Source organism: Lathamus discolor, chromosome 4 (assembly GCF_037157495.1).
Source record: "Lathamus discolor isolate bLatDis1 chromosome 4, bLatDis1.hap1, whole genome shotgun sequence".
In the NCBI taxonomy this organism is placed as follows: Eukaryota; Metazoa; Chordata; class Aves; order Psittaciformes; family Psittacidae; genus Lathamus; species Lathamus discolor.
Window position 1 is genome coordinate 114,962,249 of NC_088887.1, and position 72,089 is coordinate 115,034,337.

Genomic DNA, 72,089 nt, shown 5'->3' on the forward strand with positions numbered 1-72,089 from the left:
AGGCCAAGACCAGGACAGTAAACGACAACTGCGCGCTCTTCTCCTGCACCACACTGCCAGAGATTAAATGCCTTCCACAAGGACAAAGACCAAAGATAAGACATTCACACTGGCACAGACCTAGTCAAGGCTGCAACTTGGGGAACTCTGAAGGGTAAAACACAGTTCCTTCTTCTGACTTTTGCTGATGCAGGCCAAGACCAGGACAGGAAACGACAACTGCACACTCTTTTCCTCCACCACACTGCCAGAGATTAAATGCCTTCGACAAGGGGAAAGACCAAAGATAAGTCATTCACGCTGGCAGAAACCTGGGCAAGGCTTCTCCTTGGGGAACTCTAAAGGGTAATGCATAGTTTCTTCTGTCTTTGACAGATGCAAGCCCAAACCAGGACAGGACACCACAATGGATCACTCTTCTCCTCCACCACACTGCCAGAGATTAAATGACCTCCACAAGGACAAAGACCAAAGATAAGTCATTCACTCTGGCAGAGACCTGGGTAAGGCTTCTCCTTGGGGAACTCTAAAAGAGTAACACATTGTTTCTACTTCTGCCTTTTGCAGATACAGGCCAACACAAGCACAGGATGTGGCAATGGAGCAGTCTTATCCTCCACCACACTGCCAGAGATTAAATGCCTTCCACAAGGACAAAGACCAAAGATAAGGCATTCACTCTGGGAGAGACATCGGCAAAGCTTCTCATTCGGGAAATCGGATGGGTAACTCATAGTTTCTTCTTCTGCCTTTTGCAGATGGAGGCCCAGACCAGGACAGAACACGGCAATAGATCACATTTCTCTTCCACCACCACACTCCACCACACTGCCAGAGATTAAATGCCTTCCACAAGGACAAAGACCAAAGATAAGTCATTCACGCTGGCTGAAACCTAGGCAAGGCTTCTCCTTGGGGAACTCTAAAGGGTAACGCACAGTTTCTTCTGTCTTTTGCAGATGCAGGCCCAGACCGGGAAAGCACACGACAATGGATCACGCTTCTCCTTCACCACACTGCCTGAGATTAAATGACTGCCGAAAGGAGAGAGATTAAAGATAAGTCATTCACTCTGGCATAGACCTGTGTAAGGCTTCTCCTTGGGGAACTCTGAAGGGTAACACATAGTTTCTACTTCTGCCTTTTGCAGATTCAGGCCCAGACAAGGACAGGACCCAACAATGGAGAACTGTTCTCTTCCACCACGCTGCCAGAGATTAAATGCCATCCACAAGGACAAAGACCAAAGATAAGTCATTCTCTCTGGCAGAGCAACAGGCAGGAATGACCATCGTGAGCCAGGGTGTCAGCTGTCTGCATTCTTGTCCTGTCTTGAACAGCTGCAAACCTTACAGGGAATGGACCATTCCATGGTGCACTCCTGTCCCCATCCACACAGCCAGAGAGTCACTTCCTTCTACGGAGCACACAGACACAAAGTTAAGTCATCGAACCTGGCAGAGCCTGGCGCAGATGTTCCACATGAGAACAAGCGCGGCTAATGCCATTTCTTCTCTTTCTTTCTGCCCTTTCAGCTACAAGTCCACACAGGGAATGGACCAACCATCGTGCAGCCCTCTACGCGGCTACACCGACAGAGCTTAATGCCTTCTACAAAGGACACTGACACAAAGTTAAATCAGTCTGCCTGCAGAGCCCTGGCCAGGGGTCACCCGCGTAACGGACTGTTGCTCCTACTTAGTTTCTTCTCCTGCCTTTTACAATTGCAGGCCCAGACCAGGACAAGAACAGTCAATGGCACACTCTTCTCCACCACCACTCTGCCAGAGATTAAATGCCTTCCACAAGGACAAAGACCAAAGATAAGTCATTCACGCTGGCACAGACCTGGGCAGGGCTTCCCCTTGGCGAACTCTCATGGCTAACGCATAGTTTCTTCTTCTGCCTTTTGCCGATACAGGCCCAGACATGGATAGGAAACGACAACTGTGCGCTCTTTTCCTCCACCACACTGCCAGAGATTAAATGCCTTCCACAAGGACAAAGACCAAAGATAAGTCATTCACGCTGGCTGAAACCTGGGCAAGGCTTTTCCTTGGGGAACTCTAAAGAGTAATGCATAGTTTCTTCTGTCTTTTGCAGATGCAGGCCCAGACCAGGACAAGACACCACAATGGATCACGCTTCTCCTGCACCACACTGCCAGAGATTAAATGACCTCCACGAGGACAAAGACCAAAGATAAGTCATTCACGCTGGCACAGACCTGGTCAAGGCTTCACCTTCGGGAACTCTGAAGGGTAACACACAGTTTCTTCTTCTGACTTTTGCAGATACAGGCCAACACAAGCACAGGAAGCGGCAATGGAGCCGTCTTCTCCTCCACCACACTGCCAGAGATTAAATGCCTTCCACAAGGACAAAGACCAAAGATAAGGCATTCACTCTGGGAGAGACATCGGCAAAGCTTCTCATTCGGGAAATCGGATGGGTAACTCATAGTTTCTTCTTCTGCCTTTTGCAGATGGAGGCCCAGACCAGGACAGAACACGGCAATAGATCACATTTCTCTTCCACCACCACACTCCACCACACTGCCAGAGATTAAATGCCTTCCACAAGGACAAAGACCAAAGATAAGTCATTCACGCTGGCTGAAACCTAGGCAAGGCTTCTCCTTGGGGAACTCTAAAGGGTAACGCACAGTTTCTTCTGTCTTTTGCAGATGCAGGCCCAGACCGGGAAAGCACACGACAATGGATCACGCTTCTCCTCCACCACACTGCCAGAGATTAAATGACTGCCGAAGGGAGAGAGATTAAAGATAAGTCATTCACTCTGGCATAGACCTGTGTAAGGCTTCTCCTTGGGGAACTCTGAAGGGTAACACATAGTTTCTACTTCTGCCTTTTGCAGATTCAGGCCCAGACAAGGACAGGACCCAACAATGGAGAACTGTTCTCCTCCACCACACTGCCAGAGATTAAATGCCGTCCACAAGGACAAAGACCAAAGATAAGTCATTCTCTCTGGCAGAGCAACAGGCAGGAATGACCATCGTGAGCCAGGGTGTCAGCTGTCTGCATTCTTGTCCTGTCTTGAACAGCTGCAAACCTTACAGGGAATGGACCATTCCATGGTGCACTCCTGTCCCCATCCACACAGCCAGAGAGTCACTTCCTTCTACGGAGCACACAGACACAAAGTTAAGTCATCGAACCTGGCAGAGCCTGGCGCAAATGTTCCACATGAGAACAAGCGCGGCTAATGCCATTTCTTCTCTTTCTTTCTGCCCTTTCAGCTACAAGTCCACACAGGGAATGGACCAACCATCGTGCAGCCCTCTACGCGGCTACACCGACAGAGCTTAATGCCTTCTACAAAGGACACTGACACAAAGTTAAATCAGTCTGCCTGCAGAGCCCTGGCCAGGGGTTACCCGCGTGACGGACTATTGCTCCTACTTAGTTTCTTCTCCTGCCTTTTACAATTGCAGGCCCAGACCAGGACAAGAACAGTCAATGGCACACTCTTCTCCACCACCACACTGCCAGAGATTAAATGCCTTCCACAAGGACAAAGACCAAAGATAAGTCATTCACGCTGGCACAGACCTGGGCAGGGCTTCCCCTTGGCGAACTCTCATGGCTAACGCATAGTTTCTTCTTCTGCCTTTTGCCGATACAGGCCCAGACAAGGACAGGAAACGACAACTGTGCGCTCTTTTCCTCCACCACACTGCCAGAGATTAAATGCCTTCCACAAGGACAAAGACCAAAGATAAGTCATTCACGCTGGCTGAAACCTGGGCAAGGCTTTTCCTTGGGGAACTCTAAAGGGTAATGCATAGTTTCTTCTGTCTTTTGCAGATGCAGGCCCAGACTAGGACAAGACACCACAATGGATCACGCTTCTCCTGCACCACACTGCCAGAGATTAAATGACCTCCACGAGGACAAAGACCAAAGATAAGTCATTCACGCTGGCACAGACCTGGTCAAGGCTTCACCTTCGGGAACTCTGAAGGGTAACACACAGTTTCTTCTTCTGACTTTTGCAGATACAGGCCAACACAAGCACAGGAAGCGGCAATGGAGCCGTCTTCTCCTCCACCACACTGCCAGAGATTAAATGCCTTCCACAAGGACAAAGACCAAAGATAAGGCATTCACTCTGGGAGAGACATCGGCAAAGCTTCTCATTCGGGAAATCGGATGGGTAACTCATAGTTTCTTCTTCTGCCTTTTGCAGATGGAGGCCCAGACCAGGACAGAACACAGCAATAGATCACATTTCTCTTCCACCACCACACTCCACCACACTGCCAGAGATTAAATGCCTTCCACAAGGACAAAGACCAAAGATAAGTCATTCACGCTGGCTGAAACCTAGGCAAGGCTTCTCCTTGGGGAACTCTAAAGGGTAATGCACAGTTTCTTCTGTCTTTTGCAGATGCAGGCCCAGACCGGGAAAGCACACGACAATGGATCACGCTTCTCCTCCACCACACTGCCAGAGATTAAATGACTGCCGAAGGGAGAGAGATTAAAGATAAGTCATTCACTCTGGCATAGACCTGTGTAAGGCTTCTCCTTGGGGAACTCTGAAGGGTAACACATAGTTTCTACTTCTGCCTTTTGCAGATTCAGGCCCAGACAAGGACAGGACCCAACAATGGAGAACTGTTCTCCTCCACCACACTGCCAGAGATTAAATGCCCTCCATAAGGACAAAGACCAAAGATAAGTCATTCTCTCTGGCAGAGCAACAGGCAGGAATGACCATCGTGAGCCAGGGTGTCAGCTGTCTGCATTCTTGTCCTGTCTTGAACAGCTGCAAACCTTACAGGGAATGGACCATTCCATGGTGCACTCCTGTCCCCATCCACACAGCCAGAGAGTCACTTCCTTCTACGGAGCACACAGACACAAAGTTAAGTCATCGAACCTGGCAGAGCCTGGCGCAGATGTTCCACATGAGAACAAGCGCGGCTAATGCCATTTCTTCTCTTTCTTTCTGCCCTTTCAGCTACAAGTCCACACAGGGAATGGACCAACCATCGTGCAGCCCTCTACGCGGCTACACCGACAGAGCTTAATGCCTTCTACAAAGGACACTGACACAAAGTTAAATCAGTCTGCCTGCAGAGCCCTGGCCAGGGGTTACCCGCGTGACGGACTATTGCTCCTACTTAGTTTCTTCTCCTGCCTTTTACAATTGCAGGCCCAGACCAGGACAAGAACAGTCAATGGCACACTCTTCTCCACCACCACACTGCCAGAGATTAAATGCCGTCCACAAGGACAAAGACCAAAGATAAGTCATTCACGCTGGCACAGACCTGGGCAGGGCTTCCCCTTGGCGAACTCTCATGGCTAACGCATAGTTTCTTCTTCTGCCTTTTGCCGATACAGGCCCAGACAAGGACAGGAAACGACAACTGTGCGCTCTTTTCCTCCACCACACTGCCAGAGATTAAATGCCTTCCACAAGGACAAAGACCAAAGATAAGTCATTCACGCTGGCTGAAACCTGGGCAAGGCTTTTCCTTGGGGAACTCTAAAGGGTAATGCATAGTTTCTTCTGTCTTTTGCAGATGCAGGCCCAGACCAGGACAAGACACCACAATGGATCACGCTTCTCCTGCACCACACTGCCAGAGATTAAATGACCTCCACGAGGACAAAGACCAAAGATAAGTCATTCACGCTGGCACAGACCTGGTCAAGGCTTCACCTTCGGGAACTCTGAAGGGTAACACACAGTTTCTTCTTCTGACTTTTGCAGATACAGGCCAACACAAGCACAGGAAGCGGCAATGGAGCAGTCTTCTCCTCCACCACACTGCCAGAGATTAAATGCCTTCCACAAGGACAAAGACCAAAGATAAGGCATTCACTCTGGGAGAGACATCGGCAAAGCTTCTCATTCGGGAAATCGGATGGGTAACTCATAGTTTCTTCTTCTGCCTTTTGCAGATGGAGGCCCAGACCAGGACAGAACACGGCAATAGATCACATTTCTCTTCCACCACCACACTCCACCACACTGCCAGAGATTAAATGCCTTCCACAAGGACAAAGACCAAAGATAAGTCATTCACGCTGGCTGAAACCTAGGCAAGGCTTCTCCTTGGGGAACTCTAAAGGGTAACGCACAATTTCTTCTGTCTTTTGCAGATGCAGGCCCAGACCGGGAAAGCACACGACAATGGATCACGCTTCTCCTCCACCACACTGCCAGAGATTAAATGACTGCCGAAGGGAGAGAGATTAAAGATAAGTCATTCACTCTGGCATAGACCTGTGTAAGGCTTCTCCTTGGGGAACTCTGAAGGGTAACACATAGTTTCTACTTCTGCCTTTTGCAGATTCAGGCCCAGACAAGGACAGGACCCAACAATGGAGAACTGTTCTCCTCCACCACACTGCCAGAGATTAAATGCCGTCCACAAGGACAAAGACCAAAGATAAGTCATTCTCTCTGGCAGAGCAACAGGCAGGAATGACCATCGTGAGCCAGGGTGTCAGCTGTCTGCATTCTTGTCCTGTCTTGAACAGCTGCAAACCTTACAGGGAATGGACCATTCCATGGTGCACTCCTGTCCCCATCCACACAGCCAGAGAGTCACTTCCTTCTACGGAGCACACAGACACAAAGTTAAGTCATCGAACCTGGCAGAGCCTGGCGCAGATGTTCCACATGAGAACAAGCGCGGCTAATGCCATTTCTTCTCTTTCTTTCTGCCCTTTCAGCTACAAGTCCACACAGGGAATGGACCAACCATCGTGCAGCCCTCTACGCGGCTACACCGACAGAGCTTAATGCCTTCTACAAAGGACACTGACACAAAGTTAAATCAGTCTGCCTGCAGAGCCCTGGCCAGGGGTTACCCGCGTGACGGACTGTTGCTCCTACTTAGTTTCTTCTCCTGCCTTTTACAATTGCAGGCCCAGACCAGGACAAGAACAGTCAAGGGCACACTCTTCTCCACCACCACACTGCCAGAGATTAAATGCCTTCCACAAGGACAAAGACCAAAGATAAGTCATTCACGCTGGCACAGACCTGGGCAGGGCTTCCCCTTGGCGAACTCTCATGGCTAACGCATAGTTTCTTCTTCTGCCTTTTGCGGATACAGGCCCAGACAAGGACAAGAAACGACAACTGTGCGCTCTTTTCCTCCACCACACTGCCAGAGATTAAATGCCTTCCACAAGGACAAAGACCAAAGATAAGTCATTCACGCTGGCTGAAACCTGGGCAAGGCTTCTCCTTGGGGAACTCTAAAGGGTAATGCATAGTTTCTTCTGTCTTTTGCAGATGCAGGCCCAGACCAGGACAGGACACCACAATGGATCACGCTTCTCCTGCACCACACTGCCAGAGATTAAATGACCTCCACGAGGACAAAGACCAAAGATAAGTCATTCACGCTGGCACAGACCTGGTCAAGGCTGCACCTTGGGGAACTGTGAAGGGTAACACACAGTTTCTTCTTCTGACTTTTGCTGATGCAGGCCAAGACCAGGACAGGAAACGACAACTGCGCACTCTTCTCCTGCACCACACTGCCAGAGATTAAATGCCTTCCACAAGGACAAAGACCAAAGATAAGACATTCACACTGGCACAGACCTAGTCAAGGCTGCAACTTGGGGAACTTTGAAGGGTAACACACAGTTTCTTCTTCTGACTTTTGCTGATGCAGGCCAAGACCAGGACAGGAAACGACAACTGCACACTCTTTTCCTCCACCACACTGCCAGAGATTAAATGCCTTCGACAAGGACAAAGACCAAAGATAAGTCATTCACGCTGGCAGAAACCTGGGCAAGGCTTCTCCTTGGGGAACTCTAAAGGGTAATGCATAGTTTCTTCTGTCTTTGGCAGATGCAAGCCCAAACCAGGACAGGACACCACAATGGATCACGCTTCTCCTCCACCACACTGCCAGAGATTAAATGACCTCCACAAGGACAAAGACCAAAGATAAGTCATTCACTCTGGCAGAGACCTGTGTAAGGCTTCTCCTTGGGGAACTCTAAAAGGGTAACACATAATTTCTACTTCTGCCTTTTGCAGATACAGGCCAACACAAGCACAGGAAGCGGCAATGGAGCAGTCTTATCCTCCACCACACTGCCAGAGATTAAATGCCTTCCACAAGGACAAAGACCAAAGATAAGGCATTCACTCTGGGAGAGACATCGGCAAAGCTTCTCATTCGGGAAATCGGATGGGTAACTCATAGTTTCTTCTTCTGCCTTTTGCAGATGGAGGCCCAGACCAGGACAGAACACGGCAATAGATCACATTTCTCTTCCACCACCACACTCCACCACACTGCCAGAGATTAAATGCCTTCCACAAGGACAAAGACCAAAGATAAGTCATTCACGCTGGCTGAAACCTAGGCAAGGCTTCTCCTTGGGGAACTCTAAAGGGTAACGCACAGTTTCTTCTGTCTTTTGCAGATGCAGGCCCAGACCGGGAAAGCACACGACAATGGATCACGCTTCTCCTCCACCACACTGCCAGAGATTAAATGACTGCCGAAGGGAGAGAGATTAAAGATAAGTCATTCACTCTGGCATAGACCTGTGTAAGGCTTCTCCTTGGGGAACTCTGAAGGGTAACACATAGTTTCTACTTCTGCCTTTTGCAGATTCAGGCCCAGACAAGGACAGGACCCAACAATGGAGAACTGTTCTCCTCCACCACACTGCCAGAGATTAAATGCCGTCCACAAGGACAAAGACCAAAGATAAGTCATTCTCTCTGGCAGAGCAACAGGCAGGAATGACCATCGTGAGCCAGGGTGTCAGCTGTCTGCATTCTTGTCCTGTCTTGAACAGCTGCAAACCTTACAGGGAATGGACCATTCCATGGTGCACTCCTGTCCCCATCCACACAGCCAGAGAGTCACTTCCTTCTACGGAGCACACAGACACAAAGTTAAGTCATCGAACCTGGCAGAGCCTGGCGCAGATGTTCCACATGAGAACAAGCGCGGCTAATGCCATTTCTTCTCTTTCTTTCTGCCCTTTCAGCTACAAGTCCACACAGGGAATGGACCAACCATCGTGCAGCCCTCTACGCGGCTACACCGACAGAGCTTAATGCCTTCTACAAAGGACACTGACACAAAGTTAAATCAGTCTGCCTGCAGAGCCCTGGCCAGGGGTTACCCGCGTGACGGACTATTGCTCCTACTTAGTTTCTTCTCCTGCCTTTTACAATTGCAGGCCCAGACCAGGACAAGAACAGTCAATGGCACACTCTTCTCCACCACCACACTGCCAGAGATTAAATGCCTTCCACAAGGACAAAGACCAAAGATAAGTCATTCACGCTGGCACAGACCTGGGCAGGGCTTCCCCTTGGCGAACTCTCATGGCTAACGCATAGTTTCTTCTTCTGCCTTTTGCCGATACAGGCCCAGACAAGGACAGGAAACGACAACTGTGCGCTCTTTTCCTCCACCACACTGCCAGAGATTAAATGCCTTCCACAAGGACAAAGACCAAAGATAAGTCATTCACGCTGGCTGAAACCTGGGCAAGGCTTCTCCTTGGGGAACTCTAAAGGGTAATGCATAGTTTCTTCTGTCTTTTGCAGATGCAGGCCCAGACCAGGACAAGACACCACAATGGATCACGCTTCTCCTGCACCACACTGCCAGAGATTAAATGACCTCCACGAGGACAAAGACCAAAGATAAGTCATTCACGCTGGCACAGACCTGGTCAAGGCTTCACCTTCGGGAACTCTGAAGGGTAACACACAGTTTCTTCTTCTGACTTTTGCAGATACAGGCCAACACAAGCACAGGAAGCGGCAATGGAGCAGTCTTCTCCTCCACCACACTGCCAGAGATTAAATGCCTTCCACAAGGACAAAGACCAAAGATAAGGCATTCACTCTGGGAGAGACATCGGCAAAGCTTCTCATTCGGGAAATCGGATGGGTAACTCACAGTTTCTTCTTCTGCCTTTTGCAGATGGAGGCCCAGACCAGGACAGAACACGGCAATAGATCACATTTCTCTTCCACCACCACACTCCACCACACTGCCAGAGATTAAATGCCTTCCACAAGGACAAAGACCAAAGATAAGTCATTCACGCTGGCTGAAACCTAGAATCCCAGAATCACACACAGAATCACACACAGAATCCCAAGGGTTGGAAGGGACCTAAAAAGATCATCTAGTCCAACCCCCCTGCAAGAGCAGGGTAACCTACAGTACATCACACAGGAACTTGTCCAGGCGGGCCTTGAATATCTCCAGTGTAGGAGACTCCACAACCCCCCTGGGCAACCTGTTCCAGTGCTCAAGCAAGGCTTCTCCTTGGGGAACTCTAAAGGGTAACGCACAGTTTCTTCTGTCTTTTGCAGATGCAGGCCCAGACCGGGAAAGCACACGACAATGGATCACGCTTCTCCTCCACCACACTGCCAGAGATTAAATGACTGCCGAAGGGAGAGAGATTAAAGATAAGTCATTCACTCTGGCATAGACCTGTGTAAGGCTTCTCCTTGGGGAACTCTGAAGGGTAACACATAGTTTCTACTTCTGCCTTTTGCAGATTCAGGCCCAGACAAGGACAGGACCCAACAATGGAGATCTGTTCTCCTCCACCACACTGCCAGAGATTAAATGCCCTCCACAAGGACAAAGACCAAAGATAAGTCATTCTCTCTGGCAGAGCAACAGGCAGGAATGACCATCGTGAGCCAGGGTGTCAGCTGTCTGCATTCTTGTCCTGTCTTGAACAGCTGCAAACCTTACAGGGAATGGACCATTCCATGGTGCACTCCTGTCCCCATCCACACAGCCAGAGAGTCACTTCCTTCTACGGAGCACACAGACACAAAGTTAAGTCATCGAACCTGGCAGAGCCTGGCGCAGATGTTCCACATGAGAACAAGCGCGGCTAATGCCATTTCTTCTCTTTCTTTCTGCCCTTTCAGCTACAAGTCCACACAGGGAATGGACCAACCATCGTGCAGCCCTCTACGCGGCTACACCGACAGAGCTTAATGCCTTCTACAAAGGACACTGACACAAAGTTAAATCAGTCTGCCTGCAGAGCCCTGGCCAGGGGTTACCCGCGTGACGGACTGTTGCTCCTACTTAGTTTCTTCTCCTGCCTTTTACAATTGCAGGCCCAGACCAGGACAAGAACAGTCAATGGCACACTCTTCTCCACCACCACACTGCCAGAGATTAAATGCCTTCCACAAGGACAAAGACCAAAGATAAGTCATTCACGCTGGCACAGACCTGGGCAGGGCTTCCCCTTGGCGAACTCTCATGGCTAACGCATAGTTTCTTCTTCTGCCTTTTGCCGATACAGGCCCAGACAAGGACAGGAAACGACAACTGTGCGCTCTTTTCCTCCACCACACTGCCAGAGATTAAATGCCTTCCACAAGGACAAAGACCAAAGATAAGTCATTCACGCTGGCTGAAACCTGGGCAAGGCTTCTCCTTGGGGAACTCTAAAGGGTAATGCATAGTTTCTTCTGTCTTTTGCAGATGCAGGCCCAGACCAGGACAAGACACCACAATGGATCACGCTTCTCCTGCACCACACTGCCAGAGATTAAATGACCTCCACGAGGACAAAGACCAAAGATAAGTCATTCACGCTGGCACAGACCTGGTCAAGGCTTCACCTTCGGGAACTCTGAAGGGTAACACACAGTTTCTTCTTCTGACTTTTGCTGATGCAGGCCAAGACCAGGACAGGAAACGACAACTGCGCACTCTTCTCCTGCACCACACTGCCAGAGATTAAATGCCTTCCACAAGGACAAAGACCAAAAATAAGGCATTCACTCTGGGAGAGACATCGGCAAAGCTTCTCATTCGGGAAATCGGATGGGTAACTCATAGTTTCTTCTTCTGCCTTTTGCAGATGGAGGCCCAGACCAGGACAGAACACAGCAATAGATCACATTTCTCTTCCACCACCACACTCCACCACACTGCCAGAGATTAAATGCCTTCCACAAGGACAAAGACCAAAGATAAGTCATTCACGCTGGCTGAAACCTAGGCAAGGCTTCTCCTTGGGGAACTCTAAAGGGTAACGCACAGTTTCTTCTGTCTTTTGCAGATGCAGGCCCAGACCGGGAAAGCACACGACAATGGATCACGCTTCTCCTCCACCACACTGCCAGAGATTAAATGACTGCCGAAGGGAGAGAGATTAAAGATAAGACATTCACTCTGGCATAGACCTGTGTAAGGCTTCTCCTTGGGGAACTCTGAAGGGTAACACATAGTTTCTACTTCTGCCTTTTGCAGATTCAGGCCCAGACAAGGACAGGACCCAACAATGGAGAACTGTTCTCCTCCACCACACTGCCAGAGATTAAATGCCCTCCATAAGGACAAAGACCAAAGATAAGTCATTCTCTCTGGCAGAGCAACAGGCAGGAATGACCATCGTGAGCCAGGGTGTCAGCTGTCTGCATTCTTGTCCTGTCTTGAACAGCTGCAAACCTTACAGGGAATGGACCATTCCATGGTGCACTCCTGTCCCCATCCACACAGCCAGAGAGTCACTTCCTTCTACGGAGCACACAGACACAAAGTTAAGTCATCGAACCTGGCAGAGCCTGGCGCAGATGTTCCACATGAGAACAAGCGCGGCTAATGCCATTTCTTCTCTTTCATTCTGCCCTTTCAGCTACAAGTCCACACAGGGAATGGACCAACCATCGTGCAGCCCTCTACGCGGCTACACCGACAGAGCTTAATGCCTTCTACAAAGGACACTGACACAAAGTTAAATCAGTCTGCCTGCAGAGCCCTGGCCAGGGGTTACCCGCGTGACGGACTATTGCTCCTACTTAGTTTCTTCTCCTGCCTTTTACAATTGCAGAACCAGACCAGGACAAGAACAGTCAATGGCACACTCTTCTCCACCACCACACTGCCAGAGATTAAATGCCGTCCACAAGGACAAAGACCAAAGATAAGTCATTCACGCTGGCACAGACCTGGGCAGGGCTTCCCCTTGGCGAACTCTCATGGCTAACGCATAGTTTCTTCTTCTGCCTTTTGCCGATACAGGCCCAGACAAGGACAGGAAACGACAACTGTGCGCTCTTTTCCTCCACCACACTGCCAGAGATTAAATGCCTTCCACAAGGACAAAGACCAAAGATAAGTCATTCACGCTGGCTGAAACCTGGGCAAGGCTTTTCCTTGGGGAACTCTAAAGGGTAATGCATAGTTTCTTCTGTCTTTTGCAGATGCAGGCCCAGACCAGGACAAGACACCACAATGGATCACGCTTCTCCTGCACCACACTGCCAGAGATTAAATGACCTCCACGAGGACAAAGACCAAAGATAAGTCATTCACGCTGGCACAGACCTGGTCAAGGCTTCACCTTCGGGAACTCTGAAGGGTAACACACAGTTTCTTCTTCTGACTTTTGCAGATACAGGCCAACACAAGCACAGGAAGCGGCAATGGAGCAGTCTTCTCCTCCACCACACTGCCAGAGATTAAATGCCTTCCACAAGGACAAAGACCAAAGATAAGGCATTCACTCTGGGAGAGACATCGGCAAAGCTTCTCATTCGGGAAATCGGATGGGTAACTCATAGTTTCTTCTTCTGCCTTTTGCAGATGGAGGCCCAGACCAGGACAGAACACGGCAATAGATCACATTTCTCTTCCACCACCACACTCCACCACACTGCCAGAGATTAAATGCCTTCCACAAGGACAAAGACCAAAGATAAGTCATTCACGCTGGCTGAAACCTAGGCAAGGCTTCTCCTTGGGGAACTCTAAAGGGTAACGCACAATTTCTTCTGTCTTTTGCAGATGCAGGCCCAGACCGGGAAAGCACACGACAATGGATCACGCTTCTCCTCCACCACACTGCCAGAGATTAAATGACTGCCGAAGGGAGAGAGATTAAAGATAAGTCATTCACTCTGGCATAGACCTGTGTAAGGCTTCTCCTTGGGGAACTCTGAAGGGTAACACATAGTTTCTACTTCTGCCTTTTGCAGATTCAGGCCCAGACAAGGACAGGACCCAACAATGGAGAACTGTTCTCCTCCACCACACTGCCAGAGATTAAATGCCGTCCACAAGGACAAAGACCAAAGATAAGTCATTCTCTCTGGCAGAGCAACAGGCAGGAATGACCATCGTGAGCCAGGGTGTCAGCTGTCTGCATTCTTGTCCTGTCTTGAACAGCTGCAAACCTTACAGGGAATGGACCATTCCATGGTGCACTCCTGTCCCCATCCACACAGCCAGAGAGTCACTTCCTTCTACGGAGCACACAGACACAAAGTTAAGTCATCGAACCTGGCAGAGCCTGGCGCAGATGTTCCACATGAGAACAAGCGCGGCTAATGCCATTTCTTCTCTTTCTTTCTGCCCTTTCAGCTACAAGTCCACACAGGGAATGGACCAACCATCGTGCAGCCCTCTACGCGGCTACACCGACAGAGCTTAATGCCTTCTACAAAGGACACTGACACAAAGTTAAATCAGTCTGCCTGCAGAGCCCTGGCCAGGGGTTACCCGCGTGACGGACTGTTGCTCCTACTTAGTTTCTTCTCCTGCCTTTTACAATTGCAGGCCCAGACCAGGACAAGAACAGTCAATGGCACACTCTTCTCCACCACCACACTGCCAGAGATTAAATGCCTTCCACAAGGACAAAGACCAAAGATAAGTCATTCACGCTGGCACAGACCTGGGCAGGGCTTCCCCTTGGCGAACTCTCATGGCTAACGCATAGTTTCTTCTTCTGCCTTTTGCCGATACAGGCCCAGACAAGGACAGGAAACGACAACTGTGTGCTCTTTTCCTCCACCACACTGCCAGAGATTAAATGCCTTCCACAAGGACAAAGACCAAAGATAAGTCATTCACGCTGGCTGAAACCTGGGCAAGGCTTCTCCTTGGGGAACTCTAAAGGGTAATGCATAGTTTCTTCTGTCTTTTGCAGATGCAGGCCCAGACTAGGACAAGACACCACAATGGATCACGCTTCTCCTGCACCACACTGCCAGAGATTAAATGACCTCCACGAGGACAAAGACCAGTCATTCACGCTGGCACAGACCTGGTCAAGGCTTCACCTTCGGGAACTCTGAAGGGTAACACACAGTTTCTTCTTCTGACTTTTGCAGATACAGGCCAACACAAGCACAGGAAGCGGCAATGGAGCAGTCTTCTCCTCCACCACACTGCCAGAGATTAAATGTCTTCCACAAGGACAAAGACCAAAGATAAGGCATTCACTCTGGGAGAGACATCGGCAAAGCTTCTCATTCGGGAAATCGGATGGGTAACTCATAGTTTCTTCTTCTGCCTTTTGCAGATGGAGGCCCAGACCAGGACAGAACACGGCAATAGATCACATTTCTCTTCCACCACCACACTCCACCACACTGCCAGAGATTAAATGCCTTCCACAAGGACAAAGACCAAAGATAAGTCATTCACGCTGGCTGAAACCTAGGCAAGGCTTCTCCTTGGGGAACTCTAAAGGGTAACGCACAGTTTCTTCAGTCTTTTGCAGATGCAGGCCCAGACCGGGAAAGCACACGACAATGGATCACGCTTCTCCTCCACCACACTGCCAGAGATTAAATGACTGCCGAAGGGAGAGAGATTAAAGATAAGTCATTCACTCTGGCATAGACCTGTGTAAGGCTTCTCCTTGGGGAACTCTGAAGGGTAACACATAGTTTCTACTTCTGCCTTTTGCAGATTCAGGCCCAGACAAGGACAGGACCCAACAATGGAGAACTGTTCTCCTCCACCACACTGCCAGAGATTAAATGCCGTCCACAAGGACAAAGACCAAAGATAAGTCATTCTCTCTGGCAGAGCAACAGGCAGGAATGACCATCGTGAGCCAGGGTGTCAGCTGTCTGCATTCTTGTCCTGTCTTGAACAGCTGCAAACCTTACAGGGAATGGACCATTCCATGGTGCACTCCTGTCCCCATCCACACAGCCAGAGAGTCACTTCCTTCTACGGAGCACACAGACACAAAGTTAAGTCATCGAACCTGGCAGAGCCTGGCGCAGATGTTCCACATGAGAACAAGCGCGGCTAATGCCATTTCTTCTCTTTCTTTCTGCCCTTTCAGCTACAAGTCCACACAGGGAATGGACCAACCATCGTGCAGCCCTCTACGCGGCTACACCGACAGAGCTTAATGCCTTCTACAAAGGACACTGACACAAAGTTAAATCAGTCTGCCTGCAGAGCCCTGGCCAGGGGTTACCCGCGTGACGGACTGTTGCTCCTACTTAGTTTCTTCTCCTGCCTTTTACAATTGCAGGCCCAGACCAGGACAAGAACAGTCAATGGCACACTCTTCTCCACCACCACACTGCCAGAGATTAAATGCCTTCCACAAGGACAAAGACCAAAGATAAGTCATTCACGCTGGCACAGACCTGGGCAGGGCTTCCCCTTGGCGAACTCTCATGGCTAACGCATAGTTTCTTCTTCTGCCTTTTGCCGATACAGGCCCAGACAAGGACAGGAAACGACAACTGTGTGCTCTTTTCCTCCACCACACTGCCAGAGATTAAATGCCTTCCACAAGGACAAAGACCAAAGATAAGTCATTCACGCTGGCTGAAACCTGGGCAAGGCTTCTCCTTGGGGAACTCTAAAGGGTAATGCATAGTTTCTTCTGTCTTTTGCAGATGCAGGCCCAGACTAGGACAAGACACCACAATGGATCACGCTTCTCCTGCACCACACTGCCAGAGATTAAATGACCTCCACGAGGACAAAGACCAAAGATAAGTCATTCACGCTGGCACAGACCTGGTCAAGGCTTCACCTTCGGGAACTCTGAAGGGTAACACACAGTTTCTTCTTCTGACTTTTGCAGATACAGGCCAACACAAGCACAGGAAGCGGCAATGGAGCAGTCTTCTCCTCCACCACACTGCCAGAGATTAAATGTCTTCCACAAGGACAAAGACCAAAGATAAGGCATTCACTCTGGGAGAGACATCGGCAAAGCTTCTCATTCGGGAAATCGGATGGGTAACTCATAGTTTCTTCTTCTGCCTTTTGCAGATGGAGGCCCAGACCAGGACAGAACACGGCAATAGATCACATTTCTCTTCCACCACCACACTCCACCACACTGCCAGAGATTAAATGCCTTCCACAAGGACAAAGACCAAAGATAAGTCATTCACGCTGGCTGAAACCTAGGCAAGGCTTCTCCTTGGGGAACTCTAAAGGGTAACGCACAGTTTCTTCAGTCTTTTGCAGATGCAGGCCCAGACCGGGAAAGCACACGACAATGGATCACGCTTCTCCTCCACCACACTGCCAGAGATTAAATGACTGCCGAAGGGAGAGAGATTAAAGATAAGTCATTCACTCTGGCATAGACCTGTGTAAGGCTTCTTCTTGGGGAACTCTGAAGGGTAACACATAGTTTCTACTTCTGCCTTTTGCAGATTCAGGCCCAGACAAGGACAGGACCCAACAATGGAGAACTGTTCTCCTCCACCACACTGCCAGAGATTAAATGCCGTCCACAAGGACAAAGACCAAAGATAAGTCATTCTGTCTGGCAGAGCAACAGGCAGGAATGACCATCGTGAGCCAGGGTGTCAGCTGTCTGCATTCTTGTCCTGTCTTGAACAGCTGCAAACCTTACAGGGAATGGACCATTCCATGGTGCACTCCTGTCCCCATCCACACAGCCAGAGAGTCACTTCCTTCTACGGAGCACACAGACACAAAGTTAAGTCATCGAACCTGGCAGAGCCTGGCGCAGATGTTCCACATGAGAACAAGCGCGGCTAATGCCATTTCTTCTCTTTCTTTCTGCCCTTTCAGCTACAAGTCCACACAGGGAATGGACCAACCATCGTGCAGCCCTCTACGCGGCTACACCGACAGAGCTTAATGCCTTCTACAAAGGACACTGACACAAAGTTAAATCAGTCTGCCTGCAGAGCCCTGGCCAGGGGTTACCCGCGTGACGGACTGTTGCTCCTACTTAGTTTCTTCTCCTGCCTTTTACAATTGCAGGCCCAGACCAGGACAAGAACAGTCAATGGCACACTCTTCTCCACCACCACACTGCCAGAGATTAAATGCCTTCCACAAGGACAAAGACCAAAGATAAGTCATTCACGCTGGCACAGACCTGGGCAGGGCTTCCCCTTGGCGAACTCTCATGGCTAACGCATAGTTTCTTCTTCTGCCTTTTGCCGATACAGGCCCAGACAAGGACAGGAAACGACAACTGTGCGCTCTTTTCCTCCACCACACTGCCAGAGATTAAATGCCTTCCACAAGGACAAAGACCAAAGATAAGTCATTCACGCTGGCTGAAACCTGGGCAAGGCTTCTCCTTGGGGAACTCTAAAGGGTAATGCATAGTTTCTTCTGTCTTTTGCAGATGCAGGCCCAGACCAGGACAAGACACCACAATGGATCACGCTTCTCCTGCACCACACTGCCAGAGATTAAATGACCTCCACGAGGACAAAGACCAAAGATAAGTCATTCACGCTGGCACAGACCTGGTCAAGGCTGCACCTTGGGGAACTGTGAAGGGTAACACACAGTTTCTTCTTCTGACTTTTGCTGATGCAGGCCAAGACCAGGACAGGAAACGACAACTGCGCACTCTTCTCCTGCACCACACTGCCAGAGATTAAATGCCTTCCACAAGGACAAAGACCAAAGATAAGACATTCACACTGGCACAGACCTAGTCAAGGCTGCAACTTGGGGAACTCTGAAGGGTAACACACAGTTTCTTCTTCTGACTTTTGCTGATGCAGGCCAAGACCAGGACAGGAAACGACAACTGCACACTCTTTTCCTCCACCACACTGCCAGAGATTAAATGCCTTCGACAAGGACAAAGACCAAAGATAAGTCATTCACGCTGGCAGAAACCTGGGCAAGGCTTCTCCTTGGGGAACTCTAAAGGGTAATGCATAGTTTCTTCTGTCTTTGGCAGATGCAAGCCCAAACCAGGACAGGACACCACAATGGATCACGCTTCTCCTCCACCACACTGCCAGAGATTAAATGACCTCCACAAGGACAAAGACCAAAGATAAGTCATTCACTCTGGCAGAGACCTGGGTAAGGCTTCTCCTTGGGGAACTCTAAAAGGGTAACACATAATTTCTACTTCTGCCTTTTGCAGATACAGGCCAACACAAGCACAGGAAGCGGCAATGGAGCAGTCTTATCCTCCACCACACTGCCAGAGATTAAATGCCTTCCACAAGGACAAAGACCAAAGATAAGGCATTCACTCTGGGAGAGACATCGGCAAAGCTTCTCATTCGGGAAATCGGATGGGTAACTCATAGTTTCTTCTTCTGCCTTTTGCAGATGGAGGCCCAGACCAGGACAGAACACGGCAATAGATCACATTTCTCTTCCACCACCACACTCCACCACACTGCCAGAGATTAAATGCCTTCCACAAGGACAAAGACCAAAGATAAGTCATTCACGCTGGCTGAAACCTAGGCAAGGCTTCTCCTTGGGGAACTCTAAAGGGTAACGCACAGTTTCTTCAGTCTTTTGCAGATGCAGGCCCAGACCGGGAAAGCACACGACAATGGATCACGCTTCTCCTCCACCACACTGCCAGAGATTAAATGACTGCCGAAGGGAGAGAGATTAAAGATAAGTCATTCACTCTGGCATAGACCTGTGTAAGGCTTCTCCTTGGGGAACTCTGAAGGGTAACACATAGTTTCTACTTCTGCCTTTTGCAGATTCAGGCCCAGACAAGGACAGGACCCAACAATGGAGAACTGTTCTCCTCCACCACACTGCCAGAGATTAAATGCCGTCCACAAGGACAAAGACCAAAGATAAGTCATTCTCTCTGGCAGAGCAACAGGCAGGAATGACCATCGTGAGCCAGGGTGTCAGCTGTCTGCATTCTTGTCCTGTCTTGAACAGCTGCAAACCTTACAGGGAATGGACCATTCCATGGTGCACTCCTGTCCCCATCCACACAGCCAGAGAGTCACTTCCTTCTACGGAGCACACAGACACAAAGTTAAGTCATCGAACCTGGCAGAGCCTGGCGCAGATGTTCCACATGAGAACAAGCGCGGCTAATGCCATTTCTTCTCTTTCTTTCTGCCCTTTCAGCTACAAGTCCACACAGGGAATGGACCAACCATCGTGCAGCCCTCTACGCGGCTACACCGACAGAGCTTAATGCCTTCTACAAAGGACACTGACACAAAGTTAAATCAGTCTGCCTGCAGAGCCCTGGCCAGGGGTTACCCGCGTGACGGACTATTGCTCCTACTTAGTTTCTTCTCCTGCCTTTTACAATTGCAGGCCCAGACCAGGACAAGAACAGTCAATGGCACACTCTTCTCCACCACCACACTGCCAGAGATTAAATGCCTTCCACAAGGACAAAGACCAAAGATAAGTCATTCACGCTGGCACAGACCTGGGCAGGGCTTCCCCTTGGCGAACTCTCATGGCTAACGCATAGTTTCTTCTTCTGCCTTTTGCCGATACAGGCCCAGACAAGGACAGGAAACGACAACTGTGCGCTCTTTTCCTCCACCACACTGCCAGAGATTAAATGCCTTCCACAAGGACAAAGACCAAAGATAAGTCATTCACGCTGGCTGAAACCTGGGCAAGGCTTTTCCTTGGGGAACTCTAAAGGGTAATGCATAGTTTCTTCTGTCTTTTGCAGATGCAGGCCCAGACCAGGACAAGACACCACAATGGATCACGCTTCTCCTGCACCACACTGCCAGAGATTAAATGACCTCCACGAGGACAAAGACCAAAGATAAGTCATTCACGCTGGCACAGACCTGGTCAAGGCTTCACCTTCGGGAACTCTGAAGGGTAACACACAGTTTCTTCTTCTGACTTTTGCAGATACAGGCCAACACAAGCACAGGAAGCGGCAATGGAGCAGTCTTCTCCTCCACCACACTGCCAGAGATTAAATGCCTTCCACAAGGACAAAGACCAAAGATAAGGCATTCACTCTGGGAGAGACATCGGCAAAGCTTCTCATTCGGGAAATCGGATGGGTAACTCACAGTTTCTTCTTCTGCCTTTTGCAGATGGAGGCCCAGACCAGGACAGAACACGGCAATAGATCACATTTCTCTTCCACCACCACACTCCACCACACTGCCAGAGATTAAATGACCTCCACAAGGACAAAGACCAAAGATAAGTCATTCACGCTGGCTGAAACCTAGGCAAGGCTTCTCCTTGGGGAACTCTAAAGGGTAACGCACAGTTTCTTCTGTCTTTTGCAGATGCAGGCCCAGACCGGGAAAGCACACGACAATGGATCACGCTTCTCCTCCACCACACTGCCAGAGATTAAATGACTGCCGAAGGGAGAGAGATTAAAGATAAGTCATTCACTCTGGCATAGACCTGTGTAAGGCTTCTTCTTGGGGAAATCTGAAGGGTAACACATAGTTTCTACTTCTGCCTTTTGCAGATTCAGGCCCAGACAAGGACAGGACCCAACAATGGAGAACTGTTCTCCTCCACCACACTGCCAGAGATTAAATGCCGTCCACAAGGACAAAGACCAAAGATAAGTCATTCTCTCTGGCAGAGCAACAGGCAGGAATGACCATCGTGAGCCAGGGTGTCAGCTGTCTGCATTCTTGTCCTGTCTTGAACAGCTGCAAACCTTACAGGGAATGGACCATTCCATGGTGCACTCCTGTCCCCATCCACACAGCCAGAGAGTCACTTCCTTCTACGGAGCACACAGACACAAAGTTAAGTCATCGAACCTGGCAGAGCCTGGCGCAGATGTTCCACATGAGAACAAGCGCGGCTAATGCCATTTCTTCTCTTTCTTTCTGCCCTTTCAGCTACAAGTCCACACAGGGAATGGACCAACCATCGTGCAGCCCTCTACGCGGCTACACCGACAGAGCTTAATGCCTTCTACAAAGGACACTGACACAAAGTTAAATCAGCCTGCCTGCAGAGCCCTGGCCAGGGGTTACCTGCGTGACGGACTGTTGCTCCTACTTAGTTTCTTCTCCTGCCTTTTACAATTGCAGGCCCAGACCAGGACAAGAACAGTCAATGGCACACTCTTCTCCACCACCACACTGCCAGAGATTAAATGCCTTCCACAAGGACAAAGACCAAAGATAAGTCATTCACGCTGGCACAGACCTGGGCAGGGCTTCCCCTTGGCGAACTCTCATGGCTAACGCATAGTTTCTTCTTCTGCCTTTTGCCGATACAGGCCCAGACAAGGACAGGAAACGACAACTGTGCGCTCTTTTCCTCCACCACACTGCCAGAGATTAAATGCCTTCCACAAGGACAAAGACCAAAGATAAGTCATTCACGCTGGCTGAAACCTGGGCAAGGCTTCTCCTTGGGGAACTCTAAAGGGTAATGCATAGTTTCTTCTGTCTTTTGCAGATGCAGGCCCAGACTAGGACAAGACACCACAATGGATCACGCTTCTCCTGCACCACACTGCCAGAGATTAAATGACCTCCACGAGGACAAAGACCAAAGATAAGTCATTCACGCTGGCACAGACCTGGTCAAGGCTTCACCTTCGGGAACTCTGAAGGGTAACACACAGTTTCTTCTTCTGACTTTTGCAGATACAGGCCAACACAAGCACAGGAAGCGGCAATGGAGCAGTCTTCTCCTCCACCACACTGCCAGAGATTAAATGTCTTCCACAAGGACAAAGACCAAAGATAAGGCATTCACTCTGGGAGAGACATCGGCAAAGCTTCTCATTCGCGAAATCGGATGGGTAACTCATAGTTTCTTCTTCTGCCTTTTGCAGATGGAGGCCCAGACCAGGACAGAACACGGCAATAGATCACATTTCTCTTCCACCACCACACTCCACCACACTGCCAGAGATTAAATGCCTTCCACAAGGAGAAAGACCAAAGATAAGTCATTCACGCTGGCTGAAACCTAGGCAAGGCTTCTCCTTGGGGAACTCTAAAGGGTAACGCACAGTTTCTTCTGTCTTTTGCAGATGCAGGCCCAGACCGGGAAAGCACACGACAATGGATCACGCTTCTCCTCCACCACACTGCCAGAGATTAAATGACTGCCGAAGGGAGAGAGATTAAAGATAAGTCATTCACGCTGGCATAGACCTGTGTAAGGCTTCTCCTTGGGGAACTCTGAAGGGTAACACATAGTTTCTACTTCTGCCTTTTGCAGATTCAGGCCCAGACAAGGACAGGACCCAACAATGGAGAACTGTTCTCCTCCACCACACTGCCAGAGATTAAATGCCGTCCACAAGGACAAAGACCAAAGATAAGTCATTCTCTCTGGCAGAGCAACAGGCAGGAATGACCATCGTGAGCCAGGGTGTCAGCTGTCTGCATTCTTGTCCTGTCTTGAACAGCTGCAAACCTTACAGGGAATGGACCATTCCATGGTGCACTCCTGTCCCCATCCACACAGCCAGAGAGTCACTTCCTTCTACGGAGCACACAGACACAAAGTTAAGCCATCGAACCTGGCAGAGCCTGGCGCAGATGTTCCACATGAGAACAAGCGCGGCTAATGCCATTTCTTCTCTTTCTTTCTGCCCTTTCAGCTACAAGTCCACACAGGGAATGGACCAACCATCGTGCAGCCCTCTACGCGGCTACACCGACAGAGCTTAATGCCTTCTACAAAGGACACTGACACAAAGTTAAATCAGTCTGCCTGCAGAGCCCTGGCCAGGGATTACCCGCGTGACGGACTGTTGCTCCTACTTAGTTTCTTCTCCTGCCTTTTACAATTGCAGGCCCAGACCAGGACAAGAACAGTCAATGGCACACTCTTCTCCACCACCACACTGCCAGAGATTAAATGCCTTCCACAAGGACAAAGACCAAAGATAAGTCATTCACGCTGGCACAGACCTGGGCAGGGCATCCCCTTGGCGAACTCTCATGGCTAACGCATAGTTTCTTCTTCTGCCTTTTGCCGATACAGGCCCAGACAAGGACAGGAAACGACAACTGTGCGCTCTTTTCCTCCACCACACTGACAGAGATTAAATGCCTTCCACAAGGACAAAGACCAAAGATAAGCCATTCACGCTGGCTGAAACCTGGGCAAGGCTTCTCCTTGGGGAACTCTAAAGGGTAATGCATAGTTTCTTCTGTCTTTTGCAGATGCAGGCCCAGACCAGGACAAGACACCACAATGGATCACGCTTCTCCTGCACCACACTGACAGAGATTAAATGACCTCCACGAGGACAAAGACCAAAGATAAGTCATTCACGCTGGCACAGACCTAGTCAAGGCTGCACCTTGGGGAACTCTGAAGGGTAACACACAGTTTCTTCTTCTGACTTTTGCTGATGCAGGCCAAGACCAGGACAGGAAACGACAACTGCGCACCCTTCTCCTGCACCACACTGCCAGAGATTAAATGCCTTCCACAAGGACAAAGACCAAAGATAAGACATTCACACTGGCACAGACCTAGTCAAGGCTGCAACTTGGGGAACTCTGAAGGGTAACACACAGTTTCTTCTTCTGACTTTTGCTGATGCAGGCCAAGACCAGGACAGGAAACGACAACTGCACACTCTTTTCCTCCACCACACTGCCAGAGATTAAATGCCTTCGACAAGGGGAAAGACCAAAGATAAGTCATTCACGCTGGCAGAAACCTGGGCAAGGCTTCTCCTTGGGGAACTCTAAAGGGTAATGCATAGTTTCTTCTGTCTTTGGCAGATGCAAGCCCAAACCAGGACAGGACACCACAATGGATCACTCTTCTCCTCCACCACACTGCCAGAGATTAAATGACCTCCACAAAAACAAAGACCAAGGATAAGTCATTCACTCTGGCAGAGACCTGGGTAAGGCTTCTCCTTGGGGAACTCTAAAAGGGTAACACATAGTTTCTACTTCTGCCTTTTGCAGATACAGGCCAACACAAGCACAGGAAGCGGCAATGGAGCAGTCTTCTCCTCCACCACACTGCCAGAGATTAAATGCCTTCCACAAGGACAAAGACCAAAGATAAGGCATTCACTCTGGGAGAGACATCGGCAAAGCTTCTCATTCGGGAAATCGGATGGGTAACTCATAGTTTCTTCTTCTGCCTTTTGCAGATGGAGGCCCAGACCAGGACAGAACACGGCAATAGATCACATTTCTCTTCCACCACCACACTCCACCACACTGCCAGAGATTAAATGCCTTCCACAAGGACAAAGACCAAAGATAAGTCATTCACGCTGGCTGAAACCTAGGCAAGGCTTCTCCTTGGGGAACTCTAAAGGGTAACGCACAGTTTCTTCTGTCTTTTGCAGATGCAGGCCCAGACCGGGAAAGCACACGACAATGGATCACGCTTCTCCTCCACCACACTGCCAGAGATTAAATGACCTCCACAAGTACAAAGACCAAAGATAAGTTATTCACTCTGGCAGAGACCTGGGTAAGGCTTCTCCTTGGGGAACTCTAAAATGGTAACACATAGTTTCTACTTCTGCCTTTTGCAGATACAGGCCAACACAAGCACAGGAAGCGGCAATGGAGCAGTCTTCTCCTCCACCACACTGCAAGAGATTAAATGCCTTCCACAAGGACAAAGACCAAACATAAGTCATTCACGCTGGCACAGACCTGGGCAGGGCTTCCCCTTGGCGAACTCTCATGGCTAACGCATAGTTTCTTCTTCTGCCTTTTGCCGATACAGGCCCAGACAAGGACAGGAAACTACAACTGTGCGCTCTTTTCCTCCACCACACTGCCAGAGATTAAATGCCTTCCACAGGGACAAATACCAAAGATAAGTCATTCACGCTGGCTGAAACCTGGGCAAGGCTTTTCCTTGGGGAACTCTAAAGGGTAATGCATAGTTTCTTCTGTCTTTTGCAGATGCAGGCCCAGACCAGGACAAGACACCACAATGGATCACGCTTCTCCTGCACCACACTGCCAGAGATTAAATGACTGCCGAAAGAGAGAGATTAAAGATAAGTCATTCACTCTGGCATAGACCTGTGTAAGGCTTCTCCTTGGGGAACTCTGAAGGGTAACACACAGTTTCTTCTTCTGACTTTTGCTGATGCAGGCCAAGACCAGGACAGGAAACGACAACTGCGCACTCTTCTCCTGCACCACACTGCCAGAGATTAAATGCCTTCCACAAGGACAAAGACCAAAGATAAGACATTCACACTGGCACAGACCTAGTCAAGGCTGCAACTTGGGGAACTCTGAAGGGTAACACACAGTTTCTTCTTCTGACTTTTGCTGATGCAGGCCAAGACCAGGACAGGAAACGACAACTGCGCACTCTTTTCCTCCACCACACTGCCAGAGATTAAATGCCTTCGACAAGGAGAAAGACCAAAGATAAGTCATTCACGCTGGCTGAAACCTGGGGAAGACTTCGCCTTGGGGAACTCTAAAGGGTAATGCATAGTTTCTTCTGTCTTTGGCAGATGCAAGCCCAGACCAAGACAGGACACCACAATGGATCACTCTTCTCCTCCACCACACTGCCAGAGATTAAATGACCTCCACAAGGACAAAGACCAAAGATAAGTCATTCACTCTGGAAGAGACCTGGGTAAGGCTTCTCCTTGGGGAACTCTAAAAGGGTAACACATAGTTTCTACTTCTGCCTTTTGCAGATACAGGCCAACACAAGCACAGGAAGCGGCAATGGAGCAGTCTTCTCCTCCACCACACTGCCAGAGATTAAATGCCTTCCACAAGGACAAAGACCAAAGATAAGGCATTCACTCTGGGAGAGACATCGGCAAAGCTTCTCATTCGGGAAATCGGATGGGTAACTCACAGTTTCTTCTTCTGCCTTTTGCAGATGGAGGCCCAGACCAGGACAGAACACGGCAATAGATCACATTTCTCTTCCACCACCACACTCCACCACACTGCCAGAGATTAAATGCCTTCCACAAGGAGAAAGACCAAAGATAAGTCATTCACGCTGGCTGAAACCTAGGCAAGGCTTCTCCTTGGGGAACTCTAAAGGGTAACGCACAGTTTCTTCTGTCTTTTGCAGATGCAGGCCCAGACCGGGAAAGCACACGACAATGGATCACGCTTCTCCTCCACCACACTGCCAGAGATTAAATGACTGCCGAAGGGAGAGAGATTAAAGATAAGTCATTCACGCTGGCATAGACCTGTGTAAGGCTTCTCCTTGGGGAACTCTGAAGGGTAACACATAGTTTCTACTTCTGCCTTTTGCAGATTCAGGCCCAGACAAGGACAGGACCCAACAATGGAGAACTGTTCTCCTCCACCACACTGCCAGAGATTAAATGCCGTCCACAAGGACAAAGACCAAAGATAAGTCATTCTCTCTGGCAGAGCAACAGGCAGGAATGACCATCGTGAGCCAGGGTGTCAGCTGTCTGCATTCTTGTCCTGTCTTGAACAGCTGCAAACCTTACAGGGAATGGACCATTCCATGGTGCACTCCTGTCCCCATCCACACAGCCAGAGAGTCACTTCCTTCTACGGAGCACACAGACACAAAGTTAAGTCATCGAACCTGGCAGAGCCTGGCGCAGATGTTCCACATGAGAACAAGCGCGGCTAATGCCATTTCTTCTCTTTCTTTCTGCCCTTTCAGCTACAAGTCCACACAGGGAATGGACCAACCATCGTGCAGCCCTCTACGCGGCTACACCGACAGAGCTTAATGCCTTCTACAAAGGACACTGACACAAAGTTAAATCAGTCTGCCTGCAGAGCCCTGGCCAGGGGTTACCCGCGTGACGGACTGTTGCTCCTACTTAGTTTCTTCTCCTGCCTTTTACAATTGCAGGCCCAGACCAGGACAAGAACAGTCAATGGCACACTCTTCTCCACCACCACACTGCCAGAGATTAAATGCCTTCCACAAGGACAAAGACCAAAGATAAGTCATTCACGCTGGCACAGACCTGGGCAGGGCTTCCCCTTGGCGAACTCTCATGGCTAACGCATAGTTTCTTCTTCTGCCTTTTGCCGATACAGGCCCAGACAAGGACAGGAAACGACAACTGTGCGCTCTTTTCCTCCACCACACTGACAGAGATTAAATGCCTTCCACAAGGACAAAGACCAAAGATAAGCCATTCACGCTGGCTGAAACCTGGGCAAGGCTTCTCCTTGGGGAACTCTAAAGGGTAATGCATAGTTTCTTCTGTCTTTTGCAGATGCAGGCCCAGACCAGGACAAGACACCACAATGGATCACGCTTCTCCTGCACCACACTGCCAGAGATTAAATGACCTCCACGAGGACAAAGACCAAAGATAAGTCATTCACGCTGGCACAGACCTAGTCAAGGCTGCACCTTGGGGAACTCTGAAGGGTAACACACAGTTTCTTCTTCTGACTTTTGCTGATGCAGGCCAAGACCAGGACAGGAAACGACAACTGCGCACTCTTCTCCTGCACCACACTGCCAGAGATTAAATGCCTTCCACAAGGACAAAGACCAAAGATAAGACATTCACACTGGCACAGACCTAGTCAAGGCTGCAACTTGGGGAACTCTGAAGGGTAACACACAGTTTCTTCTTCTGACTTTTGCTGATGCAGGCCAAGACCAGGACAGGAAACGACAACTGCACACTCTTTTCCTCCACCACACTGCCAGAGATTAAATGCCTTCGACAAGGGGAAAGACCAAAGATAAGTCATTCACGCTGGCAGAAACCTGGGCAAGGCTTCTCCTTGGGGAACTCTAAAGGGTAATGCATAGTTTCTTCTGTCTTTGGCAGATGCAAGCCCAAACCAGGACAGGACACCACAATGGATCACTCTTCTCCTCCACCACACTGCCAGAGATTAAATGACCTCCACAAGGACAAAGACCAAGGATAAGTCATTCACTCTGGCAGAGACCTGGGTAAGGCTTCTCCTTGGGGAACTCTAAAAGGGTAACACAAAGTTTCTACTTCTGCCTTTTGCAGATACAGGCCAACACAAGCACAGGAAGCGGCAATGGAGCAGTCTTCTCCTCCACCACACTGCCAGAGATTAAATGCCTTCCACAAGGACAAAGACCAAAGATAAGGCATTCACTCTGGGAGAGACATCGGCAAAGCTTCTCATTCGGGAAATCGGATGGGTAACTCATAGTTTCTTCTTCTGCCTTTTGCAGATGGAGGCCCAGACCAGGACAGAACACGGCAATAGATCACATTTCTCTTCCACCACCACACTCCACCACACTGCCAGAGATTAAATGCCTTCCACAAGGACAAAGACCAAAGATAAGTCATTCACGCTGGCTGAAACCTAGGCAAGGCTTCTCCTTGGGGAACTCTAAAGGGTAACGCACAGTTTCTTCTGTCTTTTGCAGATGCAGGCCCAGACCGGGAAAGCACACGACAATGGATCACGCTTCTCCTCCACCACACTGCCAGAGATTAAATGACCTCCACAAGGACAAAGACCAAAGATAAGTTATTCACTCTGGCAGAGACCTGGGTAAGGCTTCTCCTTGGGGAACTCTAAAATGGTAACACATAGTTTCTACTTCTGCCTTTTGCAGATACAGGCCAACACAAGCACAGGAAGCGGCAATGGAGCAGTCTTCTCCTCCACCACACTGCAAGAGATTAAATGCCTTCCACAAGGACAAAGACCAAACATAAGTCATTCACGCTGGCACAGACCTGGGCAGGGCTTCCCCTTGGCGAACTCTCATGGCTAACGCATAGTTTCTTCTTCTGCCTTTTGCCGATACAGGCCCAGACAAGGACAGGAAACTACAACTGTGCGCTCTTTTCCTCCACCACACTGCCAGAGATTAAATGCCTTCCACAGGGACAAATACCAAAGATAAGTCATTCACGCTGGCTGAAACCTGGGCAAGGCTTTTCCTTGGGGAACTCTAAAGGGTAATGCATAGTTTCTTCTGTCTTTTGCAGATGCAGGCCCAGACCAGGACAAGACACCACAATGGATCACGCTTCTCCTGCACCACACTGCCAGAGATTAAATGACTGCCGAAAGAGAGAGATTAAAGATAAGTCATTCACTCTGGCATAGACCTGTGTAAGGCTTCTCCTTGGGGAACTCTGAAGGGTAACACACAGTTTCTTCTTCTGACTTTTGCTGATGCAGGCCAAGACCAGGACAGGAAACGACAACTGCGCACTCTTCTCCTGCACCACACTGCCAGAGATTAAATGCCTTCCACAAGGACAAAGACCAAAGATAAGACATTCACACTGGCACAGACCTAGTCAAGGCTGCAACTTGGGGAACTCTGAAGGGTAACACACAGTTTCTTCTTCTGACTTTTGCTGATGCAGGCCAAGACCAGGACAGGAAACGACAACTGCGCACTCTTTTCCTCCACCACACTGCCAGAGATTAAATGCCTTCGACAAGGAGAAAGACCAAAGATAAGTCATTCACGCTGCCTGAAACCTGGGGAAGACTTCTCCTTGGGGAACTCTAAAGGGTAATGCATAGTTTCTTCTGTCTTTGGCAGATGCAAGCCCAGACCAAGACAGGACACCACAATGGATCACTCTTCTCTTCCACCACACTGCCAGAGATTAAATGACCTCCACAAGGACAAAGACCAAAGATAAGTCATTCACTCTGGAAGAGACCTGGGTAAGGCTTCTCCTTGGGGAACTCTAAAAGGGTAACACATAGTTTCTACTTCTGCCTTTTGCAGATACAGGCCAACACAAGCACAGGAAGCGGCAATGGAGCAGTCTTCTCCTCCACCACACTGCCAGAGATTAAATGCCTTCCACAAGGACAAAGACCAAAGATAAGGCATTCACTCTGGGAGAGACATCGGCAAAGCTTCTCATTCGCGAAATCGGATGGGTAACTCATAGTTTCTTCTTCTGCCTTTTGCAGATGGAGGCCCAGACCAGGACAGAACACGGCAATAGATCACATTTCTCTTCCACCACCACACTCCACCACACTGCCAGAGATTAAATGCCTTCCACAAGGACAAAGACCAAAGATAAGTCATTCACGCTGGCTGAAACCTAGGCAAGGCTTCTCCTTGGGGAACTCTAAAGGGTAACGCACAGTTTCTTCTGTCTTTTGGAGATGCAGGCCCAGACCGGGAAAGCACACGACAATGGATCACGCTTCTCCTCCACCACACTGCCAGAGTTTAAATGACTGCCGAAAGAGAGAGATTAAAGATAAGTCATTCACTCTGGCATAGACCTGTGTAAGGCTTCTCCTTGGGGAACCCTGAAGGGTAACACACAGTTTCTACTTCTGCCTTTTGCAGATTCAGGCCCAGACAAGGACAGGACCCAACAATGGAGAACTGTTCTCCTCCACCACACTGCCAGAGATTAAATGCCGTCCACAAGGACAAAGACCAAAGATAAGTCATTCTCTCTGGCAGAGCAACAGGCAGGAATGACCATCGTGAGCCAGGGTGTCAGCTGTCTGCATTCTTGTCCTGTCTTGAACAGCTGCAAACCTTACAGGGAATGGACCATTCCATGGTGCACTCCTGTCCCCATCCACACAGCCAGAGAGTCACTTCCTTCTACGGAGCACACAGACACAAAGTTAAGTCATCGAACCTGGCAGAGCCTGGCGCAGATGTTCCACATGAGAACAAGCGTGGCTAATGCCATTTCTCCTCTTTCTTTCTGCCCTTTCAGCTACAAGTCCACACAGGGAATGGACCAACCATCGTGCAGCCCTCTACGCGGCTACACCGACAGAGCTTAATGCCTTCTACAAAGGACACTGACACAAAGTTAAATCAGTCTGCCTGCAGAGCCCTGGCCAGGGGTTACCCGCGTGACGGACTGTTGCTCCTACTTAGTTTCTTCTCCTGCCTTTTACAATTGCAGGCCCAGACCAGGACAAGAACAGTCAATGGCACACTCTTCTCCACCACCACACTGCCAGAGATTAAATGCCGTCCACAAGGACAAAGACCAAAGATAAGTCATTCACGCTGGCACAGACCTGGGCAGGGCTTCCCCTTGGCGAACTCTCATGGCTAACGCATAGTTTCTTCTTCTGCCTTTTGCCGATACAGGCCCAGACAAGGACAGGAAACGACAACTGTGCGCTCTTTTCCTGCACCACACTGCCAGAGATTAAATGCCTTCCACAAGGACAAAGACCAAAGATAAGTCATTCACGCTGGCACAGACCTAGTCAAGGCTGCACCTTGGGGAACTCTGAAGGGTAACACACAGTTTCTTCTTCTGACTTTTGCTGATGCAGGCCAAGACCAGGACAGGAAACTACAACTGCGCACTCTTTTCCTCCACCACACTGCCAGAGATTAAATGCCTTCCACAAGGACAAAGACCAAAGATAAGTCATTCACGCTGGCAGAAACCTGGGCAAGGCTTCTCCTTGGGGAACTCTAAAGGGTAATGCATAGTTTCTTCTGCCTTTGGCAGATGCAAGCCCAGGCCAGGACAGGACACCACAATGGATCACTCTTCTCCTCCACCACACTGCCAGAGATTAAATGATCTCCACAAGGACAAAGACCAAAGATAAGTTATTCACTCTGGAAGAGACGTGGGTAAGGCTTCTCCTTGGGGAACTCTAAAAGGGTAACACATAGTTTCTACTTCTGCCTTTTGCAGATACAGGCCAACACAAGCACAGGAAGCGGCAATGGAGCAGTCTTCTCCTCCACCACACTGCCAGAGATTAAATGCCTTCCACAAGGACAAAGACCAAAGATAAGTCATTCACGCTGGCTGAAACCTAGGCAAGGCTTCTCCTTGGGGAACTCTAAAGGGTAACGCACAGTTTCTTCTGTCTTTTGCAGATGCAGGCCCAGACCAGGAAAGCACACGACAATAGATCACGCTTCTCCTCCACCACGCTGCCAGAGTTTAAATGACTGCCGAAAGAGAGAGATTAAAGATAAGTCATTCACTCTGGCATAGACCAGTGTAAGGCTTCTCCTTGGGGAACTCTGAAGGGTAACACATAGTTTCTTCTTCTGCCTTTTGCAGATGGAGGCCCAGACCAGGACAGAACACGGCAATAGATCACATTTCTCTTCCACCACCACACTCCACCACACTGCCAGAGATTAAGTGCCTTCCACAAGGACAAAGACCAAAGATAAGGCATTCACGCTGGCTGAAACCTGGGCAAGGCTTCTCCTTGGGGAACGCTAAAGGGTAATGCATAGTTTCTTCTGTCTTTTGCAGATGCAGGCCCAGACCAGGACAAGACACCACAATGGATCACGCTTCTCCTGCACCACACTGCCAGAGATTAAATGACCTCCACAAGGACAAAGACCAAAGATAAGTCATTCACGCTGGCACAGACCTAGTCAAGGCTGCACCTTGGGGAACTCTGAAGGGTAACACACAGTTTCTTCTTCTGACTTTTGCTGATGCAGGCCAAGACCAGGACAGGAAACGACAACTGCGCACTCTTCTCCTGCACCACACTGCCAGAGATTAAATGCCTTCCACAAGGACAAAGACCAAAGATAAGACATTCACACTGGCACAGACCTAGTCAAGGCTGCAACTTGGGGAACTCTGAAGGGTAACACACAGTTTCTTCTTCTGACTTTTGCTGATGCAGGCCAAGACCAGGACAGGAAACGACAACTGCGCACTCTTTTCCTCCACCACACTGCCAGAGATTAAATGCCTTCGACAAGGAGAAAGACCAAAGATTAGTCATTCACGCTGGCAGAAACCTGGGCAAGGCTTCTCCTTGGGGAACTCTAAAGGGTAATGCATAGTTTCTTCTGTCTTTGGCAGATGCAAGCCCAGACCAGGACAGGACACCACAATGGATCACTCTTCTCCTCCACCACACTGCCAGAGATTAAATGACCTCCACAAGGACAAAGACCAAAGATAAGTCATTCACGCTGGCACAGACCTAGTCAAGGCTGCACCTTGGGGAACTCTGAAGGGTAACACACAGTTTCTTCTTCTGACTTTTGCTGATGCAGGCCTAGACCAGGACAGGAAACGACAGCTGCGCACTCTTTTCCTCCACCACACTGCCAGAGATTAAATGCCTTCCACAAGGACAAAGACCAAAGATAAGTCATTCACGCTGGCAGAAACCTGGGCAAGGCTTCTCCTTGGGGAACTCTAAAGGGTAATGCATAGTTTCTTCTGCCTTTGGCAGATGCAAGCCCAGGCCAGGACAGGACACCACAATGGATCACTCTTCTCCTCCACCACACTGCCAGAGATTAAATGATCTCCACAAGGACAAAGACCAAAGATAAGTTATTCACTCTGGAAGAGACCTGGGTAAGGCTTCTCCTTGGGGAACTCTAAAAGGGTAACACATAGTTTCTACTTCTGCCTTTTGCAGATACAGGCCAACACAAGCACAGGAAGCGGCAATGGAGCAGTCTTCTCCTCCACCACACTGCCAGAGATTAAATACCTTCCACAAGGACAAAGACCAAAGATAAGTCATTCACACTGGCTGAAACCTAGGCAAGGCTTCTCCTTGGGGAACTCTAAAGGGTAACGCACAGTTTCTTCTGTCTTTTGCAGATGCAGGCCCGGACCGGGAAAGCACACGACAATGGATCACGCTTATCCTCCACCACACTGCCAGAGATTAAATGACTGCCGAAGGGAGAGAGATTAAAGATAAGTCATTCACTCTGGCATAGACCTGTGTAAGGCTTCTCCTTGGGGAACTCTGAAGGGTAACACATAGTTTCTTCTTCTGCCTTTTGCAGATGGAGGCCCAGACCAGGACAGAACACGGCAATAGATCACATTTCTCTTCCACCACCACACTCCACCACACTGCCAGAGATTAAGTGCCTTCCACAAGGACAAAGACCAAAGATAAGTCATTCACGCTGGCTGAAACCTAGGCAAGGCTTCTACTTGGGGAACTCTAAAGGGTAACGCACAGTTTCTTCAGTCTTTTGCAGATGCAGGCCCAGACCGGGAAAGCACACGACAATGGATCACGCTTCTCCTCCACTACACTGCCAGAGATTAAATGACTGCCGAAGGGAGAGAGATTAAAGATAAGTCATTCACTCTGGCATAGACCTGTGTAAGGATTCTCCTTGGGGAACTCTGAAGGGTAACACATAGTTTCTACTTCTGCCTTTTGCAGATTCAGGCCCAGACAAGGACAGGACCCAACAATGGAGAACTGTTCTCCTCCACCACACTGCCAGAGATTAAATGCCGTCCACAAGGACAAAGACCAAAGATAAGTCATTCTGTCTGGCAGAGCATCAGGCAGGAATGACCATCGTGAGCCAGGGTGTCAGCTGTCTGCATTCTTGTCCTGTCTTGAACAGCTGCAAACCTTACAGGGAATGGACCATTCCATGGTGCACTCCTGTCCCCATCCACACAGCCAGAGAGTCACTTCCTTCTACGGAGCACACAGACACAAAGTTAAGTCATCGAACCTGGCAGAGCCTGGCGCAGATGTTCCACATGAGAACAAGCGCGGCTAATGCCATTTCTTCTCTTTCTTTCTGCCCTTTCAGCTACAAGTCCACACAGGGAATGGACCAACCATCGTGCAGCCCTCTACGCGGCTACACCGACAGAGCTTAATGCCTTCTACAAAGGACACTGACACAAAGTTAAATCAGTCTGCCTGCAGAGCCCTGGCCAGGGGTTACCCGCGTGACGGACTGTTGCTCCTACTTAGTTTCTTCTCCTGCCTTTTACAATTGCAGGCCCAGACCAGGACAAGAACAGTCAATGGCACACTCTTCTCCACCACCACACTGCCAGAGATTAAATGCCTTCCACAAGGACAAAGACCAAAGATAAGTCATTCACGCTGGCACAGACCTGGGCAGGGCTTCCCCTTGGCGAACTCCCATGGCTAACGCATAGTTTCTTCTTCTGCCTTTTGCCGATAAAGGCCCAGACAAGGACAGGAAACGACAACTGTGCGCTCTTTTCCTCCACCACACCGCCAGAGATTAAATGCCTTCCACAAGGACAAAGACCAAAGATAAGGCATTCACGCTGGCTGATACCTGGGCAAGGCTTCTCCTTGGGGAACTCTAAAGGGTAATGCATAGTTTCTTCTGTCTTTTGCAGATGCAGGCCCAGACCAGGACAAGACACCACAATGGATCACGCTTCTCCTGCACCACACTGCCAGAGATTAAATGACCTCCACAAGGACAAAGACCAAAGATAAGTCATTCACGCTGGCACAGACCTAGTCAAGGCTGCACCTTGGGGAACTCTGAAGGGTAACACACAGTTTCTTCTTCTGACTTTTGCTGATGCAGGCCAAGACCAGGACAGGAAACGACAACTGCGCACTCTTCTCCTGCACCACACTGCCAGAGATTAAATGCCTTCCACAAGGACAAAGACCAAAGATAAGACATTCACACTGGCACAGACCTAGTCAAGGCTGCAACTTGGGGAACTCTGAAGGGTAACACACAGTTTCTTCTTCTGACTTTTGCTGATGCAGGCCAAGACCAGGACAGGAAACGACAACTGCGCACTCTTTTCCTCCACCACACTGCCAGAGATTAAATGCCTTCGACAAGGAGAAAGACCAAAGATTAGTCATTCACGCTGGCAGAAACCTGGGCAAGGCTTCTCCTTGGGGAACTCTAAAGGGTAATGCATAGTTTCTTCTGTCTTTGGCAGATGCAAGCCCAGACCAGGACAGGACACCACAATGGATCACTCTTCTCCTCCACCACACTGCCAGAGATTAAATGACCTCCACAAGGACAAAGACCAAAGATAAGTCATTCACGCTGGCACAGACCTAGTCAAGGCTGCACCTTGGGGAACTCTGAAGGGTAACACACAGTTTCTTCTTCTGACTTTTGCTGATGCAGGCCTAGACTAGGACAGGAAACGACAACTGCGCACTCTTTTCCTCCACCACACTGCCAGAGATTAAATGCCTTCCACAAGGACAAAGACCAAAGATAAGTCATTCACGCTGGCAGAAACCTGGGCAAGGCTTCTCCTTGGGGAACTCTAAAGGGTAATGCATAGTTTCTTCTGCCTTTGGCAGATGCAAGCCCAGGCCAGGACAGGACACCACAATGGATCACTCTTCTCCTCCACCACACTGCCAGAGATTAAATGATCTCCACAAGGACAAAGACCAAAGATAAGTTATTCACTCTGGAAGAGACCTGGGTAAGGCTTCTCCTTGGGGAACTCTAAAAGGGTAACACATAGTTTCTACTTCTGCCTTTTGCAGATACAGGCCAACACAAGCACAGGAAGCGGCAATGGAGCAGTCTTCTCCTCCACCACACTGCCAGAGATTAAATGCCTTCCACAAGGACAAAGACCAAAGATAAGTCATTCACGCTGGCTGAAACCTAGGCAAGGCTTCTCCTTGGGGAACTCTAAAGGGTAACGCACAGTTTCTTCTGTCTTTTGCAGATGCAGGCCCAGACCGGGAAAGCACACGACAATGGATCACGCTTATCCTCCACCACACTGCCAGAGATTAAATGACTGCCGAAGGGAGAGAGATTAAAGATAAGTCATTCACTCTGGCATAGACCTGTGTAAGGCTTCTCCTTGGGGAACTCTGAAGGGTAACACATAGTTTCTTCTTCTGCCTTTTGCAGATGGAGGCCCAGACCAGGACAGAACACGGCAATAGATCACATTTCTCTTCCACCACCACACTCCACCACACTGCCAGAGATTAAGTGCCTTCCACAAGGACAAAGACCAAAGATAAGTCATTCACGCTGGCTGAAACCTAGGCAAGGCTTCTACTTGGGGAACTCTAAAGGGTAACGCACAGTTTCTTCAGTCTTTTGCAGATGCAGGCCCAGACCAGGAAAACACACGACAATGGATCACGCTTCTCCTCCACTACACTGCCAGAGTTTAAATGACTGCCGAAGGGAGAGAGATTAAAGATAAGTCAGTCACTCTGCCATAGACCTGTGTAAGGCTTCTCCTTGGGGAACTCTGAAGGGTAACACATAGTTTCTACTTCTGCCTTTTGCAGATTCAGGCCCAGACAAGGACAGGACCCAACAATGGAGAACTGTTCTCCTCCACCACACTGCCAGAGATTAAATGCCGTCCACAAGGACAAAGACCAAAGATAAGTCATTCTCTCTGGCAGAGCAACAGGCAGGAATGACCATCGTGAGCCAGGGTGTCAGCTGTCTGCATTCTTGTCCTGTCTTGAACAGCTGCAAACCTTACAGGGAATGGACCATTCCATGGTGCACTCCTGTCCCCATCCACACAGCCAGAGAGTCACTTCCTTCTACGGAGCACACAGACACAAAGTTAAGTCATCGAACCTGGCAGAGCCTGGCGCAGATGTTCCACATGAGAACAAGCGCGGCTAATGCCATTTCTTCTCTTTCTTTCTGCCCTTTCAGCTACAAGTCCACACAGGGAATGGACCAACCATCGTGCAGCCCTCTACGCGGCTACACCGACAGAGCTTAATGCCTTCTACAAAGGACACTGACACAAAGTTAAATCAGTCTGCCTGCAGAGCCCTGGCCAGGGGTTACCCGCGTGACGGACTGTTGCTCCTACTTAGTTTCTTCTCCTGCCTTTTACAATTGCAGGCCCAGACCAGGACAAGAACAGTCAATGGCACACTCTTCTCCACCACCACACTGCCAGAGATTAAATGCCTTCCACAAGGACAAAGACCAAAGATAAGTCATTCACGCTGGCACAGACCTGGGCAGGGCTTCCCCTTGGCGAACTCTCATGGCTAACGCATAGTTTCTTCTTCTGCCTTTGGCCGATACAGGCCCAGACAAGGACAGGAAACGACAACTGTGCGCTCTTTTCCTCCACCACACTGCCAGAGATTAAATGCCTTCCACAAGGACAAAGACCAAAGATAAGTCATTCACGCTGGCTGAAACCTGGGCAAGGCTTCTCCTTGGGGAATGCTAAAGGGTAATGCATAGTTTCTTCTGTCTTTTGCAGATGCAGGCCCAGACCAGGACAAGACACCACAATGGATCACGCTTCTCCTGCACCACACTGACAGAGATTAAATGACCTCCACGAGGACAAAGACCAAAGATAAGTCATTCACGCTGGCACAGACCTAGTCAAGGCTGCACCTTGGGGAACTCTGAAGTGTAACACACAGTTTCTTCTTCTGACTTTTGCTGAAGCAGGCCAAGACCAGGACAGGAAACGACAACTGCGCACTCTTCTCCTGCACCACACTGCCAGAGATTAAATGCCTTCCACAAGGACAAAGACCAAAGATAAGACATTCACACTGGCACAGACCTAGTCAAGGCTGCAACTTGGGGAACTCTGAAGGGTAACACACAGTTTCTTCTTCTGACTTTTGCTGATGCAGGCCAAGACCAGGACAGGAAACGACAACTGCGCACTCTTTTCCTCCACCACACTGCCAGAGATTAAATGCATTCGACAAGGAGAAAGACCAAAGATAAGTCATTCACGCTGGCAGAAACCTGGGCAAGGCTTCTCCTTGGGGAACTCTAAAGGGTAATGCATAGTTTCTTCTGTCTTTGGCAGATGCAAGCCCAGACCAGGACAGGACACCACAATGGATCACTCTTCTCCTCCACCACACTGCCAGAGATTAAATGATCTCCACAAGGACAAAGACCAAAGATAAGTTATTCACTCTGGCAGAGACCTGGGTAAGGCTTCTCCTTGGGGAACTCTAAAAGGGTAACACATAGTTTCTACTTCTGCCTTTTGCAGATACAGGCCAACACAAGCACAGGAAGCGGCAATGGAGCAGTCTTCTCCTCCACCACACTGCCAGAGATTAAATGCCTTCCACAAGGACAAAGACCAAAGATAAGTCATTCACGCTGGCTGAAACCTAGGCAAGGCTTCTCCTTGGGGAACTCTAAAGGGTAACGCACAGTTTCTTCTGTCTTTTGCAGATGCAGGCCCAGACCAGGAAAGCACACGACAATGGATCACGCTTCTCCTCCACCACACTGCCAGAGTTTAAATGACTGCCGAAAGAGAGAGATTAAAGATAAGTCATTCACTCTGCCATAGACCTGTGTAAGGCTTCTCCTTGGGGAACTCTGAAGGGTAACACATAGTTTCTACTTCTGCCTTTTGCAGATTCAGGCCCAGACAAGGACAGGACCCAACAATGGAGAACTGTTCTCCTCCACCACACTGCCAGAGATTAAATGCCGTCCACAAGGACAAAGACCAAAGATAAGTCATTCTGTCTGGCAGAGCAACAGGCAGGAATGACCATCGTGAGCCAGGGTGTCAGCTGTCTGCATTCTTGTCCTGTCTTGAACAGCTGCAAACCTTACAGGGAATGGACCATTCCATGGTGCACTCCTGTCCCCATCCACACAGCCAGAGAGTCACTTCCTTCTACGGAGCACACAGACACAAAGTTAAGTCATCGAACCTGGCAGAGCCTGGCGCAGATGTTCCACATGAGAACAAGCGCGGCTAATGCCATTTCTTCTCTTTCTTTCTGCCCTTTCAGCTACAAGTCCACACAGGGAATGGACCAACCATCGTGCAGCCCTCTACGCGGCTACACCGACAGAGCTTAATGCCTTCTACAAAGGACACTGACACAAAGTTAAATCAGTCTGCCTGCAGAGCCCTGGCCAGGGGTTACCCGCGTGACGGACTGTTGCTCCTACTTAGTTTCTTCTCCTGCCTTTTACAATTGCAGGCCCAGACCAGGACAAGAACAGTCAATGGCACACTCTTCTCCACCACCACACTGCCAGAGATTAAATGCCTTCCACAAGGACAAAGACCAAAGATAAGTCATTCACGCTGGCACAGACCTGGGCAGGGCTTCCCCTTGGGGAACTCCCATGGCTAACGCATAGTTTCTTCTTCTGCCTTTTGCCGATAAAGGCCCAGACAAGGACAGGAAACGACAACTGTGCGCTCTTTTCCTCCACCACACCGCCAGAGATTAAATGCCTTCCACAAGGACAAAGACCAAAGATAAGGCATTCACGCTGGCTGAAACCTGGGCAAGGCTTCTCCTTGGGGAACTCTAAAGGGTAATGCATAGTTTCTTCTGTCTTTTGCAGATGCAGGCCCAGACCAGGACAAGACACCACAATGGATCACGCTTCTCCTCCACCACACTGCCAGAGATTAAATGACCTCCACAAGGACAAAGACCAAAGATAAGTCATTCACTCTGGCAGAGACCTGGGTAAGGCTTCACCTTGGGGAACTCTAAAAGGGTAACACATAGTTTCTACTTCTGCCTTTTGCAGATACAGGCCAACACAAGCACAGGAAGCGGCAATGGAGCAGTCTTCTCCTCCACCACACTGCCAGAGATTAAATGCCTTCCACAAGGACAAAGACCAAAGATAAGTCATTCACGCTGGCACAGACCTGGGCAGGGCTTCCCCTTGGCGAACTCTCATGGCTAACGCATAGTTTCTTCTTCTGCCTTTGGCCGATACAGGCCCAGACAAGGACAGGAAACGACAACTGTGCGCTCTTTTCCTCCACCACACTGCCAGAGCTTAATTGCCTTCCACAAGGACAAAGACCAAAGATAAGTCATTCACGCTGGCTGAAACCTGGGCAAGGCTTCTCCTTGGGGAACTCTAAAGGGTAATGCATAGTTTCTTCTGTCTTTTGCAGATGCAGGCCCAGACCAGGACAAGACACCACAATGGATCACGCTTCTCCTGCACCACACTGCCAGAGATTAAATGACCTCCATGAGGACAAAGACCAAAGATAAGTCATTCACGCTGGCACAGACCTAGTCAAGGCTGCACCTTGGGGAACTCTGAAGGGTAACACACAGTTTCTTCTTCTGACTTTTGCTGATAGGCAAAAAAAAGATAAGGCATTCACTCTGGGAGAGACATCGGGAAAGCTTCTCATTCGGGAAATCGGATGGGTAACTCATAGTTTCTTCTTCTGCATTTTGCAGATGGAGTCCCAGACCAGGACAGAACACGGCAATAGATCACATTTCTCTTCCACCACCACACTCCACCACACTGCCAGAGATTAAATTACCTCCAGGAGGACAAAGACCAAAGATAAGTCATTCACGCCTGCAGATGCCTGGGCAGGGCTTCTCCTTCGGGAATTCTGAACTGTAACGCATATATTCTTCTTCCGTCTTTTACAGACGCAGGACCTAACCAGTATACGGCCTGACAAAGGATAACTCTACTCCTCCAACACACTGCCAGAGATTAAATGCCGTCCACATGGACAAAGAGGAAAGATAAGTCTTTCACTCTGGCAGAGCCACAGGCAGGAATGCCCATTGTGAGACAGGCTGACTGCTGTCTACATTCTTGTCCTGTCTTTAACAGCTGCAAGCCTTACAGGGAATGGACCATTCCATGGTGCACTCCTGTCCCCATCCACACAGCCAGAGAGTCTCTTCCTTCTACAGAGGAGACTGACACAGAGTCATCGAGCCTGGCAGAGCCTTGCGCAGATGTTCCACATTGGAACAAGCGTGGCTAATAACATTTCTTCTTTTTCCTTCTGCCCTTTCCAGCTAGAAGTCCACACAGGTAATGGACCAACCATCATGCAGCCCTCTATGCAGCTACACCGACAGAGTTTAAATGCCTTGTACAAAGGACACTGGCACAAAGGTAAGTTATTAAGCCTGCAGAGCCCTGGGCACGGGTTGCCCATGTGAACAAGGGTGGCTCATGCCATTTCTGGTCCTTCTGCCATTTAATGTGAAAGCCCCCACATAGATTGGACCGGCCATTGTGAACCCCTCTGTGTAGTTACACAGACAGAGTTTAAATGCATTCTGGATACGCGACTGCCACAAAGTTATGTCATTGAGCCTGCAGAGCTCTGTACAGGGGTTGCGCATGTGAACAATGGTGGCTGATGCTATTTCTGGTCCTTTGCCATTACAGGTGAAAGCCCTGACATAGAATAGACCAACTATGGTGTACTCCTATGCTGAGCAGCGCACCCCATATTAAATCTGTTCTACAAAGACAATTATGCAAAATTAAGTCACAGAGGCTTGCAGAGTCCTGGGCAGTCCTGCCCATGGTGAGTCACTGTGTCTGCTGTCTACATTCTTACCCTGTCATTAAGAGCTGTAAACCCGACAGGGAATGGACCAGAATATGGTGCACTCCTGCTCTCATCCACTCTGCCGGATAGTCATTTCCTTCAATGGAGGACACTGAAAGAAATTTAAGTCACCGAGACCTGCAGAGCCCTGAGCAGGGGTTACCCATGTGAGGGACTGTTTCTGCTGCTTAGTTTGTCGTGCTGCCTGTTAGAATTACAGGCTCAAACCAGGACAGGACCTGCAATGGATCACTCATCTCCTCCACCGCACTGCCAGAGATTAAATGCCTTCCACAAGTTAGAAAGACCAAAGATAAGTCATGCACTTTGGCAGAGACCTGGGCAAGCCTTCACCTTGGGGAACTCTGAAGGGTAACCCATAGTTTCTTCTTCTTCCTTTTGCAGATGCAGGCACAGACAAGGACAGGACCCGACAATGGATCACTCTTCTCCTCCACCACACTGCCAGAGATTAAATGCCTTCCACAAGGACAAAGGCCAAAGATAAGTCATTTACTCTGGCAGAGCCATGGGCAGGAATGCCCATCGTGAGTCAGGGTGTCTGCTGTCTACATTCTTATCTTGTCTTTAACAGCTGCAAACCCGACAGGGAATGGACCATTCCATGGTGCACTCCTGTCCCCATCCACACAGCCAGAGAGTCACTTCCTTCTATGGAGGACACTGAAACAAAGTTATGTCATGGATCCTAGCAGAGACCTGGGCAGGTGTTCCTCATGAGAACAAGGGTGGCTGATTCCATTTCTAGTCCTTCCTTCTGCCATTTCAGCTTCAAGTCCAGACAGGAAATGGACTAACCATCGTGCACCCTTCTGTGCACCTACACAGGCACAGTTTAAATGCCTTCTAAAGAGGACACTGGCACAAAGTTAAGTCACTGAGCCTGTTGAGGGCTGGGCAGGGGATGCCCAGAGAATTTCCATGAAATGCCATGGGGCCCTCCTGTCTGCAGCCACACAGACAGATGTTTGCTTCCTTATACCGATTACACTGACATAAATTTTATTCATCTAGGCGGGCAGATCCATGGGCAGTGCTGCCCATGGTGATTCACGGTGTCTGCTGTCTACATTCTTATCCTGTCTTTTAATAGCTGCAACCCTGACAGGGAATGGACCAGACCATTTTGCACTCCTGTCCTTATCCACACAGCCAGAGAGTTATTTCCTTATATGGAGGAAACTGACACAAAGTTATGGCATTCAGCCTGCAGAGCTCAGTGCGAGGGTTGGCCATATGAACAGTGACAGCTGCTGCTTAATTTGTTGCCCTTCCTTTTCGATTTGCAGCCCCAGACATGGAGAGTCCCAGCCAATGGCACCTTCTTCTCCTCCACCACACTGCGAAAGATTAACTGCCTTCTACAAGGTCACGGACCAAAGTTAAGTTATTCACTCTGGCAGGGCCCTGGGCATGGCTTCTTCATAGGGAACTCTGATGGATACCTCATACATTGTTGTCCTCCGTCTTGCAGATGCAGGCTTAGAGAAGGACAACAAAACACCATGGTGTACTCCTGTCCATACCCACACAGGCAGAGATTCGGTTCTTTCTACAAAAGACACTGAAACAAAGTTAAGTCATTGAGCCTGCATAGGGCTGGGCAGGGGTTGCCCATGTGAGTGACTATGGCTCCTGCTTAGGTTATTGTCCTGCCTTTTGCAATTTCAGGAGCATAAAGGGAGATTAACAGAAAATGGTGCACTCTTTTCCTCCATCACAGTGCCAGAGATTATCTGTCTTCTACAAGGACACAGAGCACAGGTAAGTCATTCACTCGGGCATATCCCTAGGCAGCACTTGCTCACGGTAAACTCAGTAACTGATACTGTATTGTTTATTGCCCTGTCTTTTGCAGATGCAGCCCTAGAGAAGGACAATGAAACACCATGGTGCACTCCTGTCCCCAGCCACAAAGCCAGAGTCACTTACTTCTATGGAGAACACTGACACAAAGTTATGTCATCCATCCTGGCAAAGCCCTGGGCAGGGGCTGCTCATGTTTACAGTAGTGCCTGCCATACAGTTTGTTGTCCTGCTTTTTGCAATTGCAGACCTAGGCAAGGACAGAATGGGTCTGTGTCATGGACACTTCCTTTTTTCCAAAGGTGCTCAGCTGTGCATTTTTCTAGTTTTCTACAAGGCCCTTGACCTAAGGACAAGGAAGCACAGCAAACCTCAGCTTGAAGTGCAACAAGGTTCCACACGCATCCTGAGTCTCCCTTAATCCAGGGACTGTGTCACAAGGGGAGGTCCATGTTATTTGCCCTGTCTGTGTGAAACTGCCCTGAAATGAATTTTTTCTGATTCACAAACCTTTGACTGGTGCTTCTGCTGTGTGTCATCTTTCAGGGGAATTATCCTACGGCTTTTGTTCGTTGTCATAATTTCCTCCATGTATTTAATTTATATATATTTTTATGCGCTCATTCACATGCTATTTATATACCCACAGACACATTTTCATATACAAATATTTTCTTATCCCTCCTGGGGTCCAAAACCATGACGTTTGTTGTCTTCCACGTTTTAACTAACAGTCACCCACACTGTTAACCAGGACATTCCTGTTTGAGATTTCATTGAATGATTTGAACTACGCACCTTATTATTTTCTTCTAACTTAGGCAAAAGCATAAAAGAGATTAATTTTCAACATACATATTAAGGTCATGTATATTTTGATTTACTATTTTAATTTCTCAAGGGAAATATTTCTGTTCCCTCGTGCAGGCTTTTATTTGAAACAACCATCTTTCTACATACTTAATTGCCATGAGACAGGTGATTTACCATACAGTGGCATGTACGTTTTGGGGTTACAGGTATGCATTGCAACCATGCAAGGTAACAGCTAGCTTGTGGTTCATTTATAAATTTTTCAGTTGCCATTTTCAATCTAGGCAATTAAAAGCATAAAGCACTCTCATTATGATTTAATATTTAAACTATTGAACAGAATATTGTGAAATTATTGCTCAGAAATGCAATGATATGGAAAACATTCAAAATATTGGTAAAATCCCTCTTCTTGAATTCTTGATTATTCTTGATAGCAGTACTCAAATATTCTTTGAATTATAAAATTCTCCTTGCAGTACATTTGCACTTCTGAAATACCAGAATATATGAATTCTTAGTAAAAAGTACTTAAATCCTCATGGGAATGGAAACTGGAATCTGTGTAATCTTAGACAGTAGAGAAAATGTGGTTTCTCTGTTACATACAGAGATACTTTCAATCTCTCCCTCAATTATTGATTAAAGATTATAAAATGTTCTTTAGTTCTTCTTGCTGAGCAATGTAAATACCATGAGAACAAACCAGAGACAAGAATGTTTCCTGTACTTTTAATTCTGTAGTAACTGAAATAGTGTCATTCCTCAACACACAGCTCTCTTGCCACAACGCTTGATATAATTCCAGGTCAGTAAATACACTATGAATGAGAACGAATTCCTGGACCACAGAGATGAGCAGGAAGGAACAATTACACTGTTCAAAACCCTGTGTTTAAACTGGATTAACAATATTACTTTTAGTGTCTGATAATTCTGTGTGCTGTACATATTAAGAATAAAATGCATAAGGTACTTGTAAAAGTTTTCTTAATATTTATAAAAATAAAACTCTGCACAAGGAAAGGGCGTAGCAAATTCTACACTGCACTGGTCACTTCCATCAAACGTCATTAGTATAATGTTGCAGTATCAGTCAAGCTAAGTGACTGTCAGAAATAGTCTTCTTATGTCATTTTCTCAATCTGAGGTTTTGGTGGGAGGAAACAGCTCCTTTCACTCTAGTATTTTCACCCAGTAGCTGAGGTATCTGAGGGGATATGCTCAGGCAGCACATGAATATGAGGTAAGGAAATACTCCTTCAAGTGTTCCCCCTTCACGTGCTCATGTCTCTTTAGGAACACATTTTTACTGCTGGTGATACTGGTGGATGGCTTTGATTACCCCTCTGAAGATGGACTAGAGAGATCTTCCGACAAACCATTTGTTTTCAGTTGTTATTCTGACATAGTGACAAAATTTGTCCAAATGGCAGTTGGAAAAAAGGGTGATGGCAGTTCTCCTTTGAAAGCAGAGCAACTCAGCAAAATTTAAACACACAGGTTGTCACAGGACTCGGAAGACAATGTTTTCTTATCTCCCTACTTTTTTTTTTTTTTTTCCCATTTCTCAAAGGCTTGTTAAACTCATGGAGATGGAAGTATTTTCCAAACAAAAGCTACAGATTCTGTAAAATGGTAGGACTTTTAAAGCAGCCTAAAATGAAGGGAGACAAAGAGATCATGAAAATACGCATTGGAATCTGCATACAGACCTACCCAGAGAGGCACCGACTTGACATATCATGGACGAAACAATATCCCAATGATCTGTCAGTCCTGGGTATTAACACATTCAGGATACATTAAGAAAGCTTTAGGAGTTGCTGATAAGGTGATATATGTTGTCAAAACGTCCATTATCACCAGAATTTCTTAAAATTAAAGAAAGTTGTTTAATTTCAAATTGTTCCTACAGAGTAAAAGACACATTTTGGTAAATGTGGATCATGCTTTAGCGCTACTCATTATAAAAGCAATTTTTGAACGTGTTTCTTTCTTATTTACAGTTTGTACTTGTATGCTCTTGAGGTGATGACTCTAAAGGGTCTTCTGATTAATTTCTGTTACCACGGAAACAAACAGTTTAACATGTTAAGTCTATTCAGAAAATATTTTATATATATAATTACCTTGCATTCAAAGAAAACATCCTGTTTCCTTCAACTAAAAGCTAGAAACCCCCCCTTTTTTAGCTTAAACACTGAGAAAATGTATTAACTTCAGTACTAATATTGATTTTACAAGCAGGTTCTACAATATAAGCTTTCACTTAGCACCTAAGAAATAAAGAATGACTATCCATTTTAATATCTCTATAATCTGTCAAAATAGAAAATTTCCATTAATATAATGAAAAAAAAAGCCCACTTATTTATCACAGCAAAATATGTTCTAATGTTTACAGATGTGTGTAACAGATTTTAAGATTAACAAAGGTGGCTACAATCAGTAATTATTTTGCACAGATGCAGGTACACATATATATGCAAATACGTATATTTATAAGAAATGAATTTTTAGAATATATTTAATCTTTAAACTATGCTTCAATTAAAAGTAATAAATAAATTAAGTAATAAATAATAAGGACACTTTCCTTTCAACAAGTAAATTCCAGCAGATACACATGCCTTCAGGTATGTACATTGATCCTAGTATGATGCATGCTGGAACAGCATACAGAACATGAATGACTGAATTTACACTGCAAAACAGATAAAATTATTTTCATAATTTTTCAACTTTATCTTTTCTGAAGCAGATATGTTTATTTGCTTGTTAGGCAAGATAAGAAATGTTGGATTTTTTTCCCATTGCTTGAAAATGCTTTCTTTGTTCTGTGGCCAGAAACAAATATATCTCTTCTAAACTTAGTTTATATTATCTAAACTGCATGCCACATTAATCAATATTACCCAATATTCTTTAGCAATAAAATAATTTTTAGTAGTTTGTGTCTTTAATTCAGACTGATAAGTGCTGAATCTAGTAGATGGTGCGGAATCAGAAATTCTCATTCAATAAAAATTAGATTCAGATTTTCCACAAATTTGAGGATCATTGATTCAAATATTTTCACTCCTGAGTTGGACCCTGTTTGTTATTCTCTTTTAAAAGATATCAAACCAAAGATAGAAGGATAAAAAGTCTTTATTCAAGGTTAAGTTCAATTATCTTTACTGCGGCATTTCCAAAAGATTTTGAAGAGTAAGAAGGTATAAGAGCTCTCAGTTTTATGATTCTTCAAGAGTATTTAATGAATAATTCACACTTCCTATGCACATCTTTTAGCCATGACTTTACAAGTTGATACATAGCTTGAAGAGGACTGTACTGCCTTAACTGCATGTTTATGTTAAATAATTCCATACAGTTTAAATTCAGTAATGAGCTACAGCATAGTTCTTTCAATTTTAGAAATAATTAAAAACATACTGCATTGACAGTGCAAATTAAATGCATAAAATCAGTATAAAAGGACCCTTCTTGGAAGGTTTATCAGGCCTCTGAGCATGTCTGCTAGGAAATTAGTTGAGAAGTAATTTGTGAACCTGTATACTTAGGTAGCTTGTTTTTTTTCTCATGGCAAAGATGTCTCCTGAGCATATACCATTTATTAGATGTTTGAATTATTCAAGTTCTCAATATAAATTATGTTTCCCCCTCTCCTGTTAATATCCTCTCACTTGTAGCAGTGGTGACCTCATGACCACACATGATCACAGGGTGATGTAGAATTTCCTCACTTACTAGGCCCTGGCTAATAGACACAAGCACTTAACCCTACCACTTATCATATACCAGTTGTAGGAAGCTAACTAGAATATCATACATTCAAGAGTTCTATAAACTGGGGAAAAAAAGAAATAAAAAGCCTTAAGGTCAAATCAAACCCAAGGAATTTACTAATTTAAGTAAATGGAGTGCCAGATGATTGAGATCGTGAACTTACTTACCCTTCTACATATCATGTCTTCATACATATAATGTCTTCATTATCTCAAACTTATTAACAGAATTGAGAAAGGTTTTGAAAATCACCTGCATTCAGCTCCCATAGCAGATGTGTTTTGCCCTCTTGGATGATGCAGATTATCCTGCCATGCTCAGTCCTACTGCACCAGAAATATACTGGTTGTTTCTAGGTTCTGTTTCATACTTGTACTTCTGCCATACAGGTGCTTCAGATAATCAAGGGCTTTTAAAATATTACTTAGGTGTCTCAGATTTACCTGTTTCTACAACTGTCTATACAGGCCTGTAAGTCTCCTGAGACAGTTTTATGCAGTCCATGGAAGAAAGAGTTGAAAGTCCCTGTCTTCTAAGTCATGTACTCTGGTCAGTGGGGTTTACGAGTTAATGGCCCATTTCAGATTTTGTCTCCAGTTAGTTTCTTCACTATCTGCTGCAAAATAGAAGCAGTTTAACTGCAGAGTTTGAATGTGACCTGTATGTTTTGAGAAGACTCATGACTGGTGACCTATATCAGGTATAATCTTAGTGTATTGCCTAAAAATGCTAAGGATTTAGGTGGTGGAATGTGCATCCTGAGGATCCCTATTCCATATCCAATTTTCTTAGAGTGAGATGGGCATAGAGTTTTCTGAGCCCTCTCAAAGTAAGGATTTAAGCATAACAGTCAAACTTCATATGAAATTTAAAAGTGGTAAGCTGTCTTTATGCCAGCTGTTGTTTTGTTGGTTTGGGGGTTTGTTTTTTTAATTTTTTTTCCAAGAAAACACAACGGAAAAACCAGAGTTACTCGATGAGAAGATGCTTTATAGTCTCCAGCTTGTACTATATTATTCATAAAGTCTGTACTCTTTTTTTTGACTTGCAGCTACTGATTTCTTCTCCTTCAGTTTCTGGCTGTTTGTGGTGTTGAAGACCAGGGTAATACACTCTGGTTCTAATGTAACTTTTATTTTCACCTGATAGATCAGGTTGGCTGGGAGGAGTTATCAGTGTCTGGTGCATGGGCAATAACTGAGTTTAGTCTAGTCACTGCTTACAAAGAATACTGCAAAGGAAGGACGCATATAGAAACCTGCTCCTGTTCCAGAAATTCTGTCAAACAGAATTTATCTGCTTACATTATTCAAATTATTTGTTTCTGTTCAAAAAACCACATGCATACGCCATTAGCTTCCAATACATGCAAGGTACCTTCCAGGGAAAAAAACAAAACCAGACTTTACTGAGAGAAGCAGCAGTCCTGTAATCACAGTCATTATAGCATACGAATGCTGTTGATCTGTGAGGCATTAATCAGCAATCTTTCCTCTGTTACTTCCTCAGGCTATTATTGTTTAAATATCCTCTAACCTCTTTCTTCCACCCTCTCCTACTTTCCTCTTTTTATTTTTTCTTTCTACCTTTCTTTGTACAAAATTCACACAAAAATTATCACTAAAGATGCAGGTATCAGAAATGTGGTTTCTTTAATTGTATCCAGATATGAGAAAAGGTGCATTGTTACTGTGAATTACTGTATCTAAAGGTAAATGACACCATAACACAATGGTATGTCTATCCACGCATGCGTGTGCATGCATGACTGAGTTGAAATCACAGAGCAGGTAATTAAAAGTAGTCTTATAAAATTTATTATTCATGGTTAATTTACATTACTATCATCCAAGACAGAATAAGAAAAATTCCAAAGAAAAAAATTTTGTTTAAAAACGGGACCTATATTTTACTAGATGAAACTGCTTTCACAGAATTTCAAACTACTGGTTTACTATTTTCATGTAGCAAAGCCTATACAAAACTCTTCAGCATAAGAATCTTTAAGAAAGTTTTAACTGATGACTTTAAGGCTAGTCTGAATAATCTAAAGGGAAATTATGTCTGAGAATTACTGAAGTAAGATGATAAAAATCTTCTTTCTGCTTTTGGAAAATGTTTCAAAGATTCAGAGAGGGAAACTAGACTTACCATCATGTTTGAAGGCCTCTGAAAAGTGGTAGAGATTTGTTGGGGAGTGATAATGTTGTGCAGCTCCTCTCCAGGCTGGTGAAGATACACTTCCTATTGAAGGACTGCTTAATCGTGGTCTGTTCTTTGAATTAAATGAGGGTAAAGATGAACTACCAGATTTGAGTCTTAGTATAGCAGCATATGAAGTGGGCAGACCAGGAACAGCTTCTGAATATTCTGAAAAAAAATCCCCGAAGTGAACACTGAATAAAGATAAAATCTATCGCTTTTCAAAAGAATATTTAGCTATGCAGAAGAAAACTTCTACTTGTAAAAGAAGTGTCAGAGTCACCCCAGACTCCATGAGGGACTCAGCTTCTAAACAGAACTGAGTAACAGCATAGAACTCCAATTCAGAAAATTCCCCTGCAGTTTCAACACAATAGAAAAATCAGGCTTATTATATCTGTTACCTATGGCAATGTGAGATTTCAGTCTCAGTTCTATTTCTATGACCCTAAGTCACTAGTAAAAGTGTCTGCCCAGCCACCATCTATCCTTCACATCACCTCTCCTACCTTTCAGAAGAGGCTGAAATTCAGCAAAAGCAGATGACTGTTATTTTAAAATTAGTGTTTTCATCTCTGTAAACTCTAAATACACAGATTTTTGATGATGCTATATCTAACTTAAAATTTGGATTTAAATACAAGTTTCACTTATCGCACTAAATGCTTAGTGCAGAATGGACATCTTTGTGAACAGAACAGGAAGACATTCCCTGGGAAATATGGATACAGGAAAGGGATAAGACTCTCTCTAACACAGTCTACATCAGAGGACAGAAATGTTCGGTGGTGAATGTAGCAACCCCAGTGGCAGGAAAGCTGATCAGTTGGACACTGTAGAACTCCTCACATCCTTACAGCTCAGATCCTCTGATATCCCCAGGATTGCTGGTACCCTCCATGGAAATACTGCAGGAAAAATTGGAAATGGGCAGACTGGGACACAGTCTTGTTTTTCTCACATGGAGCTGGGATGCAGCCAGCTTGCAGCTGGTAACAAGGATGCAAGACAACATGCAAAGGACTCTTGCTTTGAAAAACACCACAACGGCTCTGTCTTTTAATTAAATACATATCCTTCTGCTTCTAACCCAAGGTAAACAAATGACCTGTAATCCACATGACATAGATAAGCAAGAAGAAAGGAAACACTAAATTAAAAAGTGCGGTGTTACAGAACTATTCCTGTGCAATTCTAACAGTGATACATATTCTGGTTTACAGCATCCATTTCTATGTGGTTCTGTTTGGGGCTTTTTTTGTTTCTTTTTTTTTTTTTAAAAGTAGGAGCAATGATGATTGCTGCTGGGAGGACATTCCCCCAGTGCACGGACAGACATAGAATAAATACACACTGGAATAAATTTTGCTTTATAATTAAAAAAAAAAAAAAAAAGAAAAGAAAAAAAGCAGACTTGCCTTTGGTCCAAACTTTACAACAAAGCATAATAAACCTTAATAGGATTTCCAAAGGAAACATGATTGCAATCACAGATATAATGAATGTACTGTTCCTTGAGCATTTTCTGCAGATACAGGCACTTTTCTATTTTCAGCATGGTATTTTAGCTCTCTGCTATTTGCCCTACGGCAAAGGACATGGATGTGGGAAAACTTTATGTCAGTACTTTTTTAGCAAATGATAAATACTTTGTGTGACTGAAATACGGTATTATTAGGCTGTTAAATACACTATATGCCATATATGCATCAGTACTAAAACTCTAATATCTCAAGAACTTTTAAGCTATGTAGTCCACTTGTTAACAACAGAATATAGTTCCTTAGGTGATGTTCCTGAGTACATCAGCTAGTTCAGCTTGAGAAGATGCAAATAATTATTCTTATTTCATTGGAAAAATTACAAAACACTCTCCCTTGCTGGGGATGCAGAAAGACTTCTTGTCCAAGCTAGATTGTCTGAGCCTTATATTTTTTCTTTTGTAAAGAAATGGAGATTAGCAGTCAGAAATTTAATACATATAATCCTGATTACTAGACAGACCATTTACTACAGCTTCGATGTTCCTATCTCCCTGGATTGTCATCTTGGAAGATGGATGGAACAAGCACACAATTCTGCATGTTTCTACATAAGCATATTATGAGATATTTTTTCCTTTGTTTCAACAACTAAACTTTTCATTTCTGAAAAGTTTTTATTTCTCCCAAACTGAGGACAAAATGCAGATAGTCCCCTGCTCCTCTAGGGAGTCTGCCACTTTGCTCTCCTTCTTGCCGTGTCTCTCATTCTCTGCTATCTCTACCTGCTTCTGTAAAAGTCTCTTAGATGATCTTACTCACAGGAGAAGAACATCCTTCTACCAAATATCTCATCCAGCAAACAAGTTAAGGTAAACCAGCTGCCTTCCTCTCTGCTGCCCAGAAGAGAAACAAAAAGTAATTATAAACACAACAAAAATTGAATCCTCCATTACACTTAATTCATATACCACCAGGCCAAACTGTAGATAACACACACATGGGAGAGCAAAATAAACATTAATCCTTCCAAAATTTTACTGTGCAACACCTTTTATTGTTTTTAATTAGAAGGGCATGCCAATTTATGAGATGAGAGATACTACAGTTCCTAGTAAGCTTGAGCTAAGAAGTATTCCTAACCTAATTAGCTTGGGATCAGACCTTATGTCATTAGGGTGAGTGCCTAGAACAGCCAGACAGATGGGAAGGGCTAAGCACTATGCGGTATTGGAAAAAGGAGAAAATACAATGGCAAGATTTGCTCCAACCTGCCTAAATTTTAACAACACACCATGTTGCTAGACAAAACTAAATAGAAACCACATTGAAATCTCCAGTGGCATGCAGCCTCCCTTTCTGCAGAAGTTTGAATCAAATTGCAGTTTTTGCTAATGTAATATTTCTCATTTTTAGGCTATGACTCTCCGGTTTCTTTGATACATAACACAATAAGCAACTCCAGTAAATAGGATTCAAAAACCCCAAAACAGTTTTGACAACTTCTTTTCGCTGAAATAGTATGTGTAGGCAGCTTGGTGAAATAAACTTGCTCTGTGCTGCCTCATCAAGTCAAGAAGATTGTAATTCTTCTCCCACTTGAAAAAAATGTTTTAAAATTCTTTGTTATCCAGTGGAAGGGGGAACACTTGGTCCACAGAGGCAAATCCAGGGCTTGAAAGAACAAAAGAATCAACATGATTTCAGGTGGCACAGATGATAAAGTACATCAGATGGGAAGAGAAAGAAGGGAAGGATACAAAAGTCACCTTACATGGTGAAAAGGTCCTGCAGTAATGGCAGTATTACCCAAGCTGGTTTCTGACTTTTCATGGTATAACTGTTGTTTAGCTGGGGTTAGTGATCAATGTGAAATTTCACCCTGACTCTGGTTCCTGTCATGCTCATGGGGGAACTATCTGAGTAAAGTTTCTCTTGTAAGACATAACTGGAAATAGTTAATAAATTATACATAAGCAAATATTTTGTGCTTTACTGAAAGCCTGTAGCCTGTGATCATTACAGACAACTAAAGCAGAAATCATGCTTACCTGAAAACAAAACCTACTTCCTAATCCAAGCATTTGCCTCCAGAGATTTAGGCTTCTTAACTGCTTCATTGCAATGGCTTAATTAGAATATATTTTTATTGGAGTACTATTTACAATAAAATTATTCCTTTATTTTGGTTTGTATTAGACTTTTGAGACTTAATTTTGAGAATAAATTTATTTCCATTATTTAAGTACATAGTTAAACTGCTGGAGAGTAGCTGTTGCTCTCTAATGTGTTTTTTTAGTTTTACCAATCTACGCCTAAAATCCTTGAGAAATTCCATCAAAGAGCTATGGCTAGCTCTCAGAACTCTGCTGCACTTTAGCTTGTCAATGAAATTATATTTTCCCTAGCCCTATTGTTAGAAATAATTAAAGTATTTGGGACAAAACATCAAAAGTTTCTCAGCTACAAGCAGACACAGATAAGGAATACATAGTCCCGAATGCTAAAGTTATTGAGCAACTAGAAAACAGCCACAATAAAATTAGCAGCTTGGATTAGCCTTCACAGTTCTTTGTACTAGAACTACCAGATTTATAGTCATTTTAATAACAGTATGACAGTTTTAAGATAGAATGTATTATTTTTTCTTCCAAGTGAACATTTTCTTAAATGTGATTTTCAACAGCAAACCATAATTTTAATTATTTTGGGTAACTTTTTAATGAATCTGTGTCAACTGATTAAATTATTCATTTATCTTTTATTATTTCCAGCACACACTGCTCCTCAGCCTTGGTCAGATTCAACACAATGAGGAAAAACAGTGCCACAGGTAATAGAGAAACACTTCTACTGATTACTGAGGTTATGTTCTTTTAGGAAAAAAAACCCCTCAAAAGTATTAATTTCAAGATCATTTGAAAGAAGCTTAATCCTCTAATTTGTAATAACTATGTCAGGTTAAATTCAACTTCATTTCGTGTGTGCTACGGGAAAGCTAAGCTGACTCTGACAGAATGGGGATCTTTTTCCAAAGGATGGCATATGCAATATATACATAATACTTAGGTATAGCCTGTGGGTACAAATATAAGGCACACATGCTATCTGTTATATTTTATCTGGCAGATATTTTTCAAAAAGCACAATGTATGTCAACATAGCTCCAATAATAGTACTATGTAATTTGACAAAAATATATTCTTTATTCAAACAGGGAATAATACAAGGCAAATTCACTGAATCCATCCCCAAACCTTCTTTGAAAACTGTCTTTGTAGTGTTTGAAATCTATGGAGAATAAAGGATTCTGGCTCTTGGGGTGTTGTTTTGTTTTCCTTCATTCTTTTTTTTTTCCAGCAGCTCCTGGTCAGTTGCTAACTCATTGACATTTCTCATCTATCTAATTAAAATGTAGTCTATCTTATAATACTTGCAAATGTGACCTTCATTTGTGTATTTTTGCTAGCTAGCATGTTTAATCAAATGTCACATGTCACTAAGAATGCTAACCCTTTTTTCTTCCATTGTAACTTTTAATTATAATGTTTCAGTGGAAGTGTTCAGTCTTCTACGCTTATGAAAATACTTGCCTTCATTCTGTGAAGTGGATTGTATCACTGTTGCTCCTCAATTTTTTAAACAGAAATACATTTTTTGCTTTGTTCTGTGCATGCACATCTGTTTCATTTTAGAGTGCTCAATGACATATAGCCTGGCAAGCACTTCAGAGAGACACTAGAACAGTAGGAAACAGTTGATAATGTGTCCATCCAGGGCATCTTCTTATGAGAACTGGGATTACTATTAAAACACAGCAAAATGTCAATAAATTATGTTTTCCTGATGAAATGAGATTTAATTGGAGAAAAAAAAAATAAAAAAAACCCAAAACCTTTTAAAACCAAACAAACGTAACAAAAATAAAGAAAAAAGTGGACGCCAGCAGATTTTCATGAAAACTGGTTAGCGCATCTGATCAACCTCTGTACACCTCCCGATCTGTGTGGTTTAGTTTATGTGTCAGAGATTTCATTTTAAAGATGCTATAAAGTCTCAATTATTACTCAAATAAAAGTCAATGCAAAAACATATTCAGAAAATGATCAACGCCAAACCAAAATAATTAAAAAGCTTGAAAACTTCACTGGGAACCTTATTTTAAACATCTGGAGTCTGGATGTCTATATATGCGCTAGTGAGCCTGGGTTCACTTTACAGGTAGTGAAGAGGAAGAGGAACATGGCATATAATGTGATGGGTATGCTCAATGAATGCCTACTTTCTGCCACAGACCTTAAGAGGAAAATAAGATGAGTAGATGAAATGTCGATATTTCAACGTGTTCAGATGTCCATTGTCTTAGTCCTTACATCACACATCATTCGAGCTTCAGTTGTGTGTTTTCTGCTCAAAATGTCCAGTTGTTCTGTGGAGGAGTGAGGATCCAGAGATTTGAACTGTTTTCCAAAGCAGCAGTGGGGGATGATTTAGAAGCTAGAATTTCTCAAGGAACATAAAGTCTTCATCAACCTTTTTGTCCACCGATTTGACAGTATGGGAAAGGGAGAAAAATAACCTATATAAGATGGTCTTTCCTGGGGGGAAAAAATATTTTGGCCAAAATAAGTAAACCTTCAATCAAAAAAAATTGTTCTGTTGAAGTTTTCAGTAGTTCAGTGTTCCAAGGAAGATTCACTAATTTAAATTCAATAATTTAATTTGAAAATCTAAAAAAAAAAAAATAGCCACAGACTTTACGGAAATCTGGTCCTTCAAGGCATCAAATTTCAGAACACAGACTCCTATGGACAGAATGAATGAAAAAAAAAAATAGAGATATATTTTGTTTTCCTTTAAAGTTACAAAGGCAAAGTGATTTGAAGACTTAAAGCTTTGACTGAAAGATTGTAAAGAATATTTCCAGTAGCTAATAGCAAATGAATCAGCATCTCTGGTATATGATACTGTTAGAGGTAATTTCAATGTCATGAATTTTTATGAGGAATTATTTTGAATAAGATAAAGATGCTTTTGTAGTTAGTTTTTGCCTCCTTTCCTAGTGAAAAAAAAAAACCAACAATTTATTTTCTATCTTACTTCCACTTCATACTCATAATGCAGAGAATAGATGACTCAGTATATGGCCAATTATTCCCACTTTGCATCCAACATGTAACATTCACCAGATCAAGCAAAATATACTTTAAAATAGAATACTTTCAGCTACAGAATGCTTACAAATGCAGTAACAAAATAGTAAATGTAATAATATATTTCAATTATGGAACAACATTTTTTCAAAGTAAAGCAATTTTATACTGAGAAAAGTGTTTTGAGGTTATTGTCATAATTTTTCTACAAAATACTTAATAGTTTCTCTTTCAAAACATAATATAATACACAGATTACTACTAGTTAAGGTATGTTTCTGCCATAGCATAGTCTTCAAACACAGCAATTATGTTCAGTAAGTGCCTTGCACCTTTATCCAATTCACTGAAGTCATGTAATAAAAAGTGCTTTTCAGATATAAAAAACATAAAACTCTTTGAAAAATCTTCTCATTAACTTACTGAAGGAAATTTTAACTTGAAATAGTATCAACAAAACTTTATAATTCAGCATATTCCATCTAGCTGAATATTTATTACTTCTTTTTTTACACTCTTTAAGACCACCAATGTGTCTGAGACTTTACCAATGTGTGGAATTCTTCTGCCTGTTTGTCTAATAAAAAGGAGGTTTAGGTCAGCTTTGTCTGAAAGAATAACACTTAGAGAAGATGGAACTGGTAGCTGAGGGCATCATTAGTCTCATGACACCCAAGAAAGGGAATACAGAAATTAGTTTCTGCGTATTTTGTGATATTTTGTCTGAAGTGCTGCTTACTAGGTATAATTTGTAGACTTATATGAAGAAGTGCCCTAAGACTCCTAAGTGGTTTTTGCTTGTCAATTTTTAAATATGCTTCATTGTCCTACTTCATCAGGTACTTTTCATACAACATTTTCCGGCTCAGACATGACATGTATTCTCTAGCAGGAAAAGTATGGAGTGTTACTAATGTGAGATCCATAGATTAGCCTATGCTTCATGCTTTTAATTGAAATCTTAACTTATTTTCCCCATGGCTGATGATCATCAGAGTGAGCTGTCAATTCTGAATGTGAAGACAGAACCAAGTACCAAAGGTCAACTATTTCAGCACAAATCAATTAAAGTAATTAGATGGATAAAAATTCTTATTTACAGCCCTTCCTTCCTACAACGATATGCATATAAATGCTAGGTGGCCAATAATAAACAGATCAATCCACAGCAAAAGAGAAATTTGTAATTGACATTATTAATACAAAACACTTGATTAAGTTATTAATACTATAATGAAAACTGAAACAGTCAAAATCTTAATAATCAGCATGTGAAGGAAACTACCTGCTGATTTTCTTGGCAATGGAAATGTGTATGCATTTGTAAAGCCATGCTTTTTTAAGTGATCAGAGAGCTACTTGGCTGGAAAAAACATAAGCTAGCATGTTGCTCACTTTTCAGAAAGTTTCTGAACCATATCCTGAACTAACTTGAAACTAGAAGTTTATCAGCTGCTGCTCAAACACAAGCTCTCGTACTGCCTTAAGACTACCAGATGTAACTTTCAAGAGCCACATTTGTTCTTTCTCCTACATCCTTCAAACAACAAATTACCTTCCCATAAATATTTTTATTATCACCTTATTGCATTCCTGAAAATACGCTTTTTGGTGATGCCAAAGGTTCTCACAGGCCAGCTGGATAGCTGGTGTGAGAGCTGTTAATGCTCCTCATATGTGCTCACTCATCAGACTTCTTCTTTGGTCTGCCTTACACGGTAACCTTGCTTGTGAGGACTATGCGTCTCTGCTTGCGCATTTAACTGTCAGTAAAACAAGAACCTCTGCAGCCTAGGATCATACCCAGGTGCCACCAGGCAGCTTACCAGCCACACTTCGCCAAGCCTGTAGCTTTGCAAGGGGTTGTTATCACAAAATCCTTACCACTAAAATGCAGGCTTACTAACAAAATACTGAAAACAAAAAAAGTTAGTGGAGTATACGTATATGAATGAAAACTGTGTTCATTTGAAAAGAAAGGAGGCTACTGCTTCAGGCTCACATCACCAGGCAGAGCTTTCACCAAGGGATAAGCACACTTCACTATTCAAACAGCTTCCCTCTCTTCAAGCCTACGCGGATAGAAGAAGCTGAAAGGCAAGAGAAATTAGCTACTTATTTAAGAGAAACTGCTGGAAATAATTTTAAAAGCATATTATTACTTTTTATACATCATAGTAAGTGTAGACATCTTTGCATCTTTGGATGAAAGAATCTGCGGCACTTTTCATCAAAGCATGGAAGTACCATGAACAATAAAACTAAGGGTTTCTTGAAGCAGTGAAAGATAAACACAAGTTTCTGACAACATATGTGTTAATAAGACAGAAAAACTAGAACTTGACTGGTTTATGTAATACACAAATTAAGATTAGTTTGGAGAGGTAACAGCTGTACAGTGTATGACTCATTTAAAAAATTTTGTGAAACTTTTATTATAAGTGAAAGTCCATAGTTTGAAAGCTGTACAAGTAAATAGATCAAATTAACATTCAATGCAGTGAGTGCAAGAGGGAGAAATTCTAGCAGTGCTTAATTAAAATAATCTGCTAAAAGTCTGTCAATTAACATTTGTTTTTTGAGAAGGATAAATTTTACTTTGACACAGAAATTTGTGCATAAGCTTTTGATTAACACAGATACATTTACGATTCATAGCTGAAGTAATGCATTCTTTAAATTGCAAAGCTAATTAAATGTTATCTGGGATAATGTGAGTTTTTCTGTTCCCTGTGATACACATTCTCACGTGTTATTGCAATTCTGTGTTTATGTGTTCAGTGGAAGCAGACAGTCTTTAATCCCCTTTAAAATACCTATCTCTTGGTTCAGAGCATTATATTCTTTTGAGGTAGCTAATGTATTCTTCCCTGCCCTTGGGTCCTTCTCTAGCTCTCTGTGGCTTGCTTTAGTATTCACTAAATATTTTACAGTGCACTCTGCGCCTTGGCTTGCATCTTTGAGACCTTTATGTGGCTCAGTCTTCCCTTAGGAATCGTATGAATTGATCACTGGATGTATTGTTGGTGTAAACAGCTCCTGCTAGCAATTAAACAATCCTTACACACAGTGAAATTCCTTCTTGTGCACCGGACAAATAAACTGGCAAAGCATTTCTTACAGATTTTTGAGATTTAAAGTGGCACATAAGTCTGCAGACTGTTAAGCAGGGTAAGATTTTATGTTGATTCTGAAGTGTTTTCAAAACTAGTAAAGCAATCTTAAAAGAAACCACCTTGTTATAATTGTCATTATTCCACTGTCCTTCTGCATGGAAAAAACAATTCCATGAAAAAGCACATGCCAAACCTCATCTCGTTTTCTTTGTCTGGCATGTATTAACAAAGGCAAATACTTTAAAACATCCAAAATTCTTTCAGTGTTTGCAGAGAAATAAATTAGAGTGAACTGTGCAGGGATTTGTATTAGCATAGGGTAAATCTGTAACACAAACATATCTGCACAGTTTTCCTAAATCGTGAATAACTTTGTTGTGCTCAATATTCCATAGCCTTTTCAGGCGATTCTTAATTCTTCTCCTTTGTGTTCATAGTGGTTGTTTTTAACCACAGGATCTGGTGCCTGCTTTTGTGTATTTCCAGCTACAAGCCTATTCTGGAGATGAGCCTTGCATTTGTGAATTCAAAGGAAAGCCATCAAAAGGATGCAGCCATACAGACAGACTAGCAGCTCCTTGAGGGACACAAATGTAAGCTGCTCATACAGTCCTTTATGATGGAAAAAAGAGACACGGTATATCTGATCTCTGAAAAAGTGTGAATTATTTAAAAATAATAATAATTCTGAGAAAATTCCCCAATGCAACTGTTTTGTTACCCAGACAAAGCAGAAAGTGCAGTTTAATAAGGAGCTACCTAGTGGTTTACTAAACTTTAGAAACATGGTGATTTTAATTTTCAAGTTCAGCCATTGATTATATGGATTCGAGACAAAAAAGTAAAATTAAAAGGGTTCAAACTTAAACAGGGGAAAATCAAGTTAGATATAAGGAAGAAGTTCTTTACTGTAAGGGTGGTGAGGCACTGGAATGGCTGCCCAAGGAAGCTGTGAATGCTCCATCCTGGCAGCTTTCAAGGCCCGGTTGGACAGAGCCGTGGGTGGCATGGTTTAGTGTGAGGTGTGCCTGCCCATGGCAGGGGGGTTGGAACTAGATGATCTTAAGGTCCTTTCCAGCCTTAACTATTCTATGATTCTATGACTTGATGAATAGTGCTTTCATCACATGCTTGTAGAAACCACACTCTGAAAAGACCTAACTTTAGCAAAATGATGCCATATAAAGGTGAATAAAAGGTCTTTTAAGTTATGACAAGATGAAATAGTAAAGTAACATTTATGGTTCTCTTTGCATACACAGAGATAAGCTTCAAAGTTTGATTAATTACTAAAGGTAAGAAAAGGCAGAAAATTGAGTATAAACTCAAGATAATACTTTAAAATATTTGGTAATATTTTTTAAAGCAATACAGATGTCCAGACTTTAGTCCCATTTTCAAAAAATTATTTAAGCACATAGAGTCTCATCCTAAAGCACTACTTTGTATACAGTGGGCTCAAGACTGAGGAGATGTCTCCATCCCAGTCCCCTGGAGCCAGGTTGGTGTGGTCCTCTGACATTGCGTCCAGGCACTGACATGGCTGATTATTTGTCCCTAGCAAAAACAAACACTTCCAAACTGCACAGTCAATGTTGGACATCAGTGAATCAACACAGGCACCTGCACACTGGCAAAAATAACACTAACTTCACTTAGGAAAACAGTTTGGAATAGCGTCTAATGAGAAGGTAATGGGGAATGAGACCTGCAGGGGCAAGGCATGACAAGATCATTGTACTAGCAAGTTGCCCTTTTTATCGCAAATGGTTGAGGTTGGAAGGGAACTCTGGATGTCATCTTGTCCAAAACCTCTGCTACAGCAGGGCCACCTTCAGCTGGTTGCTCAGGACCATATCCAAATGGCTTTTCGATGTCTTGAAGGAGATACACACTCAGGACCCTGTACACAGTAAAAAAATTCTTCCTGATGTTCAGAGGGAAACTCCTGTGCTCCAGTTTGGGTCAATTGCCTCTGGTCCTAGCACTGGGCATTAATGAATTGGGGCTGGCTCCATACACTTTGTACCTTCCTCCAGGTATTCCTAGACATTGATGAAATCCCCCAAGCCTTCCCTACTCCAGGCTGAACAGTACCAGCTCTCTCAGCCTTTCCTCATAGAAGAGATAACCTAAACCCATCAGCATCTTCCTTGCATTTTGTAGAACTCTGTCCAGCGCACCCATATCTCTTGTACTAAGGAGCCCAGATGTGGACACATTATTTCAGGTGTGGCCTCACCAGTGCTGAGGGCAGGGATCTCCTTCCTCTACCTGCTGGCAATGATTTGCCTGATGCAGCCCAGGATACCACTGGTCTTCTCTGTGGTAAGGACCCATTTGCTGCCTCATGCTCAGCTTCATGTCCACCAAGACCCCAAAGTCGTTTTCTACTGAGCTGCTTTCCAACTGGATGCCCCCGCAGCATATGGGGCTGTGGTGCTTTAACTGAAAGTTCACATTTCTCAGGTCTTCAGAGAATTCAGTAAGAACATGTAGATAGATTTAAAGCTCAATCCTATGGTAAACACATGAATACAGAATACTTTGCTGCCAAAGATCAAAAGCATCGGTGTTTTGTGGAATGGAATTTAACAGAAATGAGGTTTTCACCATGTAGTATTATTAATTAATATTAGAAGCTTAATTAGCTGCTTAATTAATATTAGCTGCTTTCCAGTGGGCTGACTCCCAATATACATTGGTGCTTGGGGTTGCTCTTCCCAACTCCAGGACTTTGTATGTCCTGTTGTTGAGACTAGGCTTTCTAAATGTAGCCTTTGGGAATATTATTTTTATTCTTAGTGAAAATCAATGGCACCTATATGTACCTCAATCAGTTTAGAAGTTGGACTTTGATTAGCCTCAGGCTATTTATAGTAATTTTACCTTGCAATATCTTTCAGAAAATTGAAAGATCCATTTTATAGGTGTCATAAATGTCAGTAGCATATAGGTGTCATATATATTTATGACAATTTATCATTATTATTATTATTATAATATATATATATTGACAGTATAACAAAGTTAACCTCTCTGAGCAAACTGGACAAGATACTGTATAGATTTCCAGTGACTGAGTATAATAGTTAACAGAGAAGAAGGCAAATATTAAATAAGTTACACAAAACATTTTGCAGTTTATAATTCCTTTACATATTAAACATGCAACTAAAAGATCTCAGTATTAAACAGAGACCTTACAATTTCATCTCACAGGGTGTTTGAAGGAGGGTGGTGATCTGAAGTCTCAAATAGAGATTCACGGTCAAAACGATTTGAAAATATCGTAATGCGGACCCACAAAATGTCCTGTAACATCATCCCACCCAGCAGTGGGCAGTCACACACCTCTTTGTAGACTACTGAATGACTTATTACAGCCCCAAAGAAATTATCCTGACTGGTTTGCCTCATCTTTTCATAGTCACAAGGAAAAATTCTTATTAAGAATTAGCAAGAAGAAATAAATGATACAATAATAAAGCTAGAATCAAAGCATGATTTCTTATTACTAACAGCAACAACAAGTCTAAAGAGAAAATTATACCAGCAAGCAACACTATTGCAAATTTGAACACAGCATTCTAATAAAACATGTAAATGTGTTAGTGCCATCTACGTGGGGAAAAAATCATCTGCAAGTATTGGCACTGTAACAGATGTAATGTGATTGCACTTGAAACCAGCACTGAAATACCATGACAGACAAACTTAGTCCCCATATGTACATCAAGTGAATAAGCAATGAAAACATAAAATGTATCAGAGAAAAATCAGAACAACTGATTTTAAAAGTCACCATGAAAGACTTTTCTAAGGCAATCAGGAACATCTATTATATTTCCAAGTAGCATTAGTTTGCCAAACACTTAGGGGAGTACACATGGGCAACAGTAAGAAAAGACTTGTCATGTCTTGAATTGTTATGGCTTTATTGCTGATTTCCATTTCCAGAAAGTATTTGCCATTTTATAGACATGGAATACAGCAGGAATTTTTAAGTAGAGAAGATTTTGAAATCAATAAAGGCTCTCAAAAATGTGGATACCTTTCCATGAGAATTTATAATAGTTCTTTTTGCTACAATGCAATTTAGTACTGTCATCTAAGTAAATTTTTAAGTATGAATAACACAAACCAGAAAGATTTATTCTAAGTCATCTAGTTGGTATATAGAACTTCTCTGTAAACACAGTTAGTGTGACTGTTTTGAAGCCTGAGGTTATAGCTTTCATTTCAAAAACCTCTCTATAAAGAAAAGATATTGAATCAATAAGTCTTGTCATTTCAAGGGAATTTGCATTCCACGAGTTTTATCTTCCCATCTATGGTTTTGCATTACCAAATGACAATGAATGTCCATCATGACAACAGAAAAAATATCTTTGCTTACCTGAAATTTCCCTTACTTTGAAATAAGTCCATATAACTCTTATTCCAGCAGGTTTCAGCCAGAGTAGCACAGAGTCAGAAAAGACCTATCAGTCATCAGTAAGAAGGGCATATTTTGGGATATCCTTCCAGGCACATGGCTTTCAAAGCCGAAATATTTCTACCCAGTTTTGGTGGAAAATAGCCTGAGGGAAATAACCATATTTACCAAAGAAGCATATGGGGAATTCAATGCAATGACAGGACAAGGGGTAGTAGTTTTAAACTGAGAGAAGGAAGATTTAGATTAGATAAAAGGAAGAAATTCTTTACTGTGAGGGTGATGAGACACCGGTACAGGGTGTCCAGAGAAGTTGTTCCCTGGCAGTGTTCAAGGTCAGGTTGGACAGGGCTTTGAGCAACCTGGTCTAGTGGAAGGTGTCCCTGCCTGGGGCAGGGGGTACAGAACTAGATAATCTTTAAGGTCCCTTCCAACCCAAGCCATTCCGTGATTCTATGAACATACCAAAATATTTTTAGCACAGTGCTCATCTCTGTCTCAAAAGTAGGTTGGATTTATGGACCTGATGAGTCAATAAAGTCAACTTCATAGAATTCTATTTTATTCGCCTTCAGACTGGACTCCACAGTTCTGTGACAATGGAACCTCCAACATGGTGCAAAACCAGGTCACACAGGGCACCATTCTGGCACTGTGGCCTCCTAATTTAGCAAGGGAAAACTCTTTCTATTACATACTTACAGCATGTGTGTAACTTAGAATTGGTAGTGTGAGCTAAACAGGCAGAGATTCCTGTTTTGAGCCCTTTGAACATTTACACAGCCCACAGGTAAATTTCAGAATTGTCCCCATCGCTTTGTGTATTCAGATTTCAGAATTTTGCAATCTCCTAGAGCAAGGTTTTCATTCCAAGGTCAAACAAAGTTTTAAATGTCTAAGTTGGCTTCCAAGAGGCATATGGACTCGTCCTAGGCATACTTTCAAAATTGTGTTCTTGTCTGAAAGAAGTTTACATTTTTGACAGTTATTATTTTAATATTTGATTCTTAAAGTCTATTTGAACTGCTGGCCCTCCTATCCTACAGGGAAACACCATAGGAGCACAGCTGCAAGGATTAGAGTACATTTTTGGCCTCATGTTTTCTGCATTAATTTCACATCCCTTCCATATAAATGAGCAGATCTGGGTCCTGAGGATTATCTCCCTCCAGCCTTCCATGAGGATGAACAACAAAACCCTTGAAATTTTATTATTCATTTGTTTACACTTTCATAATCTCCAGAGGCAGCAAACTTGAGCAGAGAAATAAATGGCTGTCAAAATATTTTAGGGCATGCGGTCCTCTCATTGTTCCCAAGGCTGAACTTATTTGTCTCCCTTCTTCCAACTTACCACCAACAGGCTCTCTCAAAGGAGGAAAGGGCTTCTCAAAAGCTCTGATTCTTGTTGCTGTATGGGATCTGTGTGGATCAGATATTTCTATGCTTCTGCTTTTAGCTGTCAGCATGGAATACACATGGAGTTTCTGAAAGCTATAGCAAGTGACAGCAGGGAAGGGCTATTTCTTTCAGAAGTCTTTTGAGAAAAACTGATGCTGGATTTCTCCGTTCTCCAATATTTGTTTTCTGTCAATGAGCTTCTGGGAAGCAGAAAGTTAGTGAGAATAAACTTTGTGGGTTGACGTGCACAGCAAAATCAAGGGCATCCATCCATTCCATGTGCTGTGTAATGCAATTTACATTACTCAACTTTTTCAATCTTCACCATCTCTCCAGAAGAAAAGGCAAGAAGACCCTTTGAAATTAAAAACTGTTCTTGGCTCTGCCTAAGCTCTGAGGTTTGAAGATTCGACTTTTAAAATGGAAGAGCTTAAAAAAAAAATAAAATAGAATCACAGAATCATAGTTTCATACATTTCTATTAATTATTAGCCAGTGGAACCACATTTGAAGGCAAATCCTCTGCAGAAAATGTGGAATTTTAAACTCCAATATTACTTTATTTTTGTTATCCACATACATTCCCCATAGATGACTGACACCAAACAGCACTGGAACCAGGTAAAGAAAGAGAATAAACAAACACAGGAGAGAAACTGTCAGATTTCAGGTTATGGAAGATACGTAGGCTTAAGAAGAAAATGAAAGCGATTCAGTTGTTTCTCTTCCCTTTGCTCTTCACAATCACTTTATTCCTGGCAGTCGGGTAGAGCAGAAGGGAATATTGAAGGTGCAAAGAGAATTGGAAAGACTGATACAATGAAACCAAGGAAGTTAAAAGAATCACAGCAGATTGCTGATAGTAGTAAGGACTGTTGATAGCAATAAGGATTAAAAACTGACTAGTTCCATTTTTCTATCACTGGTAGCAACAGAAACAGGAAAAAAAATACACAGTCAGTAGCATAATATTCCTGGAGCTAGTAAAGATGCACCCAGACCAAAACCAGAGGTGAGATGAAGAATTCTAAAAATAATCAAAATCTTACACCAGCAAGTCCACTGCATGGCACTTGACCACAACACCTGTTTTTTTGTAGAATCAGAACTGCCTATTACATTATTGATGAACACTCACTAATACAGCAAAAACAAATATCAGCTGCTGCTATTACTTTAACCTCTAAAAAGAGATGGCTCAGACTAAAAAAATAGCACCAACTCTCTCGTGCTTAGTCATTTAAAACACTGCTTGACCTTTGAGTGAAAACCTTGCTCTTGGAGACTGCAAAATTCTGAAATCTGAATACACAAAGCGATGGTGACAATTCTGAAATTTACCGATGGGCTGTGTAAATGTTCAGAGGCCTCAAACCAGAAATCTCTGTTTAGAAGAGAACACCAATTCTTCAGTATAGAGATTGCAGAAGAAAAGAAAGGTCTCTTATGTACTCTGTTATGTTTGTAGTAGGATTTTCCATCACCTTCTTAGACAATTCTCTTTGCAAAGATTTCTGCACCAAGTTATTTATAGACTTACACTGAGATAGCTGTGGTTACAGCAACCACTTGGCTACTGAGTTGATTAAGAGCACAAATGACCAATGATGACCTTTACTATCTCTGGGAACTTATTTCTGTAGAGCCTATAAAATAAAACACTGTTCATCACAATTCCTGCCCAACAATCTCCTTTCCCTAATCACTATCTATGAAACCACTATCTATGAAACCCTGTGGCAGGGGTTTGGAACTAGATAATCTTTAAATGCCCCTCCCAAACTACCCATTGTAGAAGTAGAAGATGGTCAGACTCAAGGACTTCTGGTCAGATGGGCGGATCCTAAAGAAGAATCACACGTGACAGTATTGGCTGTCACAGACTTACAGAAAAAAAAGCAATAATCAGTGCTAATATAGCTGGACATTTTGGCATATATACTAGTGTCTTCTAGAGACTACACTAGTAGTCCCAGGCAAAAACTGAGGGCCAGTATAATGTAGAAGAAGTCTATATAAAGCCACCCCATTTTTATCAGAAGTTATTTGAAGGCATCATTAATTGCTCTGAAATAACCAGCTTTTGAGTTCATGAACACCAGCTGATAGCTCTTCAAGCATGCATGGGGTATGGGAAAACCATTCTGCTGAAAGGACAGCATAACTAAAATTTTTACTGTTTAGTGTATATTTATTCTAGCTTCATTTTCCATGGCTATAGGAAAAGAGATTTTGTGTTTTACTGTTCAAATGCAATCAGAAATTGTCTTCTACAATTATGCTGTAGGTCTTCAGTTCTATTGGTAGTAATCCATATGGCTCACGGTTTAGTAAGTTATGTGTTTGTCAGTAGTACCAATGTTCCTGAAGAGTAACAGCCCAATAGATCACAGGACATGGTTTTTCATTTCCTCTGGACTGTTCTTGAAAGTCAGGTTTTAGATGCTGTAAAGAGAATATTGAGAACTTGCTGTGACAATACAGGTTCAAGCTTGAAAAGATAAAATAAAAGGAAATAGTTTGAAGTAAATAAATCTTGAAACTTTGCCTTTCAGGGTATGAATTGTAGCAGGTAGGGCTGTCATCATGTAAGAAGTTGTTCATAAAAAACAAGATCAACTTTTCTTTGGAAAATGTTCCTAAGAAAGGATGTAACAGATTGCATCTAGAAGAGAAAAGTTTCTTTCAGCTTGCCACTAAAAGTTCACCTGATTTTACTGCAGGTGTTTTCTGAGTGTTTATTTGTTTGTTTGGATTTTTTTTGTTGTTGTTGTTGCTGTTGTTGCTGTTCTTCTGTTCTTTAAAAATACTGTTCTATCAGAAAATATCTACTTATCAAAGTGGAAAAAAATGCAATAATGTATCAATTTGGACAGATGTTTTACTGAAATAACTTCTTAAAGAAAGATGTAATCAGAGAGAGGAAAGCATACTAAAATGCCCAGAAACTTAGCTATATCTGGCATTCATATGAGTTGTTGAGATACATATTCATATCCCTGTTCTCAATTTTCAGATAAATACTTCGTAAGTATAAAAGACAGATTCTAGAAGTCCACAGTGAGAGCATTTCCATCTGCCATAGGAGTCACTGCTCCAATTTATATTTTGTTATTTACAGAGGTAATGGGAACATAAAGAAAGATGACTGGGAGTCCACTTAACTACCCTGGTATTTAGGAAACTCTATTTATTTCTATTCTTTCTAAAATGAGGACCTATTAAAGCATTTATTTCACTCAGGCACCTACTTCGAGATGAAAATAACCATATCTCAAACAACTGCTGCACATGTTAAGGCAAAGATCTGGTGGTACAGGATTTTGTAGGTGTCAGAGACTACTATATCCACATAAGGTGAATACAAACATAGTGTTTACACAAAGTGTACCTTCCTTTTGTAGAAGAGACATCCACCTTGCTGGACTGATGGTTACATGCTGTGAACTTCCAAACCTCTTCAGAGCTTTCTGTTTATAGCAAGGTTTTTTTGCCGATAGGTCATGTAATAGGCTAATGGTTTATGGCACTGCTCTGGAAGGGGCTCATTCACACCAGTGTGTTTCTGACTCCCACGGGTTGATAAGGTTCCTTCATAGACGAAGAGAACTCTCCAGCCACCAAGCACCAACAGCAGTCACCAAGGACCAGAATTTTTCTCAGCCATAAAGATAAGCTGAAGATATTTGAAACATGCCGTCTTAAAGCAACATTTTTAAAACTGTCGTCAGATATTAATGGCATTATATTTAAGCAACATAGAGAAATGAAAATATAAATAAGCAAATATTCATCTCCTACAGAATACTGCTAACTATATTGTTCTGAATTTTGAACTTAAAAACATATGTTAGTGCCTTAAATATATGGTTTTGTGAGATGGCACTATAAGAGCATGTTACAACAGGGATAATAGCATCAAAATGCTAAATAAATATAATGACCAAACCATCCTTTTCCAGTCCTGTACTAGCTGCAAAAAATCCAGTTTATGTTTGGGGTTTTTTTTTTTGCACTTTTTCTTGTTCAGCCCACTGTATGAAACAGAATTTTCTTCACTGTCTCAGATGCTGATTTCACAGTTAAACACATCTTATTACTCCACATGCCCACATAACATCATTTTCACATCACAGTTGCACTTCAGTCACTAATGATTTTGAATCCACCAACTTCAAAACAAAACAAAACAGAGTACATTTGTGTGGTTTTGAACACAAGATTCTTACAGTCCTTAGAAAATAGAAAGGAAGCAATTTACTTCCCATAGCTTCCAAAATCAGAAGCAGTTGCACCTTATGACTCAAGCAGATTGTACTAAAATTGTTGCAGGCTATTTTAACACTTGTAAGTGGGCAAACTACACAGAAAGGACTTTGAGAGAGATTTATCCCATGGCAGGCCTGTTTCACTAGTGCAATTGTGACAGCTTAATGTCACACACAGAATTAACAGAAACTTCTTTTCTTTTCCTGGATGCATAATAGTTTTGAGGGTTTAATGTGTTATTTGTTTGGTAAAATATTAGATGTCATGATACTACCAAAATAATTAAACACTTCCACTTCTTCCAAATGGGTTTTGTTTCAGTAGGACACAAACTGACCTTTCACAAGCCAGCAGTAATCCCAATGTGTAAACTGATAATAAAGCTGTTAAAATAAAAAGGCCAAGTATAGTGTTTCCTAATGCAAATGTAAATCCTTTTTAAAGTCAGTGGAAGAAAGCCTGGTTGTCACTGAACAATCCCTGTACAGCTCTTTGGGGTGAGCGTACCCTTTGTTAAGCAAAGGTGCAGCAGTCTTCACTCAGCTTACAGCTTTATGATCTTGTATCATCTTTGTGCCTGTTGCAGAGATCTTACAGCCTCACAGTCTTTT